Source organism: Erpetoichthys calabaricus, chromosome 3 (genome assembly GCF_900747795.2).
Source record: "Erpetoichthys calabaricus chromosome 3, fErpCal1.3, whole genome shotgun sequence".
In the NCBI taxonomy this organism is placed as follows: domain Eukaryota; kingdom Metazoa; phylum Chordata; class Cladistia; order Polypteriformes; family Polypteridae; genus Erpetoichthys; species Erpetoichthys calabaricus.
Window position 1 is genome coordinate 78635623 of NC_041396.2, and position 72089 is coordinate 78707711.

Below are 72089 nucleotides of genomic sequence, written 5' to 3' on the forward strand. Positions count from 1 at the left end.
GATTCAATATAAAAACTAACATTTTTGAAAGGTGAAACTATCTTCTTGGATTACCATTTCAAGATGTTTTGTTCAAACAGGAATGTGTTGAAGATTATTTATGAATGTAAAGTTACAAAATCCCAGTGCCATGAAAAAAGCCACTGCCTCTGCCTCTGAAATTGTCAGTAAGTTTCCATTCAGCTAAAAGTCCAGTTTAAGAGTAACGTTGATCTCTCCAGGAACTCCCTGTGTCTGCCCATCAGAGGAAAAAGATAAGCCCAGCTCTATTTTTATCCCTTTTATGCTTCCAAAATAGCTTCAGCATTAGATCTCTGGGTAAGCCAGTTGAAGTGTGACAGTTTCCTGTGACTGCGCTACCATGTCCACCCCCCCAGCCCCACTTAGGGTTGATTATTGACCACAGGTGCTGACCTTAGAGAAGCCAAAGGAGCACATGTCAAAAACTGCTGTAGCAAAGGTTTAACTTGCACTTTTCCATTGCTTTGGCACTGTTGGCCCGCTCTGGTAGCTGACTGGGCACAAAAAGAACAGTAAAGCAAAGCAGAAGGTATCAGTATGTCTCAGGGAGACGTCAATTTGGGTTGTGATATTATAGTAACATGAAAATAATTCTGCCCTCTAATTTTTTTTTTCTATTAAGTTCCAATATGGAGACTGAACTGCTAGGGAGCTTGAGATATCATTGAACAACTGCTGGTAATAAATCAGATCCCTGCACCACACAGGGAATTTGCATGTGGTTCTGTCATCAGTGACAAGGAATGGAGCAGAGGGCTTCTGATTATATAAATCGGTATCAAATTGACGTGCCCTTTCACAGGCCCACCTAGATTTTCTCTGCGTATGGGAGTAGATGCCGTGTCTACTGGATTTGTTAGGACGCAGAGAAGTGGCTGACATTGTTTCAGTGGTATGGTATAGCACCCCAAAACATTTAACTAAAGAGAAATTAAACTCATGCATACATTTCCACTCTGTTTTTTTATAGCTTTGTATTAAAAATCTGACTTCATCAAAGCAAATATGTATGTAGTTTTCTGAACACAATCATTCCATCTCAGCAGTGATGGACAAGGATTCCTGTTCATACAGCCTTGAGCACAAGCCAAAAACCAGCCAACCTAATCTATATGTGATTCGTACATCTTTTGTATATGGGAAAAGTGAATTACTTGGTGGAGATCCACACAGATACATGGGAAGAAAGAAACTCCATGCAGTTAGTGGCCAGGCTAGAAGCTGAACCATGTTTCTAAAGCCTGGAAAAATGGCCACTAACCACAATTCTATTGTGTTGCCTCCTGACCCATTAAATTAAATTTATTGCATTTTGTGGAAGGATCTTTAATATGAGGTGAATTGTACCCAGTGTGCGAATTGTGGAGTCCCGTCAGTGGTCCATTATATTTTTGAACACTGAAACCTTATGCTGGTACCATGGCAAGTGCAATTAGTTATTGTGTAGAATATGAATATCTTGACCAGACTAATTGTATCATATCAATTTTAAAATGAAAGCTACACCACCTTGTACTTCTCACCAGCATCTTGCAGAGCACAGATACTTCTGTGGAGGAGAGCAGAAGCCAACAACTCACTTACTATATTTATGCCAATGCTCTCTTAAACACATTTTATTGTTTGAGATAGTTCATTCTCCTGTTTGAATTTTTAAAGTACACCCAAAATTTACAAGGAGAGAAATTAGTTGTCTTTTCTTTTCTTCATGTAACCCCACAAATTTTACTTTGTTTGACTAGTGTGATCGTTCCATGCCGGGCAAACCGTATCGTGCCCTGGCCTGCTTAGAAGATGTAGGCCTGAGCACAATTCAGTAGGATTTGGGAACAGTGTGATCACTAAATGTGCCTCAACACAGAAAACAGACATGACGTTAATGATGCGACAAGTCTGATTCTCATTTCTTGCAATACTATTTGAGTTAAAAACAGGTTTTCATTGTCACCTTACACTTGAACGTGAATTATAGTTGGCAAGAAAAGCTACAAATTCCTCCCTTAACATCATTTGTCACTGTAAAAATGTTCTTGTACGAGCAGCATGATTAACAGCAAAATGCTGCGCTGACCTTTCAATAAATCTGTAAAAGGGTAGAGCGTTATCCTGCTCTACATGACTCCAAAAGAAACGCAAAATAAGTAAAATCATTTTAACATGCATGCTGTCACTCTGTGTTTGGATCTTGCTTTGGTTTTACACAAAGTCACATGGTCATGATGGGCCCAGAATGTTAAGTGCAGTGTGAGTGCAGGCCAGCGAGGGAGATAGGAGAGGAATAATTGTGCTTGGCCACGGTATGGAACAAATATGCCTACTATGAATACACCCTTACTCTGCTCTTTCATAGACTCATTCTGTAGCTGTAGTTAGTTAGGAACACAAAAAGTAGAAGCAAATCATTTCAAAGGTAAAGGCTAATATACTCTAAATACCTTCTTCTCCATTAGTATTTTCGCCTATTTCCTTACAAGCTTGGTAACAGCCGCTGAGTAATTTATAACATTGTAACATGTTTTTGAAATGTATTGGTAACAGTTTAGCTTAGGTACTGCAAAAATGCATCTGTTACTTATTTACTCTTATGTATTGCCAGTAGGAAGTGTTCCATCTTTCTTCATCCACTGAGGGGACAGAGTTATAGCAGAAACATGGACAGCAGACTTGACATTCAAACAAACAAACTTTTATTTCTTTCAAACCTCAGAGATGCTCACTCTTCCGTGCTTCCTGCTAGAAGCAACCAGGATGCAACGCACATTAAAAAAAACAAAGTTCTTATCCCGTTTGCATTCTGGGATTCTGTGCTCAGACACCACAGGAAGCATTTCCGGGTCAAGCAGAAGTGTTTAAAAGTTGATATCACGAATCCTTGCAGCACCGGCTGGTGACACCCTTGAACCCAACACGACTGCCCTACAGGACTACAATACCCAACATACCCTGCATAGGTACTGAAACTAAGGGATGCTGCCGCCTAGCATGTCGAGGGAGCAGGTACTCTGGACAATTTGTCTCCCCTAGTTCCTTCATTATATTGGCCTCCCAGCTGGTTTATGGATCCACAGTCCACCTCTGCTGAGATGTTAACATATAAAACTTGCCTGTTGGCATATCTTTCCAATCTTCGGGCTAAGGCAAGGAATGTCCTGCTTTTCTTTCTTTTCTCTCCTTACCACGGTCAGGTAAGGGACTTGAACCCATCCTGCCAAGGATACCAACCCATCACAGTGTTTATGTGAAGAAACCCTGCTAAATTTCCAAACTACACTGAATGTGATTTGCAGAAAAGGCCTATCCATCTATCCATCATTGTCCCCTCTATGCATTCATTTTTGAACCGGTTTAATCCTGTTCAGGCACATATGTGCAGTAACTGATGCTGGTAGGTGTAAGACAGAAAGCAGCCCGAAATTGGGCATACAGGACAAGCGAAAGGTCTTAATCAATCAGTCAGCAGCTAACATTACTAATGAGCTGGAGAGTGTTGATCCCAGTTAAGGATTTGACTCTTACCTAATTAGCAACATGGTCTGCTTTACAAATATAATTTTAATCAAATAGATTGTCACATAGTGAGAAAAAGATATTATGAGGCTTCAAAAGTGAAAATTCAAAGTTACTTGGAACACAAATGTTAATCAATCTTTTTCATTTTCTATCAATAACTGGTTGGGATCTCTTCTAAGAGTCAAGGGACATGCCCAGAAAGTGGTGCAAAATTTTGCCAATAAGCAGGGTATACAAATTATGATTTTAGTAAATGACGAATAATAAAATAAGTGGCTGAGGCTGTTGTTATACTGATGACCAGAGTGTAAAAGTGTTTAAAACAAGGGCTGGTCTATGCTGACCTCCCATGAGAGCAAGGGAGGAAAAACTATCAAAACCCCTGGGCACAACAGAAATGAATTTTTTAAAGTAAATTTAAGAGTGGGCAGTATACAAGTTGTTTCAGAATGCTGGATTAAATTTTTCTTGTGATAAGGATTTAAAAACATACCAGCATGCTATAGATAGTGTAAAACTGACAGGAACATTTGAATATAAAACACATTTTATCTCAAAACATGCAAAATCTGTGTATACAAAAATGATTTTATGTTGGAATAATTGTTACTTAAAGGTAATGTCTTTGTGTATGGACTGATCTATGAACGGTGTGTAATGAGTGAGCCTACACTTTTAAGAATGTTGCCCAGAATAATGTGAGGTTCAGCCAGATTGGTGTGTCGATGCTGGCTTGGCCAACCCTAATCCTGCATGTCTGTATTGGGTTTAGTGGTTCTGATAACGTATGTATGTTTAAAGTTGATGCTTTGAAGCAAGAAAAGAGGACTGAAAAACACGGTGCTTGTTGAGTGTTTCTACAGCACCAACATGCAAGAGTGAGTGAGTGAATACCTGGTATTGAATCCATGTTTGTGCACAATTATCATGTATATGTTTGATATTTGTTAGAAAATACATTTCACTTAGAAAACTATCTACAAATATATTATGCTAGTGTTTACTGAAGCAGTCAGGATTTATAATTATACTGTGATATGCATTTTTGGGCCACACCACTCACTCTAATGTATCAACAAAAAACAAAAAAAAAGAAATTCAAAAAAAGTTCCATAATATTACAGTCAAGTTAATAAATTCAAAGCAAAAAAAATACAAGAAACAAATTGTACATTTAAAATACAAAATGTAATGTCAAAGTTTTTAAAACGAACTGAAATTTATCAAAATAAAAAAAAAACGATAATTATTATCAGGCCAAAAAATCCAAAACCATGAAAAGTGGAGAAAATGAAGATCTAAAAAATGGTAAGAAAACTACTAATCCTTCAATAGATTGAAAACAAAAGGAGCAGAAAGTATAGAAACAACAGTACTAGAAATGAATGCCACTGCAAAGTAGTCTGTGTAGCCAGTGCCAGTCGAAGACCATTTGGAGCACCAGGGAGGGTGGACGGATGATGCCTCTCATTGTCTATAGCGGGTAGTTGGTATTATTATACTTTGACAACCTGTGTCTGGGGGGACTCCCCCTCGCTGTCCAGAGTATGTGTCCCTTAACTTTCAGAAATAGCGCCTTTCAGATGACATCACCTAATGGATTGACCGGCTCTGTATGTAACCTTTAGGTCAGGACTGTTCAATTACAAATTCATTTGGATCAGATTTTCAAACCAAGAAATTTAGCTGGGACAGACATTTTTAGCAGCCAGTAAGCAGCAGATAAGGAAAAATTTAAAATCAACACGAATGAATGTATTGAAAAACAAGTAATGCTTATTCAATGTTTCCCTTTAAAATTTGGTCGCATCTGACGCAGGCACATCAAAAAGTGCATAAAAACAATAAAAAAGCTATAACTGAACAGAATCTGAAGCAGTAGCAATACCTTTTTCCAGTTTTAAAATAAAAAAATAAACATTTTGCTTACATCTGACCTAGGCACATCTCAAAGTGCATAAAATCAAAAAAGTACACAGTATTAGCACTAGCACTTGTTTACCTTTTGAAATAAAATAAATATCTTGGTCAAATATGACCCAGTCACATCGCAAAAAGCATTTAACAGAATAAAAAAGAACTATCAATGCTATCAAAGCTATCAGTGCACAAACCCATAAGAAGTGATAACAGTAACTAACACACATAAATACAACATCTACTGCACCCTGAGGGAACACAGATTTGTTTTAAATCACCACATGTGTGACTAGCAGTGTCTTTTTTGTGAACAACAGGGTGGAAACACGCAAACGTTGCTTTTGGATTAAGTTTGAGGTACTGTGAAGATATATAGATGCTGAGAGTCTTGGAGCTACATATTTTGTTTATTTAGTGAAAAACGTGATTAAAATTTGAAATTAACAAATCATGAAGTATAATAAAAATAAGCCCTTACATTTAAATAGTAATTTACTCACTACTCAAAGCACTTTACAAACATCACACGGAGGACCCAGGATGCAAACCCATGATCTCTTTATTGCGAGGCAGTAGCTCTTCCATTGTGCCACCTGTGTTGGTGTATTGCACTGCACAATAGTGTGCTTGATAGTTTAAAATTACAAACATAGAATTGACGAAATCAAAGAAAATGAACCACAGGATTAATAACAAACTCTACATTCTACTATAAAGTTGTTATGTCATCCCGCAAAGCAATCAGTGCTTAATTTGATTGAATTTTAAAGAAATTTCCAAACTTTGTGCATGCTTTCATCAAATGCAGTCTTTCTTATTTGTTCTTTTCTTTGAGTGTGATGGCTAATCATCGTGCTTGTAACAGCCATGAATCTGCAGGATCGAAGCTTGTGAGCGGAGAGGCCAACGAATCGTATGAAGAGAAGTGCAGAGACAGTGCTTGACAGTAACGAGGCTCTCATTGGAGTAACAATTTGATTCATTTGTGAAAATCCACGATTGCACTCACTTGATGAAACTGGAATACAGCTAAGACTCAGCACACAAATGATTATAGAATCATTTGATATGCAGTCAATGACACAACCAGCTCTCACAGCCGAGGTGAATACCATCACAAAAAAAAATGACTGTATCATAGACTACTACCATCATTTCTAGACACACAGAAACACACTGCATTGTGGGTTTGGTTGAATGTTGCTAGGCTATGCAGATATTGGGACTGATGATCTGTCCTACTGTAGGAATTTTTGAAATCTACTAAATGTGTCTTCTCAGTTGTTCTGTTTCTGGTTGGACCACAAACTTGGCCAATCAGAGGTTGCATCTGGGTCACATGTGGCCATTTGAATAGGCCGGCCTTAGGTGCTACAGCTAAACTAACTGTGGCACCTGAAGAATCATACCTAATTGAGGTCTTGCCTCTCCACTATTCCAAAACATGTAATTAACCAACAATAGGCAATAACAGCTAAACTAAGAGGAACTAATAAAAAGTGATTGACAAAAATTAAACAATGAACAAAGAAGTAGCAAAATGAAAGTAATTGAAGAAAAACAAAGCATTACAAAGCAAAACCCTGTGACTGCTTAATAGAAATGAGCTAATAAAGGATCTTAGCTCTCTGCGGCTCTTTACATCTTTCTTAATAGAGATTTAATTTCATTACACTCTGGTGACTAAAGAGGCCACTGCACTAAGGTGAATTTCCTGTTATACTCCTAGAACCATTCCAAGGCTCTCTTAGCTTTGTTATATGGAGCATTATCAGTGTTAAAAGCTAATCAGAAAAGTGTGCATGGCTGCCTAGATGATAATAAGACTGTCCAGTCTGTAGAGGTTCTTTGGCAGGAAGGGATTTACCGGATCAACAGCAGTCCTAGAATACCCAGTGGCATCCAAATATTACTTTACCTGTAACTGCAGGCCTGGTGTATGTCATGAAAGCACAATCCATATTATTATATACCTACCAAGGTTCGGCATTGTTGACAACCAGCATATTGGGTTCATACAATTTTCTCAACATCACTATAAATAATCTGGAACTAGAGTTCATCATAGCATGTGTTTCATGTATTTGGTGTTTGTGCATCTGCAATCACACTTTTTGGTTTTCAGTGGCTCAAGTAAATCTCAGTTGTATTGTCAGTTGGCATAGTGAAAGGGTTTTATGTTTGTGTATTCTGATATCCCTCTTTTGAAACCAGGTGTCAGCTGACTGTCTGTAGCCTTTTTCATGCTCCGTAAAAATTATGTCAGCCTCCTTCACCCTCTTTCATTAACACTCTGACCACAAGACCAAGGGGCCATGCTTGGCTAGATGATTTTTGGGTGGAGTCAATCGTTTTAATATGGCTCTAGCACAATAATCACGGTCTTCACATGCAATATTGAAACTGAGTGGGAGTTTCCATCATATGACGGTTAACACAATTCAGTTCAGAGATCCCTCTTGCTTTCTGGCCCCTTCAACCACCCAGTGTGTGGCATCTTCCGCATTTCTCAAGGATTCCCAAGGGCAAATGTCACCCATTCCTCTTAGTCAGGAATTCTCCAAAGAAATAAAAGCTGCACCTCTTCCCATTCGGCTTCCTTCAGATTGAGTCGTGTGACAGGTGGGCACCTGGACTGCTGCCAGGATCACATTTAGTGTGCTGGGCATGCATGTATCTGCATTCATGCTGCACGGGTAGAGGCTGGGGAATTAAGACAGACTCTATTTTGGGTTGCTGTAAGCCAGCACATTGATGTTTCTGTTGTAAGCTAATGGACTACATTACCGAGCTGCCTCTCAAAAAATGGATTTAGAACCGAAAGAAAGTAAGCTATGCGTTTGGTGTAGCCTAAGCTAGCCATTCTTATTCTTGCATGCTAATTTTGTTAGAGCATGACGTCAGAATTGCACACACAGTCCAGTAATGGCAGAGTGGCCTCAGAAGAAGGAGCTTTGGAGATACATATGTCAGTAACCCAGTAGGTCTGTTGTACCTAAAATTCTCCACCATAATATCGTGGTACAACTTGTCCATTACCCTAGACAGATAAAAAGACCCAAACTGTGACAATTCTATCTATGAGCTGTAAAAATGAAGAACAGAAACAGATAAAGGAAGTGTCGCTAGTGAAGTTTAGGCTCTTTGTAGCCTGTAAGACTGACTTCCTTCCAGATAGATAGATAGATAGATAGATAGATAGATAGATAGATAGATAGATAGATAGATAGATAGATAGATAGATAGATAGATAGATAGATAGATAGATAGATAGATAGATAGATAGATAGATAGATACTTTATTAATCCCAAGGGGAAATTCACATACTCCAGCAGCACCTTACTGATACAAAAAACAATATTAAATTAAAGATTGATAATAATGCAGGTAAAAACAGACAATAACTTTATATAATGCTAACGTTTAGCCCCCCCGGGTGGAATTGAAGAGTCGCATAGTTTGGGGGAGGAACGATCTCCTCAGTCTGTCAGTGGAGCAGGATAGTGACAGCAGTCTGTCGCTGAAGCTGCTCCTCTATCTAGAGATGACACTGTTTAGTGGATGCAGTGGATTTTCCATAATTGATAGGAGCCTGCTGAGCGCCCGTCGCTCTGCCACTGATTTCGAAATGTCCAGCTCCATGCCTACAATAGAGCCTGCCTTCCTCACCAGTTTGTCCAGGCGTGAGGCGTCTTTCTTCTTAATGCTGCCTCCCCAGCACACCACCGCGTAGAAGAAGGCGCTCGCCACAACCGTCTGATAGAACATCTGCAGCATCTTATTGCAGATGTTGAAGGACGCCAGCCTTCTAAGGAAGTATAACCGGCTCTGTCCTTTCTTAAACAGAGCATCAGTATTGGCAGTCCAGTCTAATTTATCATCCAGCTGCACTCCCAGGTATTTATAGGTCTGCACCATCTGCACACAGTCACCTCTGATGATCACGGGGTCCATGAGGGGATCCAGTAGGAGATCCTCCTTAGTCAGAAGTCCAGATTGCATGGTCTCTGTAGTGGAGGAGGCAGAAGTGGCAGAGCTGACAAGCTGGGAGAGGAAGTGAGTCTTCAAAAGTCTTGCGGAGAAAACTCCTACATTCTAGGGTAGACAGAAATTGTGTCAGAGGTTGTGTCACACCCTAATCCTTCCCCATTAATATTTCAGACAGAACCAAAATGGTGCAACATGGCTGAAGCTCACATGCTTTACAGTTCCTTGTGGAAAGTAAAGTTTTTCTCCATTTTTTCTCAGTTTGTTTTTTACTTTTCCCTAATTAATAAAGATAAAAGAGAGAGAAGATTAGCTTAATACTATTATAAAAGCAAAACAAAAAAATGCTGAGCAATGCAGAAATTATAATCACAAATGTGTAGATCAACAATTAAACAAGCAGTCATATGACTAATTTGCTTAATTTGAAAGCAGTTACATGTCCTTTGTATTCATTTCTGGTAACAAAATTGAGGTGATAGGCGAGTAGACCATCTCATATAGTATATATCCAGAGGTGGCTGAACTTCAGCAAATACTCAAAATACCAAATAGTGCCTCATGGATTCAAACTTTTAGCTAACCTCAGAGTAGAAAAACCTACGTGTTTGGTCTTCGGACTGGCTTTGTCCTACTTGCTCAGATGGACTATCTGTCTGGCAAACAGCAAAACGTGAGTCTGAAATGGATGGAACAACACTGGAGCATCACAAGGAACAGTCAAGTCTCCTCTTCTCTTCACTTTTTACCATAAATATAACAGCAGATCATGTCACTTGCAGAAATTCTCAGACGGTTCTGCACTTATGGGGTGTATTGACAAGGGGAAAATTTGTGAGACAGTGTATAGGAGTTAAGTGGAGAACTTTGTTATTTCGTGCAGAAAAAACTGTCTGCATCTTAACATTAGCGAAACCAAAGAAAAGGTTTGGACTTTCACTGCATCAAAGATCCTCTATGACCGGTCACAATTCAGGGAATGGATGTAGAGGTGGGGCACTCCTACAAGTACTTGGGGTTCTACATCAATGACAGGTTGGACTGGTCTCATAACACAGAGGAACTGTATAAGAAAGGGCTGAGTGGGCTCTTTTTTGTTAGTAGACCGCAATTCTTTAATGTGGGTAGTGATATCCTTGACATCTTCTACATCTCTGTAATGGCCAGTACGATTTTCTGTGTCATAGTGTGCTGAGCTGGTAACATCACTTCAAGAGAGGCCCACTGAATCAACAAGCATATTAAAAGGGTAGGCTCAGTTATGGGATGCACTCTGCACCCATGGAGGTAGTAGTGAATACAAGAATTTAAACAAAACTGAGAGCCATTATGAACAAAGCTGCACATCCTCTCTCTGACACACTAATACTGAGGACTTTCAGCCAACAAATCATTCAGCAGATGTAAGTTAAGAAACTCTACTGGGGCTCCTTTATACCAACAGCAATACTCCTGCATAATGCATCACTGTGACTGTGACCGTCATGTCAGAACTTTTCTTCGTTTCTATCTATCTATCTATCTATCTATCTATCTATCTATCTATCTATCTATCTATCTATCTATCTATCTATCTATCTATCTATCTATCTATCTATCTATCTATCTATCTATCTATAACTGGATTCCAACATAGGTTTAATCTTGACATGGAAGGCAGCTGTTGTTTTAGTCCACCTAATTTGAAAAGAAATTCAAGCCACCTTGGCTTAGTTCTACTCTTTCTTCACCATTGCTGAGGTTCTGACAGGCTTGGATCAGCTGAGTCTGATATATTTTCCCCATTAAGTGTAAAATTATACATGTGTTCTTCAGATTTTCTTCTCTATTAAAATTGTACTATTCACTCGGGTGTTTCTTATGTATTGTGATTTGTTTTTGTAAGATGCCTTGGATAAATGTGTCAGCTAAACTATTATAAAATAATAAATGAATAAATAAATAAATAATGAGGGAAACACCCTCCTGAAAATATATACAGTATTTTAAAAGCAGAGATCAAGGATGAAAGCTTTGCTAGTGTGTTTCCTGCAGCAGCCATCTTTCTTTGCTCTATTAATCGCAGTGACATTAAATGTTGTCCTTCTCCGTGTGCACCAGTTGCTCTCTCTCAGGCTGATACAGCTGTTGTCAGGAGTTCCAGGCCTAATGGGTATAAAAGGTTGGAATTGTGAAGGATTTGAACAGAAAAGGTCGAAGGTGAGCAAAGTTTGCTTTAGAAAGGATGACAGGTGCACCACACAACATCAGGAGAACAAAAGGCTGTTTTTTAAACATTAGAAATCAAGGCAGGAACCAAAATGACAGTAAGGCAGTGAATTCGTGAAACAAAAGCAGACTGGCATTTTGTAGCTTAATTTTATTATTTTTAAGTCCATCATTGAAGTTCACGCTGTCCAGGGTTGGTCAGCTCCTGCCTTGCACTTGACACTGCTGGATGGGCTCTGAGGTCTCAGCTCGCTTGTGTGAGTGGATTATCTTTGAAGTGCACGGTAGTGGGCTGTCGTCATGACCAGGGTTGGTACTGGCATTGCAGCAGATACCATGGCAGGATAGAACAGACTCTTGGATAGATGATTTTAGGGATTTTATCATAAACTAGCCAACCCGCGGCATAGCATACGCCGCATAATTATGTATTGATGGGTGAACACTTCCTGAAAGACACAGTTGTCCAAATGGGGTGGGTTTGAGAATACGACTGTAGGTGAATGAAAAGATGGAACTCTGGAGAGGGCAACATACAATTGTCCGTCGCAAACTGTTTTGCACGCTGCATACAGCGATTCACATCTGCGACAAACAAACTGTTTTACACGCTGCATACAGCGATTCACATCCGCGACAAACATGCCTCTTCTTAGATGGTCCTGCCACGTCCACCCTCATTCTCGAAGCATACACACCGCCTGGTCATGTGCCCGCTCGCAAGAGCAACTCACAGAGACCCGCAAACCAACTCTAAGACCATGGCGTGTAAAACAGTTTGCGATGGTGGACGCGGTCGTGCGTTGTAACCAAAAAGAATAATGAAAAGTCAACGTGGCTCAGAGGTGTACGTGGACTGTAGCAGAGATGAACACGAATGACACCGTGTTTTGTGAGTTGCTGCGTATGAGTTGGTGGGCGTGGCTCTGTGAGCTATCGTCGTATCCAATGGTCTTAGAGTTGGTGAGTGTAGCTCTGTCCTGCGTGCTCCATGGGTGTCTTGCTCTCTGACGGCTTAGTGAATTATATATATAGATTGTTTGTCCTTTTATAAAAGGGGTTTTAGATTTTTCTCCATAACTTTAGTTATAAATGAATATGTAACTCAGTAAGGTGATACTCAGTTGTAACAGACATTGTTTTAGGAACATTAACATCATTTTAGGATTTTTATTAAACATTCCGATACAAAGGGAAGAATGGTGGTGCAGTGGTTAGTACTGATGCATTATAGATCCAGTGTTCTAGGTTTGAACGCTGCACTTGGTTACACCTTCTGTGGAGTTTGTGTGTTCTCCATCTGCTTCACCAACATGTTTATATTAGATTAATTCCCAGTTCTTATTTGGCTAGGTGTGAGTATCAGTGGGCTCTGCAAAGGACTGGTAGTTTGTCTAGGAGTTGTTCCCCTTTGCACCCATTGCTGCCAGAATAGGGTCCCATCCCCAGTGACCCTCATTCAGATTTAGAGAGTCTGAGAAGCTTTCAGTAAGAGAGAGAGAGAGATACAGTCACACCTGGCACATGACAAACCACCTGGATTGGGACCCGAGTACAGCGGGTGACACCTCAGCACCACACTGGAACAGTGTGAGGTTTTTTTAACATGGCCAATCCTCCATATATAATAGGTAGTTTTATTTTTCAAATACAGTGTAACTTTCTTGTGTATACAGTATATCCTGAATATGATTCATTCATTCTAAAAGTCACAGAAGATTGTGACAGTAGGAGGACTAAATGGTCAGACCAACAGGTCAAAAGATGAGAGAGAGTGACATCATGATCGGCTTCAATGGCACAGGCACCTAAAATACACCCGAAGCACAGTTGTTCTCGTGTCATTCATCCCGACTCATTCTGCATATGGAAGTTGGCCTCGTTGATCATGAAGCATACATAGAGATGAGTCGGGGATCATTCATAGTAACCAAGGAGGTTTCTGTCAAACCACATTATTAAACAATGCTTATGGTATGTACTAGGTATTTTATCTTTACCATCTTGCTATCAGCGTATTGAAACTATCGTTTATAATATCTATTTTTACAACTATATACATGTGTATCCAGCTCTGGGTTGCATGAAGTCAAAATCTATTCTTTCAGCAGATGGCACAATCCAAAAGTCAGTCCTTCCTTTATCCTTATGTTACTATCTATCCATTTATTACTTAACCAGATGTTAGCAAGGGAATCCCACTCTCAACAACAACATGGCTACTGCCTTCAGAAAACAGCAGCTTTCACAGTAAAAAAAAAATATATATATATACTTATATATATGTACAGTATATATATAAAAAAGATTTAAAAAATGAAAAAGTAAAACAATTACTGAGATCAATTCTACATAGTGAAAACAGTCACAATCATAGCATGCGTGGCCAGATTTTATAGCATGATTGCCATGAACTCGTGGGATATGTGACATGTACATCACATGTGGAGCACAGGCACACAAAATGGTGAAAGGTGACATCACCAAAATAATGGCATATTGTTTATCTTCATCACTTATACTCTTTTCTCTTTTCAACTGCTATGCCGATTCAGTTTTAGTTGTCATACAGTTAATTCCAAGTCAAGTTTATCTGTAGAATTAAAAACTGTGTTCTGAGATTGTCCAAGTAAGGAGGACAGAAGTGTAAGGTAGCTGGCTTATGATCGCTACAGATGGTGTCGGAGATTGGGGATGTGTTGTATGTTGATTAGGACACACAAGTAACACTGTACTGCCTTCTTGTGACAGTAATGACCATTTAATGAATTTCCTAGGTGCCAGAGTCATAGCCCACCATAAGCAACATTGGATGTAAGATAGGAAGCACCCCAAACTGGGTGGTAGCATGCTGAAGGGCACACTCACACCCCAGCTTTTAGTCCTCCAAACCCACTCACACACAGGAATTGTGGGCAATTTCTACACAGGGAGTGCAGGGGGTTCAAAACTCAGGGGCTGGGATATTAGCTGTTCTAACTACTGTGCCGTAATGCCACCCCACCTAAAAGTAAATTCATTTGCTAAGTTCTGTGCCTCCTTGATCTAAAGACACAAATACCGGCCGCATTTAAAGCGCCAGTATTATCAGTTTCTTCAAGTTTCTTGTTGTGGTCAGATCACTCTGACAGGCACTGGGCAGGAAAGTCCTTAGCAGGCAGTGACCACCATCAATCTCAAGCAAAGTGGTCAGCTGTGCCATATGTCTAACTGTCCTTTAGGTCACACAAGGCAAGAATTTACACACTAGGAAGATTGTGTGGCTTTCCAGAAGGTAACCGCATTTCACTTTTCCTCTAGTATTTAACATGTGTTCTGTAGTGACAGGGATGCTCAAATGACTTTACGATTTGAAACAATAGTAAGCCATTCACAGTTTTTGGGACACCCTGGAGAGGCAGGAGCCCAGGTGGCCAACTGTCTGTTGTTTTCATTTCAATTGAGCTCTTACTTTTTGAATAATATCCCTGAATGGAAATATCAATAATGACACATTCAGCCTGAATGACATCATAACTTAGGCTGGAAAATTGCTTAAAGATTTCATTGTTTAACAAAAATGTCGGACGACAATTCATCTTAATGATTATTTCATTCAACAGTATAACACTTGGTGCTGTCAACCAAATCTGCACAGTTCATTGTACATGAAGTCTCATGGCTACAGTCACCACAACCAGCCACCTGAGAAGCTCCTACCAAGAAGTGAACAAAAAAACACCATAAAAAACATTTTAATCGAGAGCTAACATGTTATTGGGGTGTAACGCTGTTACCGAACAACTGCAGACAGGGCTGGCGTGTGGAGTGAGGTGGCGAGGCGACTGCCTCACGCAGCACTTTGGTATGGCTGTCATTTTTGATCAACAGCTCTTTTTTAATAGTACAGAATAATAATTATAAAAAAAAGAGTTAAGTATGAACCTTAAGAATTACAGTAAAATCCAGTGTTTTAATAATATACTACTTTTAAAGGGAGAAAGAAAAATATTTTTAATTCAAGAAAGTTCCAAATATTGCATAACACAGTTCATACTGCAAGCATCTGAGAATCTCAACAGCGCATGTGAATTTCAAAGCTACAGGTCAGCATATGATACTTCTATTGATGATTTTAATATATTGTATATTGTTGATTATTGATTTATCTTTTTGTTAAAATTTTGTTAATGTCTGGAATATTCTTAAGGTGTCAGTTACATATTATGACCAGGTGCCTTTTAGCTGGCAGGACAGAGTTTTGAAACTGCCAAGTTATTAGAAAAGTTTCCAGGAAGAGTAAAACAAACAAGTTTAATTTCATAAACCACTGAAAAACATATGCATTTTATTATTTTTAATGCCTATTTTGTGTATTTGTTTTAAAGAGAATACTTTTCATTTTTTCACATCTTTCCCTAAAATAACATTTTATTTATTGATTTATTTTTATGTAAATGTTTATATATTATTTTATTATATATGTGAACATGGGAAGTTTCTCATGGGTAATTGTCATTGGAAACAAAAGTGGAAAGATTAATAAGGTGACACCTGCACTAAACTGCTCTTCTGTTTTCTGGTCTTAGCGTGAAGGAATTCCCACGGGTGGAACGAGCCCTGATGTAAGCATCGTCAGTAGCTCCGCCTCCTGCCCTGTTCAAAGAGTGCACTGTCACTAGTGATGGCCATTTCAATTCAGCTTATTGATTTGACTCTTCTGAATTACCTGTTTAAATGAATCAATTCTTTTGCTTTATTTAAATCTAGCATACAGATAGATAGATAGATAGATAGATAGATAGATAGATAGATAGATAGATAGATAGATAGATAGATAGATAGATAGATAGATAGATAGATAGATAGATAGATAGATAGATAATTTGACTTTTTACAGAAGCTCTTTAAATAAACAAATACATAAATAGGTAGACAAGTAAGTAAATAAATAAATATACACACACACACTTTGATCTGAACACACACTGGAATTACTATAAAGCAAGAAAAATTCAAAAGAAAGAAAAGATACATTCTGACTTGACTGTCAAAGTCACAGTGAGGCCTTATGCAGACATATTGCTGCTGGTATAAAGGAGCCCCAATAACGTTTCTCGACTCTCTTCTTCTGAATGATTTGTTGGCTGAAAGTCCTCAGTGTTAGTGTGTTAGAGAGAGGATGTGTAGCATTGTTTATAATGGCACTCAGTTTTATTTTAACCCTATCTTCCACTACTAAGTCAACTGAGTCCAGATATTTAATTGAGATATTTAACATAATAATATAACATAACAATTCATATGCCATTGCCCTGTTTCCATATAAAAGGCATGATAACAAATAAAAATACATAACTAAGATAAGACGTTTCATTACAGAATCACAAGTTAATGAGAATTGTGCAGCTCGTAAAGATTAATTCAGGAATCACATGACCCAGAATCATTCAGCAGATTCTCAGGTAGTGACTCCTGCACAAATCAAATGAGATTCATGAGTCAGGCAGTTCTTTCACAAGCACTTTAAAAATCTATCAGTGGCAGTGAAACAAAAGAAAATGACAATGTCACACAGGACACGCATGTGCTTTAGCTTCCCTGTCAATTTCCACTGAACCAATTAGTTAATGCTCACAAATCGGTTCATATGATTCACTGAAAAGTGTCAGTCAAAAAGAACAAATCTTACATGAATCGCTCATCACTAACGCTTACTTCTGAAGCAGCTCCCAAGAAGGTCAGCGCTCTGGAAGGGAGCTGATGTTTTGGGCTACAAAGCCATCTTCAGCAGTTGTGCTGTTTTTTCATATTTGCTTAAAATTTTTAATGGACATCAAATGGGTATCCCATGGGACCCCAGCCCTTTTTGATTTGTCATTTTCTTTATTTTGACAATGTTTATTTTCTTGTCCTTCATTCCGTGGATGCACTGTTTTTTTGTGTCTAGTGTATCATGAAGCCTACAGTATATCACATATTTATTGCATATTTATATCTGTTATACATGGATTAACAGCATCATGACTGGTAAGAATGAAGAGTGGTAGGGCATCAAAAATGTATCTACATTGGGTCACAGGGCAGAGTCTGTGTGAAATTTGAATATTCACCCCATTGGTTTCTCTTTTTTCTGTATTTAATTCCTTTAATTGGGAAACAAAATATTACAACAGAACACAACTCAATAAATCAAATTAAAATAACTGTAGTATACATTTAAAAGCAATCTAGGAAACTCAGGACTACTCCTCCACATGAATAAGAGAGCCACATGAATAGAAAACTTAATTTAAAAGGGGTTCTTTGCATACGATAAAACAAGAAGTAAAATAGAAACGTTGAACACAAGTCCAGCATGTTTACCATAGGAGTGCCTTAAGTTCTTGCCAAGTTCTGAAAAAGTTCTAAACATATCCTTTATATAAACTATCTGATTTTTTCCAATTTTAGGTAACACAGATCATTGCTTTCCCACTGAGTTATATATGGTGGATTGCGATTCTTCCAGTTGAGCAAAACTGAGTCTTTGTGCAAGAAGTGTGTCATAGGATATTACAAATGTTTTTAACAGCACAAAGTCATTCTGTCTGGCATTACTCCAAATATTAAGGCATTAGGACTGATTTTGATAACAATTTAGTTTAGGTACTGCAAATATTACTCATTCATTATTATGTAACAAGACCTTAACAAAGGATTATTTTGGTTTTAATGACACTTCCAAAGCATCAGTAAAGTATTTATTCATCTCTGCAATGTGAACTACTAATAAAATTTCACTTTGGAGTGGTCTGATGTGGCTTAATAGAGACAAATTTCTATTGATATTACATATTTAGTATAAGACCTGGGAATCCATTATATCAACAAGTAATTTTACCATCATGTCAATATGCCACACTGCACAGACATGAATAATCCATATACTGACTTTGCCCCCTGCTCACTACGCGCTAGCCTCTTTGCGGTTCTGCTGCTCGCGTATGGGGATGCAGATGTACAATTTAAACAGATTGTTATTTTCATGGGAATTGTTACATATGCATAATAGAATGAACTATTTTACATTACAGCAAGTAATTAAGCATATTACAAAACAGTGAAATGTAATAATTTGAATGTAAATTATGTTTCATGTTGTGTTAGAGTTTTTCATTGAGTAATACGATTTTCTTCTGTTTGGCTTTGAAATTAACATGCAAATGCTTTTTAAATTTATACTTTTAATGTAAAACTTCAGTAAAAACAATTTTTTGAATTAAATTTTCTTCAATATAGCACTGAATTTTGATTCTGTGTTTGGACTTTCATCGTGAAAACGCAACGTATAACTGCCCATGATTTGTTTCTTTCTTTCTATTAAATAAAATTACTTTTTCGAATGTTTCACTCTGAGATTTGTTAATTGTCCTTGGAAAAACTATTCAAACAGGAAACTGTTAATGTTTTAATACGAATGGCATATCAAGATCTCCTTTGTTGTCTAATGTTATCCATGGAAGATTTACTACATTACCTTTCTTGGATACATCCTTCTTTCTACAGTAATTCATGTGGTAGAAGACCGGACGGTGTTAAAGGTTATAGATATTCTTCGGGATATTGTAAATTGATGATTTCATGTTCCGCACGATCACCATCAACTGTTTCAGCATAGTCTATTGATACACATTTAATCAATTTGCTGTGTAACCGATCAACATTTTTGCCGTTAATTCGTTTGACTTCATTATGTCTCTGTGCTTGGTGCCTGTGTACTCATTTCTTCTGTTGATAACCCTTCATGATGAAATTCTTTAATAAGATTTGGACATAATGCGTCTTCTTTAATTGGGATTTTAAAGTGAGGAAAACATTAAAATTTATAAGAGCTGAGAGAGCAGGAACTGTGTCTGACAAAAGCATTCGCACAAATGAGAGGTGAGAGTACCGTGTACGTGGTTGAATATGGTTGAGAGGAGGGCGTGACTTAAAAAATCTTATGGTCAAAGTGTTGCGGGACTTGAAAAAATCTCTTCAAAAAAGTTTTGTATAGTTGCACAATTTTTTTATATAATAGAGAGATGTTTCGTTTTGAAGACCAAAAGAATCTTTTGTTAAGGTCTTGTTACATAAGAGTAAAACATTAATAGAGGCATTTTTGCAGTACCTAAACTAAAGTGTTATTGTGATTTTTAATCCAAGGCTATCTGAAACATATGCAAACCTTTGTCCCAAAACGATTTAAGTGTAGTGACCTAGCATCACAGATCATCGATGACATCGCTCACAGGCTGGATCTTCCCCTGGATATCTTTTAGACAATTTTAAATTTGATATGTGTGATTGTTGGTGACTTTAAATTGCCCCCCTGTGAATGTACAATGTGATGGAATGGCATCTCATGGCAACCTGCTGGGGTATACTGAAGTCCCCACAACCCTGAACTTGATTAAATAATCAAGATAATGGATGGGGCTACCATGTTGTTATAATGAAAACATCATACAAAGATTAGGTTTGGTAAAGGAATGAAAGTCATTGGGTTAAGAGATACCTAAAGACAACAATGATACTGTCAAGCCCAACTAATCCAATTCAGAGTTTGAGGGGGCAAAAGCAACAGATGTAAATAAATCAAGAAACAACCCTGGAAGAAGTGCCATTTCATTGCAGGGCTGGGCACTGTAATTCTTCAGGAGAAAATGTCTACAGCTGGGTTAAAGCATTTAGAGAGAAATAACAGTTGTGTTTTGCCAATTCCATAGGCCACCTGGAAGATAATTTGAGAAGACATCCTTTTGCAACATTCAAGGCCCACCAAGGAGCAGGACTTCATTCTACATGGGACTGACTGTGAGTTTCAGCTTTGTTCCCTTATTGGGCCAAAACATTGTAAATTTCTTTTGATTTTCTTTTAAATGGTTAGTGAAAAGAATCATTCATTTTCTTGAATAAAATTTTGATTTTCATTGTTAAAAATGGAAAAGAATCGTGGCCGCCAATACAGTAATGTCAAATACATTTCTCCGTCATTTTGACCATTGGCAAGTAACATTGTGCTTGATAACTTTACAACCACTGCCACAGTGCTCACTATTTGAATGATACAGCTGCCACAAAATATACTAAAGGTCTTCTGAGTGATTGTATGCATTCTCTTCTCATGCTTATTGCCAAGTGACAGGGGGTTAGCGCTTATCCAGGCAGCATCAAGCACAAAGCAGGAGAACACCCTAGTCTGTCATCCCAGAAAAGTAATGTACAAACACCCACACAGTGCTAATTTACCTGACATGTGGGAGAGAAACTGGAGTACGCGGAGGAAATTCTACACAGCCACAGACAGCAACCCAGGACACTGGATCTATCGGAAAGCAGCACCAACCAGTACATTGCACAGAACTGAATTACAAATAAATCTTTACAATGATGCCAAGCAAATAATCTTTTCAATTCTGAATGTAGTACTAACTTAATTCACCTACACCAGACATTTCTTGGTGCTTGTATCAAAAATGGACATTGCCAATTTCCTATGTAAATTCTTTAATGTAAATTAATTTTAACAGAGGGCATGTTTAATTTGTTTAAAACATGTATTCAATCACAAACTGTACTGTAAATAGGAACACTGATACAAAACATATGTGGGATATCTATAACTGCATTGCTTTTTTCTGTGTCTGACAGCTCTTTGTGAAAGGCACTGTATAAAATGAAGAAAGCTTGCCCAATCTGTATGTAAGGTAGGCTTTGGTGCTGAAGACCATATTTATATGAAATTACAGCTACTGAGCTATTCCAGGTATCGTATTATTTAAAGCTTCTGATTTATAACCCTCACCTGGCTCTACAGCCCACCATTCACAGATGCACTCTGACATTAGCAGCTGTGTAGTCAGACTCTCCGCTTCTTGAATGTGTCCTCAGGCAGCAGATGGGGAAGGTCTGCAAGTCTCTACTGCATCATCCTTATTTACTAAGGGCAAAATGCTTTCTCGAATAGTTCTTATAGGATGTCACTGCCATTTGGACATTACATTACTAAAGAGAATAGCTGTCCTCCTGGCTGAAATTCACCGATCAGTCAGCTTAATTAAAATTACTACCATTTAGCTTCTCTAGCTTTTCCCATTTTCTCCCTGTCACAAACGCCATTACTTCAGTTGTTTCCGCTTGTCCATGACATCCATTGTGAAATCCAGAACTGAATCTGCATCCAGTGAAATGGACATTCAAATCTAACCCTTACTTTTCTGACACATCTGTATCTGCTCTAAAGGTATTGCTGTCTCCACTTTATTTATTTACTCATTTATAATGTGAAGCACCACTGGGCTTTATCATATACAGTTATAATTTTTTTTAATTATTAATACCTATTTGTCTACAGAACTGAGACAATAATTCACATCTAGGCATCAAGATTCAGTGTCAATAAAGGCCCATGGCGACGACTTTCTGATGTGAAACAACCGCATTGGGGCTGAAAAAGATGCCATGGAGGAAGACGAGCAGCAGAGTGAAGTACACAGCCTGTCTCTTTTTATAATGGCTGAATTTTGTTTTTAATTTTTTTCCTTCTTAAAACAACATGGGTACACTGTTTTGCAACATTTCTTCACTCTCACGAGGTGCTTTGATACTCCACAGCATTTGTGGGTTGAAAAATAGGATCAGTATGTTTTAAGGGTTTTTTTCACATTGGTAACTTAGTACTCTATAGTTCTATTATAAAATGCAAGAACAGGCTAGTTATTTATTTAAATTTGTAAAATATTATTCACTTTAGAACACAATTCCACCTTGTAAATTACTGTATACTGTTGTTGAGAAGAAATACCAAACTTATCCATTAAGTGGATTTGAGAATGTTATATTACATCAGACTATGAAGGTCACCTTAAATATTGGATTTGGTACATAACAAATATGAAATAAGAGAAAACCTGAAATAGAATGACAGTAATGGCTACACTCTTACACAGACATGTGCGTTTGTTGTGTGTATCCCATTTTTCCAACTGTCTGCGCACTTTTGTCTTTTCACAGTTGCGGTGATGCCTATTCAAGTAAAGGCAAATGCAAAACAGTCATTTTGGAAATGAGACACCAGTCCATCCTGGGACCCATTGTCTCGTAGTAGGACAATTTTAAAAAGAAAAGCAACCTACCAGCACCTGAGCCAGTTAATAGTTGACCACACATTGGTCCAGTATGATGATGTGAGATGAACTCCCCACTTAATATGGACAATGGATTCAAACTCAGATCTGTGGAGCTGTAAAGTAGAAGTACTCTTAATATTTTACCTTAACATATACAGTGAGTGGGCGGCACGGTGGAGCAGTGGGTAGCGCTGCTGCCTCACAGTTGGGAGACCTGGGGACCTGGGTTCGCTTCCCGGGTCCTCCCTGCGTGGAGTTTGCATGTTTTCCCCGTGTCTGCGTGGGTTTCCTCCCACAGTCCAAAGACATGCAGGTTAGGTGGATTGGCGATTCTAAATTGGCCCTAGTGTGTGCTTGGCGTGTGGGTGTGTTTGTGTGTGTCCTGCGGTGGGTTGGCACCCTGCCCAGGATTGGCTCCTGCCTTGCGCCCTGTGTTGGCTTGGATTGGCTCCAGCAGACCCCCGTGACCCTGTGTTCGGATTCAGCGGGTTGGAAAATGGATGGATGGATGGATATACAGTGAGTAGCATTCTGAAACCCCCTTAACATGATTATTTTACATTTTGAATAAACCAAAGAGGTCATCTGGATAGTGTAGATAACAAATTCTCTTTTAAGCTGATGGGAATAAGTGACAGTGGCAGGGGATGTGGGGGAGGGGGTGTGAGCTGTAAAGGACAGACTGTAAAAGGTGACTTTGCCAAGTCAGATGTCACAAACACGTATTTGGATTCTGAAGAGTAGGCACTTCTTTGATATTCAGAAGATCACAAGAAGTAAGAGAAGGTGATACAATACCATTTGGCTCCAGGAAGCTATGTTGTTGTTGTTGTTGTTGTTGTCTGCTTATGCAATCAAAACACAACAAAAACTGGCAAAGAGGATGCCGTTTAAAAAGATGAGTTTAGAGCTATTGCAAAATCACATAAAATGTATTACAGAAAGTGTTAAACAAACAGCAGGTTTTTTTTTTCACTATAAATAACAGTTTTGGAAAGGAAGACTGGACAAGCCTCTTGGTGCCGTAGAGTTTCTGGATCATCTGCAGTGGTGTCACACATGAGACCATATGGTGTCATATATCTCTGACGACTGTTCCCCGACCCTGGCATGGCATTTGGCTCTTCTCACAATGGGTGTAGTTCTACCTGCTTCTGTAAAAAGCTGGCTGGCATCTTCGGTCGCTTTATTTGGGTAGAGAAGCTCGGCATAACAAACATCCTTTTCCAGCGAACTAGATGGTGCCTGGTTGTCTGCCTGTTTTGAATAAATATTAGAACAGATTACAGTAATCAAAATAATAATAATAATAATAATAATAATAATAAAACTAAAGCAACTATAACAGCATGTTGATTTTTTCCCCATATGCCATTGAGGGCTTAGTGCTGACTAGAAAAATGTTTGATTGCATCATACTCCAATAGACATGCTGCTGACTCTGACGTCAGCTCCTTTGAACAGAAAGGTAAATAGATGAGCCCTTGCCACAGCTCTCTTGATCTGTCAAGGGCTCAATGCTGACACAGCATTCTGACTTTCATTTCTAATAAAGAACAGATCTGCTTCTTCATGCTAGCACAAGAGGAAAACTATTGTTTTGCTTGCGCTTTCGGAATACAGACAACTACAGAACAACAAATTATTCTGTATTTTCCACTTCTAAAAACCACAGCAACATGTCCACAGATAGATGTTAGACAATACTGTATGTATGACTAATTTAATGAGACACAAATAGACAGAAATGCAAATAAAAAGTATAATACTTCAGTTTTCACTTCTGTTGCTGCAAAGGGAAGCCATCTTGGATTTTAATGTCTGGGCTAGTGAGGCTCTCCTGACTTTCCAAGTAGGAAATCTAACTTGTGTGAAACTTCATACTGAGAACTCAGACATTCTGACTTCCCATCATTAGTTAACATTTCATTCAAAAGATAGAACTGTATGACTGAATGCAATGGAATTTAAAATCCTAAATTTGTAAACATGAATATGATTTAAAATAAATGTCTGAAGAGTGTGTTTAGAAAAGAGAGAGAGACAGAGAGAGAAAGGCCAGGGAGAGCAGGCCACAATGACCTCTTGCCCACACAGATCTATTATGTCCAGAATCTGCTGTTTCTTTAACTCTTTCAGGGCTGATGTTGACGTTTGTCAAAATTCAGGAGTAGAGGACGGTAATCAGCTATAAACTGCAACAAAACTCACCCTTACGTTTTAGTTTGACTCTCTTTGCTAGAAGGAAAGTTACATAGCTTTGTTGATTGAATCTCAATTCCCTACTCGTGGTTATGAGTAGGGAAAAGTATACAGCCTCTAAAATGGCACCGACATCTGGCGAGAGACCAAAGTGAATGTGCAAAGCAAAATACTCCATGGACGTTTTACGTGATTTTGTTGAATAGGCCTCTGACCTGTCAGATTCCAAGTTTGATGCAGGTGATCTGGAGATGGATATCAAAAACGAAAGTGAGGTACCAACATCATCTTGATCGGTTCCCAGCTGATCGTGGTGCTGAACACTTTTGTGTAGCTGATGCACCTACAGCAGCGTTTGCCTAGGAGGACCACCACTTATGATGACAAGAGGTATAAACCATATTGCGTTACACTGCAACCGTCACCACCACCCACCTGCTGTGCGAAGACAGCCAGGCAGCTGGCCCACCGTGCATTCCTGTTGACCAATGAGGTGCCCCCACGCAGCCATTGTCGCCAGAGATGCTGAACATGCGCCAACAGCAGCCACAGCACATAGCAACTGACGTTTTATGTTGACTTATGTGTGAGACCATTGCTCTGTATGCTTTCCAGAAAACTGAGTTTTTTGGAAAAAATATTCAGCCCTCAAAGAGTTAAAAAGTTACAGAGTGTGTACATAGTTGATTATGTATGAAGCAAGCCTGGTGGGATTTGGACAAGTGAGACTTTTAATTTAAAATGAGTTCATCAGGAACACGGGGACACAGGTGGAAACTTGTTAAGGGTAAATTTCACACAAACATTAGGATGTTTTTGTTTACACAGAGAACCATAGACACATGGAATAAGCTACCAAGTAGCGTGGTAGACAGTAGGACTTTAGGGACTTTCAAAACTCAGCTTGATGTTTTTTTAGAAGAATTAAGTGGACAGGACTGGCGAGCTTTGTTGGGCTGAATGGCCTGTTCTCATCTAGATTCTTCTAAAGTGGATGTGGTTAAAGGAAGTGAAAGGGGTTATTTGAGAAAAAAGACAAATAAAAAGAGGAAAACGTTTTGCTTCAAAAAAATGTCTAGTGAGTTTTCTTTTAGATGCAACAGGATCAACAAGGGCTTCATCCTTATAAAGAGAGTGAAGTCCAACTGAAGAAAAGGACACCAAAGGACACTAGATGATATGTTAGCCTGGTGTCCCTTTGGCATAATTAGGATGGCCCCTTGTCGTTTCAGGGCATATGGCTGGAATTGATTCTGTTGATCTGGGCTTAGCACTGCCTCAAGTCGTAGTATGCCTGAGTTTATAGTCAGGAAAGTTAAGATGGAGTCTTACTGATGGGAAGGAGAGACCAGCATCAAGACTGAGAAAGAGAAAGAGAGTGAGAGGGAGAGATGGGAGGTGAGAAAAGGAATGATTGACAGTCCTTCTGAAATGAACAAACAGGCACATTAACCCACCAATTCCAAAGATATTAAAGTTAATTCATGAGTTTAAATTAGCCTCTTGACTGAGCACCGGTGAGTGGTACACTGTCCTGAGAGCACTGTGTGTAAATAGGAAAATCCAAGTAGAACAATCAGACGCTCATGTTCTTACTGTTTGGAAGCTGTTGTTTTTTAATTCATCTTCTCTTCCATTTGCAACTGCAAAAAAAAATAACATCATTATATTTGTATGTATTAAATATGATTAAAAGTCATACTGTATCAGCAAAATTCTAGCAAAAGAGTAAAATAAAATATCTTTAGCTTTGGTCTCTAATCCTAAGGTACCATAGTGCCTCACTCTAAGTCAAGTTTATGTGTTTAATTTGTCTATGATGTTGCTTTTGTCTGAAAATTCAGCCTTAATTTAGCATTCAAGTTGAGTTTGTATTCTTTGATGCATGCTTCCCGGTGACCAGCCATTGCTTGAGTATCAACATAAGTCACTCTCATAGTGCTGCTTCACAATATAACATTCCCAAATTAATCCAGTTTAGGGTTGCCATGAGTTTGAGCCTGTCCACGTAGCACGTGGCTGAAGGCTGTGAACACACACACACACACACACACACACACACACACACACACACACACACTCATACTCACACTTAAACATGGACTATTTGTGAGTGAAAATGAGTCTAACCAACATATCTGTGGGGATGTGGAAGGAAGCTTGTTCCCAATAATAAGTAAAGCAGTTAAACTGAAGTACACTTGTTATAAAAAATATTCAAGTACTGTAATCAATTTAGATCAATGTGCAGAGGTCTGTTTTCACTTTTACATTAAAGTGTCTTGTTCAGTTCATCAGTGTCAGAAAAGGAAAATTAAATCCACTGTGATTCAATGTTGTATAATAATAAAATGTGAAAACTTCCAGGAAGTGAACACCTTTTGTAGGCACTGTAAAAGCCGTCAAGTTCATTGCTAAATGTCGTACTAAATATCTGATCTGTTTCAAGTATTTATGAACATTTGCACTAGTTTTTTTGTAAGGAACTCTGAAAAGTTAAAAGGTAGAGGTCCTGCATAAGAATTTCACTGTACTCTGTACATGTGACCATAATCTTGGCGTGACTCTTGACCTCTCACTTTCATTCATCAAATACATTTCTTCAGTGACCCAATCTTGTCAATTCTTTCTTTATAATATTCTGAGGATCCAATGCTTCCTCACTAATTATGTCAAGCACTGGTTCTCTCTCAGCTGGACCACTGCAACTCTCTTCTGGTGGGGTTTCCTTTAACTGGTATCAGACCTCTTCAGCCCCTTTAGAATGCAGCAGCTTGACTGGTGTTCTCTGTTCCTCATTTCACTCCTACTACTCCTCTGCTTCAGTTACTCCACTGGCTTCCTGCTGCAGCAAGGATCCAGTTCAAGACTCTCATCTTTGACCTGTGGTTCTCTAAATGGTTCTGCTCCTCAAAATCTCCAAGTCTTTGGTCTCTCCAAGAAGTCTCTTTTCCGCCTGTAACTGTCTTCTCACTAACAGACATGCCAAAACTGGACAATGCTTCTCCATTCTTGCTTCATAGCTATGGAATGATTTTCCTTTAACTATTCAAAATGCACCCAATATACTGATGTTAAGCGTCTTTTGAAACACAGTTTCTTTAAATATTTTGGAACTGCTTAGCTCCTCTTCTACATGATAGCTGCTGTTGTGCTGACAAAAAACATAGCGTAGTGATTGGTATGTCTTTGTCTAGTTGCAGGTATAATTATGTAGTTGTAGTATTACTCCAACTTGCTTGTTTTTTTATCTTGCTCTCCGCTGCTTTTAATGCTTGCATGGTGTACTTTCTAATCATTCATGCATATATTATAAGTTGCTTTGTAAGTCAACTTGGATAAAGGCAACTGCTAAATGATCATAATAACCTACAATGACCCTAAAACATACCAGTGTGGAGGCACAGGAGCCACTAGGGGGCAGCATAGCCCTTTATGTGTACAACAGGCATGGGCAGAAAATTACAGATTGAGAGAGCTATGGCAAGAACTCATCTATTACAAGAACACATACATCAAGAATCATTACAATCTTCTGGACCCTTTTTACATTTTATCAATAAAGATTTGATCACAAAAAAAAAAATCAGTGCAAAACAGGTCACATTCTTACCTCGAATTCTGCACCATCGAATCAGCAGTAGAACCACAACAAGCAAAACAATGAATAACAGAACAAAGAAGTTGAAATACTTTTCTTGAAGGTAGCTTTTCCTTGAACCTGCACACAAATATAGTATGCATGCTTTAATTCATTGCAGTATACAAAAGGATTTCCTTTTCACTTTATCCATAACATTGTTACTCAACGAGAGGAAAAAAAGAAACAGTAGTGTTTTCAGATGAATTCTAGCACTACGTAGCCCCAATTAAGCTAATTTTAATTGTGTGTTTTGTTTAATTATCTCTATGTAACAGTCCTAATGTCAGGTAGTTTTGAATAAATGACTATTTCTTTCTTTTGCAATTATTCAAATTCAGTTTCACGCTTATTACAAATCTAAAAGCACTAAAAACGAATGTGCCTGGCAATGAGTTCTTCTTTTTATCTTCCCTAAGGAGGTCACCTTTTTGTTTTTACTAAGAATCTTACCAGTTCAATTTGTAATGTGACACAACAACACAGAATTATCAATGATTTTCATTTGCAGCCTCTTCCTTATAAAATTCAACATAGTTAAATGATACATCAGTCCAACCTTTAGTTTCCAAAATGATAATTTCACTCTCCAAAGGTTTCACTAGTGATATGTGCCCAATAAGACAGCAGACTTTTATCATTCCTCTTCCTCCATCCTTGGTAATATGTCTGAAACTGTTTAGATTGTATGTTTGCCCATTCCGCTGCACAATGGGCCTGGGGTCCTGCTGCTCCTTGTCATCAATTATCCAAGAAACACTGATGTTTTCAGGAAAAAACCCACCACTTTGACATGTCAGAATGATGACATCTGAATCATTTTGCACTTTCAAAGTTGGTTGCGTTGGAGCGCCTGTGATAGAAAGAAACAAAGCATTATGCAGGAGGGCCACAGCTTTTGCAAATTCCTGTTATTAAAGCTTCCAGAATTTCTTTTTGTGCTTTCTATTGGCCTTGGACTTTTGTGCATTTAAATTATAATCTACATGAATAGTAAAAACTACTTATATTTCACAAAATAATAACAAAAATCTCAACCATGACATAACCATAAATGCTGGTCATCCATAAACAATATTCAAAGTACAAGATTTAGATTGGACCTAAAGGTGAAAAACGGTGAAGTTACTAAACTATATGTTATGAACTGTTTATCCTGACAGATTTAAGTGCACATACACACTCATACTGAGTCCATGGGAAACATTACTGAACATGGAGGTCTTTTAAACCTGGTAGATATGAGAACATTACTTGCTTAATCTTCATTCCAAAGTGGAACAAACAAATAACCAATGGAAGTTATGACCTTCCCGGCTGCACTAGTAAGTCTTCCAAAAAAACAATCCTGCAACTAAAACACTTCTTAGTAGTCCCATCCTCCCTGCGCTCTGTGTTTATTTTTAGTGGTGTGTATCTCCATTTATTTCATTGTTTGCTATTTTGGACTTTTTGCATTTAAAAGTAAAATATTTTTAGAGTATCGACTGCTACTTTACAGTATATGACTAAACTGAGTTTGAATGCCTTGCTTGGTCACAGTCTGTGTGGAGTTTATACATTCTTCACATATCTACATGAATCCCCTCCACAAAGACATGCAAGTTACGTTAATTGGTAATTCTAAACTGACTGTTTATGGAAGTTGAGTGTGGGTGAATGCCACTTGAGTGTGGGTGGGTGTATGAGTGGCCCCTGTGATGGTCAGGGGTCCAAGTTTGGTTCCAACTTTACTCCTGATGCAGCTAAGATAAACTTTAAACTGATTTTTACCAGTTTTTTCTTTTTCACTTACTCTAACACTTCATTCATTAGACTTATTGTTACTGTAATTGATATTTTATAAATGCTGCTTTACTATATTAAGAACAATAAAATATCAGAGGTTATTTTTTTACTTTATCAAGCATACGTCATTCCAGTAATTTAAACAACACTGTATTTTACATTTACTGCTCCTAAATTAATTCCATTAAAAGCTGTCTTGTCTGCACCTACAGTATGGATGCTGATTTTAATATTTAGGCAGGCAATCAGGCTTAGTGGCTATAGCACTGGACTTCAAACCCTCAGGATGTGTTCTCAAATCCCACTACTGACATGTTTGACCATGAGCAAGTCGTTTCAATTACCTGGGCTTCAATTGGAAAAACAAAAGAATGTTACCAATTGTGTCTCTCAAATATTTTAAGTTACGTTGGATAAAGGTGTCAGCCTAATAAAATGTTATTACCTCCTACTGTAGAACTGTAGAATTCTGAATTGATAACTGAATATCTGCTGATTTATCTGAGCCTCTGAGGTATTTCATATGATTCGTCTTGTATCTCACGTACTTTATTATTTAGTATTGTGTTCAGTTTTACTGTACGTGGACTCTAACACTTGCAATGGAGCTCCTCATGAAAAGAAAGAGCAGTCGAAAGCGTGATTGATTCACTGTTGACCTGGTCTTTACAAATCATTTTAAAGTTAGCTAAATATGCTACTTACTACACAAGAGTATTTTTAGCTTCTCTCATTTCTAAACTTCTCTGTCAATGTCATTCTACTTCCCCGAATGAGCACACACTCACAAATGGCTTACTAGTCAGTTGTAATTCAATAATTGCTGCTATCCTTCTAATTAATAACAGAATGAAGCAAAACCTGCGGTGGGTTGGCACCCTGCCCGGGATTGGTTCCTGCCTTGTGCCCTGTGTTGGCTGGGATTGGCTCCAGCAGACCCCCGTGACCCTGTGTTCAGATTCAGCGGGTTGGAAAATGAATGGATGGATGGATGGATGGATGAAGCAAAACATGAAGTCAGAAGTTTCTGAGGAGAACCTGCTGTTTAAAGAAGACACTGCCTTGAAGATTGTGTTCTGTTCGGAGTTTATCCATAATGCTACTCTGTAGGATTCAACACATTCTGACTTACAGCACTGCCTTTGTAATTAGTAGAGGTTAACTTTTCTACAAATATCTATTAATTGTTTCCTAATGCTGGACTATGAAAGTCATAATTACTGATATAATTTCCACTATTCCACTAAATGCAAATCTACACTGTGTAATAGTGGTAGACAGTAGGTCTTTTGAGATCTTCAAAATGCCACTCAATGTTATTTTAGAAAAATTAGTGAGTAAGTTTGTCAAAATTGTTGGACTAAATGGTTTGTTCTCCTCAATTGTTACAATGTTCTGATTACAATTTTAAAAATTAACTGAAAATATGAGGTCTGCCCAAACTTTTTTAAACAATATTACTCCATTTTTTGTATTATGAGTAAGAATATCATTAGATAGATAGATAGATAGATAGATAGATAGATAGATAGATAGATAGATAGATAGATAGATAGATAGATAGATAGATACTTTATTAATCCTGAAGGAAATTTTATAGCACAAGATGTCAGTTATTGGCACAGTATACCACACATAGCATTATTATTAAAGATGTCTGGTAGGCCAGTTTAGTACTATTCAGCATAAAGCAAACAACACCACCTTGGCTGAGGGGTGACTCATTATAGAGCCCAATGGCTGTTATATTAAATATATAAAAATATTTCAATATGTCATGTAATTAAAAAGTAACTTAATATTAATTAAACATATCCATCCATACATTTTCCAGATCCATTTGTTCCACTGCAGGTTTGCAGGAAGTGGGGCCTTTTTTCAGCAGCAAAAAAGAGCAAGCCTTGAACCAACACTGAAAAGGATGCCAGTGGACACTCACCAATACACAAACGCAACTACTCAGTAACACCAGGACAATCTGGATCCCTTGATCAAGCTACCAGGCACTTTTTCAAGATGTGAGGGAAACCTTTAATATCTAGGGAAAGTCAAAAATGGTGAGAGTGTGCAAACTCTGGGCTACAAATTGATTCTGTGTCACTGGAGGCCAGGCTGGGTGCTAACTGCTATGCCACACTATAATGTTAAATTAGATTAATACTACACTTTTTTGATGTATGAGGGAAAATAATATAATCCTCTGCAATGGACTGTCACCTTGACCGGTATACCAGCCTTGAACCTGACACTTCCAGGATGAGCTCCAGACAACGTTGAAATGGATTAAAATATAATATAATATAATATATGCGGTGGGCTGGCACCCTGCCCGGGGTTGGATAATGGATGGATGGATAATAAAATAAAATATATGCATGTGCATACCCTTTTATGGACTAGTGGTATACTTGGGGTTTTAGTCCTGCATCTGATGAATAGGCACCAAACCCTGTGGCCTTGAACTGGGCTTAGCAGGTTCAAGAATAGAACAGCAATGGACTGGGCTTTCAGATTTAGAAAGAAAGGGCCAATTCCTGCCTTATGCCCAGTAAAGTTTAACTCTCTATCAACATGAATTTGATTAAAAAGTTTGAATATGGGTAAACTGTGTGTTTGCATAATATAATATAAAACAATATATCTGTCCATTTTATAATCCACTTGTCTTGTTCAGGGACATTAGGAGTTTGTGCTTATTTTCCAGGCAGCATGTGATGCAAGGTAGGAACCAACCCTGGGCAGGACAGCAGTCAATCACATATATTAAAACTAAAAATCCACACAGTAATTTAACAATATACAGTAATATTCTCCATCCTGCTTAGTTCAACTTAGGCTCATAGGAGGCTGTAGCCCATCTCAGTTGCAATGGGCCCACTAGTGCCTGGTGCTAAACCTTTGTAGGATGAATAATAGAATAGAATAGATCAGTACAGAATTTTCATATATGTGTTATATACTTTATATCTACAACATACTTGGGAAGTATGAAAGTACAAAGTATGTTTTTTAGGGGAATTTCAGCAAAGAACCACGTTTGTGTATTTCTACCACATGTGAATATGGAAGAATGGCAGGGACTGGAGAGAACACAGTCTAATTGTTGCACTTCCAGTAATAAAGAGCAAATGAAAATGGGATGCAAACATGGCTGTCTGTTTGTTTAACAACATAAAGGAGCTGAGAAATATCAACCTTTGCCTAAGTGTGTACATAAGTGAGAGCTTTAAACACCCCAGCTGTGTTTTCCTGCACAACCGGGGGTCTGATACAATCCCTTGAAGAGTACAAGCATCACTTCAAGTCTTGTGTACTGACATTACAAAGAATCAAGATTCTTCAGCAGCTGATCAACCCAGGGTATGAAAAATAGTTGATAGCCCTGAAACATAAATGTACATCCATACTGAGTTCAGAAAGAGTTGAGTGCCATCTACTGTAGGTAACTGCTCAGTGCAAAGTCTGAAAGAGCAGATCCAGAACTGACATAGAAAGACACAGAGACATACTGTGATCAACGACAGCTGAGTGCCACCTGTTCTGTTTAGCTGCTCAATTTAGGACCTGAAACAAGACCTTAGAGCCTAGACGTTTATGTGTGAGTGGACACCAGAACCAGCTAAGTACCATCTGCTGTGTTTATCTCCTTGGAGCAGGGTCAGAAAAAGTACCTCCACATCTGTGTATTTACATTAGCAAGAGATGAACAGCAGCTTATAGGGTAAAAGACTGAATGTACCTGCATGCCTTGATATAAGCAAGACCTGAGGGCCATCCTCCACAACTGCTCATTACAAGGTCTGAAACAAAGCTTTATTGCCTAGATATCTGAAAGTCCTTCCATATATTAATATCAGTAGAAGACATGCAAGATTTATGGTCTTTTAATGAGGAGTGAATATTCTTCTCCAAGGATGGTGTTTGTGTAAATATAAGAATTTCATGCTTCTTAAGGTGTAGTGGCAGCACTGCTCACACTAGCAGTAGCAAGGTAAGCCACTCAGGTCAGAGAAGATGGTTTAAAGCTTTGCTGGTTTGGTTGTTTGCTGTCCACTTTGTAGCTGGACTGAGGACAGAGGTGCGGAAGCAAAATGCAAGTCTTGGATGCAGTTTTACAGTTTGTTTGTTTATTAATTTTATTATTCACTCAGCATTATACTACATAGTGTGACTTTGTTCATTTAACAGGAATTCTGTATCTTCTGCTTTGGTTTCCTCTTTTGAATATATGACTGACTATAAATAAATGATCTGACTAATATCACAAAGTGTCGAAAACTGAAAAACCACTCTTGTAGATGTCAGTTTCTATTATTCTCTAGCAATCATGGTCCATTCCCACCAGATGTCTTTATATGTTTCATAAAGTAAAGAATTCATCTTCCTGACCCTGTTAGTTCTCTGCTGTCATAAATGACATTTAAAAGATGACAATCTTCTTTAAATTTTAATATAAAAGGAATGATTCTATTGACTAACGGGATTATTAAGTTTTGTTTCCTTATTAACTCCTGAATGACCATTTCAGTGAGTGAGCATAAAGTACTGAGTAGCTGTACCATCTTAGTACTGTAACGAGCGGCCTGGTTTCTGTCTTTGAGTAGTTTGCACATTCTCCCCGTATCTCTGTGGGTATTCCTGCAACACTCTGAAGCAGCGATTTTGAACCAGTGTGTCATGAGAGCTCCACAAGTGTACTGCAAGATTTTTTTAAATCAATTAATTAAAGACTTCTTTAAAGAAATCCGAAGCAAGAGAAGTCTACGACACAAATTTTATACCATTTTATATAAGATTTATACATCATTTAATAATATAAATATACTGTATGTGAAATATAAAGCAATAAATATATAATTTCATGCATTTATACACAGTTTACATGTCTCAACTAGTTAAAAATTTGTATACTAAAAATTATTTCATATAATGAATTTATATCAACATTTACTTCAATAATATACATAATATGCTTATGTTGCATGTGCACCATGTTGTGTAATTGTTCCAATGATCGTGTCTTATTGTCAAGCACATCCACTGTCTCTATTTATCCTCCACTATGCCGTGGCTGAAGTTGATCATGCATACACATGTATAATAATAACAATAATAATAAAAATAATTCTTTACATTTATATAATGTTTTTCTCACTACTCAAAGCGCTTTGCAAAAAGCATGCAGAGAAGACCCGGCACACTCACCCATGATTGCCTTACTGTGAGGAAGCAGCGCTACCACTCTGCCACCTGCTCATAAAGGCACCTGATAATTTTGAGTATTGTTTTTTTTATTAAAAAGTATCACAAAGAAATTGTTTCAAACAGATTTTTTAAAAAGCCACTTCGGAATAAAAAGGGTAGGTATCCATCCATCCTCTTTCGCTTATCTGAGATCGGGTCGCGGGGGCAGCAGCTTGAGCAGAGATGCCCAGACTTCCCTCTCCCTGGCCACTTCTTCTAGCTCTTCCGGGAGAATCCCGAGGCGTTCCCAGGCCAGCCAGGAGACATAGTCCCTCCAGTGTGTCCTGGGTCTTCCCCGGGGCCACCTCCCGGTTAGACGTGCCCGGAACACCTCACCAGGGAGGTGTCCAGGAGGCATCCTGATCAGATGCCTGAGCCACCTCATCTGACTCCTCTCGATGTGGAGGGTAGGTATTTACTAAATTTAACTTGTTTTTTTGTCAGATTGTCAAAAAATATAATACATTTTTTGATGTGCTGCAGAATTTTAGTAATCAGTTATGTGTGCCATGAGCTGAAAAAGGTTAAAAATCACTCCTCTAAAGGCTTGTGTGCTGGTTTAGTTGGCATGAGTATGCTTGGGTGTGTACATGAGTGTGCCCTCTAATACACCGCCACCCCATCAATGGTTGGCTTCTGTTTAATACACACTGCTGCCAGTAACAGGATTGTATTAAGTAGGTTTAGGATATGGAAGTGGAGTGTGAGAATATGGTATCAGTCATAATACAAATACACTTACCAAACACCTTCAGCTGAATTTCTTGACTTGATAAATTTCTGTTTAATTGGGGTACATGAAAACTGCAGAAGTAAACATCAGCATCTTGCAGAGTAATGTCCACAAAGCACAACCAAACAGAGTTTCCGCTTACATTTTGGATCTGCACTCGCTTATCACCTCCGTTGTGGCTCATTGGGTACATCGGTTGGCCATCTGGATTTCTCCTGTGCCAGTAGATAATGAGTTGTGGCGGATGAACAGGTGGAGAAAGCTCACACTGGATGGAGACATTGCCACCGGCCACGGTGGTCAGTTGCAAGGGATGGTGAAGGATCTTGAACTCCTGACAAAGTGTTACTGTAATCCGAAATGAGAGAATAGCAAAAAATGGTCAGCTCTAGTTCTTTTCACATCAACCATGACTTTATCCTTTAATATTATATATTCATAATCTATGAAGAAGGTTTTTATAGTCATTTTATACAGCATACATTACAGGTGGTGGTTAGCCAAAAACAAGCACCATTGAATTATTTGTTTTTGTTCTCTGCAATGCAGGACACCAACTTTACAATTCTTAAAGTGTGAAACTTGTAATCCTTTGAACTTAGCCTTTTATTCAATGGTGTGATGGATTTTGTAACATGTTTCTCCAATAGATAATCAATCCTTATCCATGAATCATTTACTGGGATATTTGTAAAAAACTGGTATTACACATTTAAAACTCACACTGTGGAGTACAATATCAAGTATGTCACATGTCTCAAAATGCCCTCTCACACTGCTCACTACCAGGACTAAGGCACAAAGCTGTCAGATGAATTCCTATCCCAGCTCACTGTGTGACCCCCTCTGAGCAGGTCACTTAACCTGCTTGTGCTCCAGTTGTCTGAAATGAGCACAAGCTATCACGTTTAATTTGATGTAATAAGTTGCCTAAGGTTAAGGTGATAGCAAAATATATTATCTAAAATATCTAAAGAACTGAAAAATATGCTGGACTGTTTAATAAATTCCCTTTGTTACAATTTTCCAAAATTTGGCATTGTCCCATAGATGTTTTTTTTTGTTACTGTATTTTTAGAGATGATCAGCCCTTTCAGAAAGCTGATATCACATGTCTACAACAACAGCTGAGGCTTTTTCATTTATGGGGCTACTGATTTTTTTTTCTACATCTGTTGTGAAGTACCACGCATGTGTAAAAAATGTAGACCTATCATTAACAAATTCTTACAGAGCAATTGTACCTCGAAGTACAGTGGGTATATATAGTATATACTGCTCCTAGGCACATGCTCTTGGCATGGCATTGGGCTTGTGTGCCCCAGAGATCCTTAGAGGTATGTTGACAGGAGCATTGTGTTGCTGGTAGGGTTACCCACTAGACAAACAAATCTAAGGGGAGCAGCCAGACAAAGAAGGATCCAAAACTAACTCATGGGCAGAATGAGGCCCACCTGTGGAGCCAGGGCTTATGGCTTTATTCACATGGAGGTCGTATAACCCACCTTGCAAAGTTGAGCTCAAATGAGCACTGCCAGAGTGTTGACTCAACAACTGAAAGAAAATATAGGGGGCAGGTGCAGTGTCAGACAAGTGACAGCCTTGTGAGAGACAAATCCAGATGGACTAGGCACAGTAGCTCATCGACCATAGAAATTTACATATATGATTACGATTCAGAAGTAGAGGCATGATGTACTCTACATTATATCAATGTAAGGTAGTCGTAATGTTCCCTCAAGAGTGTGTCTTATTCTTCTTGATCTTCATATCAAGGTACAATTCTGTACTTTGTATTTGACTATGGTGAACACAGACACTCTTAACTCTTAGGTGTGAGACAGTAGATGGGATATGAAGCAGCAAATATGAGGTCATGACTTATTCTCTGCAGGTGAAGAGACCAAGTGGAAGTATTCAAGTATCTTGGACCTTGTTCTAGCCAGTGCAGAGGTGATCATGAGACTGATGAAATGGCAGTATCATACAGGACTTGTACCTGAAAATGACAGTCCTTATAAGACACTCGCCATCCTCATATGTGATAAGGAGCTTATGGCATTGAGTAAAAGATTGGGATTGTAGGAAGAATCGAGCAAAATTAACATTCTCTGTTAACTTACTATGATTTGGTGTACTAGGGTGTTGTCACTACATTCATAATGGCTAACACGGTACAAGTCAAGTGAAATGACACCTTTAATTGGTTAACTAAAAAAGATTACAATATGCAAGCTTTTGAGGCAACTCAGGTCTTGAAAGCTTCCATATTATAATCTTTTTATGTTAGCCAATAAAAGATATCATTTTACTTGACTTGTTATTATGATTTGGTGAAAAGCTTGCAAATTCCAGAAAAACCTTATAGTAGAGCTACTACTGCTCCACATTATGAAGAGACCTCTAATGAGAACATGTCCTAGGGATCCAGTAAAGTGTTATGGCAATTTACGTAGAAACACATCTGAGCCTTTTCACTTTATAGTATTATGACATATTGGGTAACACCCTTATCTAAGGACAAATACAAAGTCAGGCTACAGTACCATTGATTATATACATTTTTTAAGATTTGGCACACAGGCAGACTAAATAACAAGCTCAATGTCTCACAGTGATTGGAATCAAACTGAAAACTTTGTGGATTTAAGAAAGAATGTTTTAAATAGTACCCCACTCTACTTGCCTTGTGTATACAAAACATGTGTACTACATGGCTCCACGCATGTGCCAGATAGAGGTATGAGGGGCGACAATTTACCCAAAATGGCACACATACTTTTAATACAGGCTTATTCTGTAGATTAAATTGTCACACCTCATATATTGTAGATGTTTGCTTTAAAATCAGTCTTATTCTGTGAATCTAAGCTTGTAGGTAACGGACTTGCTTTTTAATCTTAGGCTCTAAATTGTTCTAGTGAGATGTGGTTGTGTACGTGATTGGACTTTGAGATAGACAGGTCTGTGTCCAGAGATGCTTCTAACATTGCCTCCAACCCTTTATCACCATGAATTATATTAAAGGGGTTTTATTACTTTACTACAACTCAAGTGACTGTTTAAGCTTTTGGCACTAACACCATTTGTAACAGACTCACGAACAAGGACATATTTAGTTTTACTTTATCATCCATTTTTGAGCAAACTTTGTAGAAAGTCCTAAAAATCTCTGCATAACTTTCCAAAAAAGGTTTTTCTTCTAGTGGGAAAGCCATTGAGACGCCATTTCATTTTTCCTTTAAATGATACTCTGATGGAGCAAGAGTTAGCTTGAAAAGTAGATATCTGAGATCTCAAAGCATAGCTACTGGAATGTTCAGAGAGTGCAGGGAGCAGCTGGGCCAGTCATTGTAATTCAATCACTGAGCACCTCGTGACAGCTGTCCTCGGCATTTACTCTGAATCACCAGCTTCAGTTTTTCCTGTAGCATCACACTTTAATATGCCCTGTTTATTGTTTCACTGCTTTACTGATAATGCTTCAGGATTAGTCCCAGTAAATCCACCAAAACCTTGAACACAGCTATATTCTGTGGTGCAAACAGTAAGCAGAGTGGCCATGATTGTTTCATTATGGGTAAAAGACACCTGAAAAGACACAACAAGTACAGTGTGTTCTTATAATATCAGGAAGCGGCGAGCTCATGACTGTGCTTCAACTTCATAGGTAAAATCTCAGGATGTGAACACTTTCCAGATACTTTATAAACACACTGACACTGACTGACTGGAAGTGTGAGGCAGCCAGGAAGTGCGAGGCTACAGCATGAAGCTCAAAGAGCCGGCAAGGCGACTCCAAGTTAATGAGTCGGAGACAAACTCACTTAGCCGCTAATACACAAGTGAGACGAGCACATCGGCAAAACAAAACCTCCGTGTAGAGAGAAACTCGCTTACCTGCTGATAGACAAGGGGGACTCTGCCTTTCAATTTTTTTTTCTGATGATTTCAATAGTTTCTAGGAGCCTGACTTTTTTACAGCACGGGCTTACACAGCTAGTACAGTATATACAGTATATAATTATATAGTTTCCTGCCTTGCGCCCTGTGTTGGCTGGGATTGGCTCCAGCAGACCCCCGTGACCCTGTAGTTAGGATATAGCGGGTGTATAATGGATGGATGGATTATATTATGTTTATATATTTATATATACTGTATATATATTTTTATTTATATATTTGTTGTGGACTTTAGGGAGCATTCACAGCAACTGCCCAGAACATCATCGTCATCCTGTTGCTGACTATGGATGACGTGCAGCAGCATACACAGTGTCTGTGGTGGACTTGCAGCATTACCAAGGATGCCTCACACCTCAACCATGGACTATGTGCCCTCCTCTCATCAGGAAGGCACTACAGGAGCCTTCAGTCCCACACCAGCAGGCTCAGAAACAGTTTCTTTCATAGCACCATCATCTTTCTGAACTCTCAACCCTTTCCACTAAATAGCTGACTTTTCTAAATATCAATAACTTCTGACTATACTTTATGTATATTTTCACCTGGTTACATATATCTATTAGTATATCTAAAATAGTTCATATATCTATGTTTATTCATATAATATATTTGTAATTACTGATCATTATTCATGTCTATATACTCTTCCTTGTATAGACTACTTTATATATATATATATATATATATATTGTGGCACGCGGCTGGGGGTGGAACCCAGATGGGACGCCCTGGAAGACCAGAGGAGGGCTTGTGCCTCCTCCAGACCATGAGGGTGCGACCACCCTGGTTCCTTTGGGGGCCACGGGCACAGAACTGGGAAGCTCAACCCTGTAGGGGCCCGTGGTCGCCACCAGGGGTCACCCCCATGCCTGGAGAACCCTGTGCAAAGAGGTTCTTAACTGCCCTATGCTTTGGCTGATTCACTTTCCCATTGTAAATCACAATTTTCTGCTCACTTACCTCAACAATTCATTCTTCCTCTTTACCCTTGGCCTCCTCCCTTTCACCAGTGGAGTCCTTGTCGACTCATGCCTCCCATTTCTAAGCTCAAAAGGAACTCTGGCTGTTAGTGACTTTTAGACCTTGATCAATTGTTACTTCCAGGTACCTCATGGCAAACACTTCCAAGTTCCCCAATCACTGCCCAATGGACATATTAAAAGGACTCCTCCGGTAGCACCAGGTGCTTCTGCATGTTCTCCTTACCAGCATCTTTATGAAACTTCATGATATTGTTGTCTAGTGGCTGGAGGAACACCAATGATATTATTAAAACTAATTGTATTCATTCTTGAGCTACTTGAAACTGCCACCTGCTGGTGATTACAGGTGTTACACATACACAGTGCCTTATAAATATATTCAGTCCTATGTCCAATATTTCCTTTTATTTACTTTTAAAGATTTTTTTCTAGTGTAAAACAATGTCTCATTAAAAATAATTGTGAATTTCATTGCATTGAAGTAAATATACAACAGAGAAATGTTCTGGTATTCAGTAAAATTAGAGTAGTAGTAGTAGTAGTATTAGTAGTAGAAATAACATTTTAATTATATAGAGTAGTATTGTCATGTGTACAGACAAGTGTTTTCCTGCAGTATATTAATCAACATGCAAACATGTCACAACTCACCAGCTCAGTGATAAATAAGAGCTTATCAATATACAGAACATTATTGTAATTAAGAGAAAACACAAATTACCTGATGTACATCTTACACCTGTTTCTATGCTCCCACTACCTGAAACTTTGTAGAAAAAGAAAAACCTGTCTCTTTTTACATCTGGTAAAAGAAATATGACATAGCCCAGCTTTATTCCTAAGGAAACAATGTTTACACTGAATAAAAATGAAATCTAAGCAAGTGAAAAGTTTTTATATTATGCCATTAAATCTTGCTTTCCTCATTGTAAGAATTATTGGCTTCTCAGAAAATGTGCACTTATGACTATTTAGTTTACTTTAGGAAATCTGGTCAAGTACATTTTGCTTACCCTATTGGCAGATTTTGGCAAATAAAAGTAAAACAACCCCCATTTCAAGGTTTTTTTTATCTCGTTATGTTATTGCATATGTATTTTTTGCAGTATAGATATTGATGAAAATGAAGATGGCGGAGTGGGTCCTTTTTATCTGTGTAACTGAACTATTTTTGTGTTACATGCCAGCAGCAATGCTGTGATGGCTGTCTATCTCTTTGTCAATGGGCACCATAAAAACGGAAACCAAGATGGTGCATGCCCATGTTGTTCTTCAGAACCATGAACTCTACATGCATAAACAATGAAAACAAATACATTAAATAATATGAAGTCTGAAAATTAACAATGCAAATCAGAGATGGTTCTTCAGTCTTGTTTACAGTATATCTAATTTTATTGTTTAGGTACTGGATGACTTGCATTTCTGCTGTGATATAGTATAAATTAATACTTTTATGCAAGAAAAAATGCTCCTTGCAGTTTTGACTCATCAATTTAATTTTTGATCCTTATTTTCCTTATATGGTAATATGAAGTCCAAATATTGTTAATAAAATAACTTGATTAAACACTGATAAAGACTGCATAGTTTGGACTATGTAAAATGCCAATTTGCTTGCATAATATGTTAATATGTTTGTAAAAGTATTCATATTTTAAAGACTTGTTAAGATTTAAAAAAATCAGTTTTATTGGTGAAGGGTGCAGGTACTTTTGCAATGAACTTTGCATACATGCTGTATGTATATGAGGGATGAAGCAATACGCATATCGCACAAAACAGCACGTGCAGTATCTTCGTTTTGGGTTCATAATATATTTTGATAGCCCTTGTGCATCATTGATGAAATTAAAAAGGGAAACACAGTTTTTCCTAAAATTGGCAGAAAGATAGATAGATAGATAGATAGATAGATAGATAGATAGATAGATAGATAGATAGATAGATAGATAGATAGATAGATAGATAGATAGATAGATAGATAGATAGATGCTCCCTTCAGAAGTAAGCATTAGTGATGAGCGATTCATGTAAGATTTGTTCTTTTTGACTGAGTCTTTTCAGTGAATCATATGAACCGATTTGTGAGCATTAACTAATTGGTTCAGTGGAAATTGACAGGGAAGCTAAAGCACATGCGTGTCCTGTGTGGCATTGTCATTGTCTTTTGTTTCGCTGCCACTGATAGATTTTTAAAGTGCTTGTGAAAGAATTGCCTGACTCATGAATCTCATTTGATTTGTGCAGAAGTCACTACCTGAGAATCTGCTGAATGATTCTGGGTCATGCGATTCCTGAATTAATCTTTACGAGCTGCACAATTCTCATTAACTTGTGATTCTGTAATGAAACGTCTTATCTTAGTTATGTATTTTTATTTGTTATCATGCCTTTTATATGGAAACAGGGCAATGGCATATGAATTATTATGTTACTGTATATTATGTTAAATATCTCAATTACATATCTGGACTCCATGGAGTTAGTAGTGGAAGAGAGGGTTAAAATAAAACTGAGTGCCATTATAAACAATGCTACACATCCTCTCTCTAACACACTAACACTGAGGACTTTCAGCCAACAAATCATTCAGAAGAAGAGAGTCGAGAAACGGTATTGGGGCTCCTTTATACCAACAGCAATATGTCTGCATAAGGCCTCACTGTGACTTTGACAGTCAAGTCAGAATGTATCATTTCTTTCTTTTGAATTTTTCTTGCTTTATAGTAATTCCAGTGTGTGTTCAGATCAAAGTGTGTGTGTGTATATTTATTTACTTGTCTACCTATTTATGTATTTATTTATTTAAAGAGCTTCTGTAAAAAGTCAAACTATCTATCTATCTATCTATCTATCTATCTATCTATCTATCTATCTATCTATCTATCTATCTATCTATCTATCTATCTATCTATCTATCTATCTATCTATCTATCTATCTATCTATCTATCTATCTATCTATGTAAATGTGTGGACATGCATTTAATAGTTGTTTCATATTTTCCTATATTTGGAAACTTCTGCAGCAAACATAATGAGAATCTGCGGTAAACCACATTAATTTTTACCACAGCATGCAATGCTGTAGTGTAGTTGGAAAAAAGCATTTGGTGGAATTCACCTTCAGTGTAACAACGCCTATAAAGAATGAAACTGTGAATTGACATAATTGTCTTAAATTACAAACCAGATCCTGTGTATAGGAGGTGAGCAGATGTCCTGCTTTTCCCTGGTGACATTTTGGTGTTCCTATTTATTTAAAAAATATATTTAACCTATATTTCTTAGTGCGAGAAATCTAGTCAATTTTGTGAAAGAACATAGGCTTAGGATTTACAAACAGATGCAGTTTTTCACACAAAAGAAAAAACGTAATGCACTGTTTCTAATACATTACATTTCATGACAAGTAACTGTGTAACATATTTAGTTACTTTTTTTGTAAGTAATAAGTAATGGAACTAAGTTACTTTTAAAAGTAAAGTTCCCCAACACTGCAATATCTACAAATCCCTGGCAATCCAGGGCAGAATGCAACAATAACCACCTTAATCATCCAAGCCAAAGAAAGTCCTTTCTTTCAGTTAAGTGTTCGGATATTTGGCTATGAGTTCCCGTTCAGTAAGCTCACTATACTTAAATTGACTTGTTTGTACAATTCTACCAGAATTTGTGTTTTGTTATTAATGCTGTTTCTTAGTGATGGGCATTCTTGTGCTTACCAAAGTGATTCAGGGCTACACAAGAATTTGTATTTGAATCTTACCTATCACCAACCCCAAAAATCTATCATCTGGTAAGCATCCAAAAAAAGAAAGTGAACTAAAAAAAGTAGTCCTTTATAAAAAAAACAAAAAACATTTACAGCTTTTTTGCAATACTAGGGTGTTGTACCGTGTTAGCCATTATGAATGTAGAGAAAAGCCAAGCAAAATGACACCTTTCTAGTTAGCCAATAAAAGGTGTCATTTTGCTTGGCTTTTCTCTACAGCTTTTTGCAATAAATGCTTTGATGATTAAGAAAGTCAATTATGGGAACATGCAGTGTTTTGTGACCTTCATGCGCACTTTGGAGAGAGCAGTTCTGGGAATCACATCTCATATTCATTGAGGACTGCATAACTGGAGTTGTTACTTAGAAGCAGTTCATTTACTGACCTTTTCGGAATTCCTGTTTGCATTTTGCAAGCCACCCCCTCCCCAGTATTTTGCTCATATTACCTTTTAATGCAGACTTCCCCCTTATTGTGTGTGAGCCACCAATTTACATTTTTGGCCATTTACCTTTCTGGGCCACAGAAAAGTGTCCATATTTAGTTTAAGGAAAATTTTAAGAAAGATGTGACAGTTCAACCACATCTCACCTCAAGACAGAATCTGACATTAGTGTGTTTAAGGGTTATTGATTACCATTATGGGTAATCCAATTAAACTAAAACTCCACTGCTGTATTTGGTACAAAAGATATACATAAATCTATTATTAGATAGATAGATAGATAGATAGATAGATAGATAGATAGATAGATAGATAGATAGATAGATAGATAGATAGATAGATAGATAGATACTTTATTAATCCCAAGGGGAAATTCACAATGTCCGCATTGTAAAAGTGTCCAGGGAACGAATCTACATAAAAGAAAGTGATAGGAGTGATCAATAAAAAATAATAAAGAGAAAAATAAAAGGTAGAAAAATAAAGTCGTACACGGAGCTGCTGAAAAGGCTGCCACTCTCGGTGGTGCCTGAGTCATCATCTTAAATCAATTTATTCCAGTTTAGGATTGAAGGGCAGCAAAACTAGGTGCAAAGCATGATTCGACCATCAAAGAGCTCATTCACACACACATCCACACTCACTCATTCTTAAGGAGCCAATGTAGAGTTAACAGCTAAAGGTCATGTGACAAAAATTATTTTTCCATTGAATTTTCTTTTGTAAGCTTCATTTATATAATCTTAGAGAGTTGGGAGGAGTCACCGTGCATTCCAGTGACCACCCGTCGTGTAGCCTGACATTCTCTGTGACTCGGTTCAACAAGCCTGTGACTTGCCTCAATTAAATCAAACAAGTTTAATTTTTTAATTTTCACTTAAGTCATAGGGAAACGCTTTCTTGTATGCGAGAGCTGATAACCAATGAGCACTCAGCCTGAAGTACTGTAATGTAATGTGACAAGGGATAAGCAATGCGGGCATTTTGGATCCAACAGACAAAAAAGAGGCTCGTCTGTTTAGTGTAACGTGTTTTACATACCACGACTGAATGGAAAAAAGCAAAAAAGGCTGAGATTGTGGCTGAACCCATTATACCTGGAAAGCATTTGTACAGCACTAGATCAGCCAGGCAGCATGTCATTGGTTGTTAGAAAATGGGCGAGCTCTCAATATTTTGATAATAAGTCATCATGAGGCCATCCAGTTTCTCATCCTCAGTGATTTCTAATCATTTAATCCTCAAGCAAGAAGATCATCAGCTGCAGTCATCAAGTTTGACATCCCCTCCAATTAGAAGTCATGTAAAGCTCCACAGGCTTAACTTTTACATTTTTTTGATTATGGGAGAAGAAATGGAGTACCCAGAGAAAGCCCACATAGAAATTGGGAAAATAGGTACACAGAGGGCTATTCCCAGCAGAAATTCAGCCCAAACCTTCTATGGTGAGGAAGAGAGGAGACATCTTGCATCATGACCAATACTACTACTATGGCTACTACTAGTACTACCAGAGTTGTGACACTATAGTACTAACTAAAGTGGGGATACCATATCACCCTGTTTTTATTTACACACACCAATCAGCCACAACAGTGGGTCCCCTTCATGCAGCCAAAACAGCTCTGGCCCATCAAGGCATGGACTCCACAAGACCTCTGAAGGTGTCCTTTGCTATCTGGGACCAAGACGTTAGCAGCAGATCCTTTAAGTCTTGTAAGCTGCAAGGTGTGGCCTCCATGGATTTGCCTTGTTTTTCCAACACATCCCATATATGCTCATCAGATAGAGATCTAGGGAATCTGGGGGAAAATTTAATGCCTTGAACTCATTGTCATGTTCCTCAAACCATTCCTGAACACAGTGTGGTAGGGTGCATTATCCTGTTGAAAAAGGCCGCTGCTGTTAGGGTATACCAAGAAAGGGTGTATGTGGTCTTCAACAATCTTTACATAGGTGCATGTCACATAAATGCCAGGATCCAAGGCTTCTCAGTAGAACATTGGCCAGAGCATTACACTACCTCCACTGGCTTGCCTTCTTCCAATAGTGAATCCTGCTGCCATCTCTTCCCCAAGTAATCAACACACATGCACCTGGCCATCCACATGATGTAAAAGAAAACATGATTCAGCAGACCAGGCCACCTTCTTCCATTGCAAAATGGTCCAGTTTTAACACTTATGTGACCCTTGTAAGTGCTTTTCAAAGTAGACAGGATCATCAAGGGCACTCTGACTGGTCTACAGCTATGCGGCCAAATATGCAGCAAACTGTCATGCATTATGTGTTCTGAAACTTTCTCTCATGGCCAGCATTAGGTTTTTCAGCAATTCGTGCACAGTAGCCCTTCTGTGTGATCATACCAGCTAGGCATGCACATCAATAAACCAACAGCATCCATGACCCTGTCATTGGTTCAGCAATTGTCCTTCCTTGGAACATTTTTGGTAGGCACTAACCACTGGCATACCAAGAACACTCCTCAAGACCTGCCATTTTGGAGATGCTCTGACCCAGTCGTCAGGGTCAGTCTGACATTACAATTTGGCCCTTGTTAATTTCACTCAGATCCTTAACCTTTACATTCTTTTTGGGTCAAATTTGACCTGTTTTGACATTTGACAGCAGTACAAATACCCTAAATTGTTATTCTTTTAGCCTGAAATTTGCTGTCTTTTCCTAAAGTGATCCAAAATACACAAAAATGAAAATATTTTATTGTTTTATACTGTTTTTTGCCCCGGTTCCTAAAGAGAGGGGCCCCTGTTGCTCTTTGAAGGATCAAAAGGATATTTTGAAACAGTGAATTAGTAAAACAGCATAGAAGTGATCATATAAGGAATATAGGTCATACAGACGTCAGACGGTGCCTTGGCACAGACACGAGGTCTGCACCTGTAAGCACAAGCACCTGCAATGTAACAAAATAATCTAAAAATAAATAAATTAGAATATGTTTATACTGAGCTAAATGAGATTAAAACAGAGATCAAAAGAGGAGTTGGGGTTTGGGGATCATAAGGCTCGTAAGCTGCCATATCAGTGACTGAAGTTTTGGCAGCAAGACTTACTGTGCAAGAGGCCCTTGATCTGATCTTCCAAGGTGATAATTAAACATAGTGATTTGGAGGTAGATGTTTCAGAGCAGGAAGATGACATGGAGGAAAACTCTGATTACAGCCCCTCTAATAAGGAAGACTCTGAGGGAAAGGGTGAAGATGACTTTGAGGCAGCAAGGGACAGTTATATCAAAAAACAACGCTATCAGTTGGTTCTTACTTCCACTTCCAGGACCCACAAGACTGACTACTGCTCATGCATTCAATATTTTGTCAACATTCCGGCTCTTCATACCTTCAGCCACTGAAAAAATGGTCATTGAAAACGACAAGCATGGAGGGGATTAAGTGGTATGGTCAAGAATGGAAGACCAAGGATGTGACTGACCTACATGCCTACATGAGCCTTCTAATACTGACTGGCATGTACAGGTCCCATGGTGAGGCTGCTTCTAGTTTGTAGAATGCTGAGATGGGAAGACCAATATTTCGTGCCACCATGTCCATGGAAATGTTCTGTACCATATCGTCAGTGCTCAGATTTGACTATCGTTAGACAAGAATTGTGCAGTGTGTCACTGACAAAATGGCAGCAATCAGAGATGTCTGGGACAAGTGGGTGGAATGGCTGTCTCTCATGTACAACACTGGTCTGAGGTCACAGTGGACGAAAGCCCCGATCCTAGTCAAAGGTAAGAATTGCCTTTTATTGTTAGATTAATTAATCACTGCTTCATTATACACATTCACATTCAAGACATGCTTGGAATATGCAAGTATATACTGGGAAGGCAACTGGGGGAGGCCTGGAGAGAAAACAAGGCACGCGTGTTATTTTAGAGATGACAGAAGGGTTAAGAGGACACAACGTGTCGTGTGACAACTTCTTCAACTTTCATGAGCTTGGTCAGGCAATCCAGAAAAAGAAAAACTTTGGTTGCCACTGTGAGGCGGAATAAGTCTAAGATGCCACCATCTCCGATTACAAAAAAAGGGAGAGAGGTCTTTTTTCTAAGTTAGCTTTCTCCCATGATACCGCATCTGTTTGATATGTGCAAAAGAAGAACATTAATGACATTCTTGTGAGCACATTACATAAAGCTGCAGAGGTCAGCACTCAGGAGGACAGAAAACCAGCCATCATCCTTGACTACAATGCCAACAAAGCACTAGTGGACAATCAACAAAGTAACAGGCACATACAACTGCAAAAAGAGAACCACCGTGCTATTCCACAATATCACTGACATATCGACATACAATGACTTTGTCATATGGAGTGAGCTGTATCCCACCTGGAGAGCAAGCAAGAGGAACTGGAGGAAGATCTTTTTTGAGGCAGTTTGGAAAGGCCATTGTGTCTCCTTACATGCAAAAGTGACTCCACCTTCCTCTCACAGCAGCTTCAGCAGCACTAGTAAGGGCAGAGCAGCAATCTCTGCCTGGCCCTGATCAACAAATCACACAAGAAGCCAACACAAAACGGATAGAAAAGAAGGAGATGCAACTTCTGCTCTTCAAGAAGGACTTCAAAACAGGGACAATGTGCTACACATGTGAGAAACACATGTGCAAGTCCCATACATGCATGGTTTCCCACCACTGCTTTGAATGCACAGACTAGTTTGCAATAAGCAATTTTTATGTAGTAATTAACGATGAATTAATAATAATTATAGATGGTAGTTATAGAAATAGAGGGTCATTTCCGGAGGGTGGGACTGGGCCGCGTGTCTGCCTTGGGGGTTGCCAACCAGGATCCTGAGTTGTTTCGTCGTGTGGTGGGTGCGGCAACGCACTGTACCAGTGCATGCTCCCCATCTTGACTTGACTTGCTTGTTATGAGAATTTTTTATGATATAGCAGTGAGGAAAGTGTTTAATGGTTGCAATGGTTATACATGGTTATATAATAAATCCCAACAGTTCCAGAATATTCTTGCCATTTTCACTTTCATTAAAATATATTTAAATCATTATGGCAGTTTTTTGGGTAAAACAAGACATACTATTATGTGATAATAGATGTTTTTCTCCAAAACCGAATATTGTAAAACCTAAAAAATACACTCTTTCTGAATGTTAATTAAGGATTAATTCTTCATTTATTAATGACAGACAGGCTCTTTATGCATTCTAAATAGATCAGTAATTCGAAATTTGCTACAGACATTAATTATGAGGGAATTCTTGGTCTGGTTCAAAACTGACCCAGAATACACTGTGAAGGCATGAAATAGGAACATTATGTAAGGCTTAAGCTTGCCCCTTTTTCCTGCATTCAACAGTTCTCCACCATGAACTGACTGGTCACTTGCGGCACAATGTATCTCACCCCTTGAGCGATGCCATTGCATTGAGATAATAAACGTGATTCAGCTTTTCTCCCTTCAGATTGTGCTCTCTCTTCCTCTTGCCATAAAACATTAATCTCAACTCACCTTCCAACTGAACACTTAAGGGGGCTCTGACTGCAGTTGTGGAGTCATTTCAAGAGTAAGAGACTATCCTATCTTTGCTCAACTAGAAATTTATCTAATGGCCCCTGGTGCCCTTGCAGCCCCACACTGTCAGTTAACCGCATGAGGACACATCTCCATGGCATCTTCTTAATTGCCTGCTCTGTCTGAGGGGCAAAGCTATGTATGTTCCTTTACTGAACAGGAGAACTTTCCACTTCTGACATTCCCACCCTGGCCTCACTTTCTTTATTAGAAGAGGATCAAGCATTCCTGCCAACTTGTCCCTGCACCTGGAAAAAGCATAGTCCGCAAGGATTTGGCACAGCTATAAATATTCAAAGCAATGTGATGCAGGTTCCGAAAAGTTCAACATTAAAAAGTTCTGAATGTTCAACATTAATGCAGCATTACTGGCATAAGTGATAATGTTGAAAAAAAGTTTAAAAAGTATTCATTTATATATATATATATATATATAAATAAAATATATATATATTTATATATGTATACACACACATACAATACTCACAAACATACTGCACAGACATACATACATGAATGGATCTATATAACAGAGACAGTCAAATTTAATTCTTGAGCTGCAAACTGTCCTCATATTCTCCCATTTTCTGGAGTTTTCTTGCATTATTTTTTTTGTTTTCCCATAGCCTAAAAATGTACACATTGGGCTGGTTGTGAATATAAACTGTAAACTTTCAGGGATGTGTGTATAAGTGTAGGATATGTGTATAAGTGTCCAGAGCAGTTACGATGAGCTGTTGCTGCTCCCCCACTACACTGTAACTAACCTTCACTATCATAAGCAAAAAAAGAACTACACACAATATTTATCACAGAGGATGCAATGAGAAGTCAAGCAAAATGACACCTTTTATTGGCTAACTGAACCGATTACAATATTCAAGATTTTGAGATAACTGATGCCCCTTCTTTGGCATTGTAATCAATGATCATGTGATCATTAGGAGAAAAAAAATCATTATATTTTTCATTCTGATGTATCCGTATAGGCTCTCATTTCAGTTATTTTAGTAACCAAATATCTGTAATGCTCCACCACCCCCTTCCCTCCAAGGACATCAGGGCATCCAAAATACTGGTAAGCATGACTGACTCTTTCATTGTTGAAAGTCAAGCCTAGGAGCGAACACCAAAGTTGACAACACCAAAGCTGGTGGCTCTTAGATTGTACAGTGTCCCAGCAGAAAACACGTGTGACCATGAAATCAATCAATGAGTGCAGACAGCTGGCGTGCTGTCTTGGATATCTGGCACTTTAAGACAAATAGAAGATTCAGAGTTGCAAGGAGACAAGAGATTTAGCCTGATGTTCCTGGATGAAATAGACCTGATTCAGAGGCTTGGTTGGAAGTGACCTTGGCAAGGACTTTAAACCTGGAGTGCAGAGTTGAGAAGAGACTGGGATGAATGCTCAACTAGAGTTTGGTTGAGGTTCAGATTTAACAAAGTGATGGGAGGAATGTTAACTAAGGATACAAGACAGAAGTTCAGTATTTAAGGCAGGACCAGATAGGCTGAAAACGTGTTCAGTTCAACCTAATCACTTTGTGTTTTCTTTGTGTTAACTTCAACCTCACTGCAGATATTTTGTATCCTCTTGTGTGATTATTCTGAGTGCGGAGGGCCATCATAGGGGCCCTCTCCTATCACAATGGTTAGTAAAATCTACATAGAAACCAATTACAAACTCTGATCTGTTTCAAATGAGATTAATTTCCATGGAAAGTATAACTATGGTTGTGATTTCTTAAGTTTGGCATTTGTAGAGACATTAAATCTGAAACTGTCACTCACCCCTACACAGATACAGATAAAGGCATTACAGAACATCTCACATAATACTGTGGGAGGTATTACCAATTTACTTCTTTAGAACTGCTTACCATACTCATTGTTATTTAAACTTTAATTGCTATATAAATTTTATCAAACTATGGAGCACATTTCTTCAGTTTATTTGAAAAACAAACTTAAGGAATCATGACTTAACAGGTAAAGCTTTACCTTTTCACTTAAATGAACAGTAATTTCAAAAAGCTCATATTGTACATAATGTAAAGTCTGACAGGCAAAGCCCTATCATTTAATAAAGTTACAACTTCAAGTTATAAAGATTATTGACATTTACCTTGCCTTTTATATAATGGTTCAAAGCAACCAGTGGGATACCTGCACTCAGCATTTTTGTGAAGTTTAAATCTTACCTTGGAGAAAGTGCTGTAGGAAAATCCAGAAACATTTCAATAGGACGTGCATCTTGTATGCCAGTCTTTCATATGTATGCCACTACGTCTCAAACCAAAACATGCAAAGGATATTTTTTTAATCAATAATTATTTATCACGTCAGGTTGAAAGATCTTCAATCCAGGAAGCTGACAGTTGAGTCATATTGAGAATCGTCACAGCGACTGTAGTGGGGAGTTTAATCTGAGGTTTGGAGCTTGCGCAAAGTATTTGGAACAATCTAAACCTCAGCAATGCAGCTTAGGAGAAATACCGTGGGAGAAAATCTGGCCCTGAAGTATGTGATGCACCTCTTCTTTTAATCTGTCCGTAAATCACACCCTGAAGTGATTTCATCTTAATTAGATACATTTTTTAACATTTATTTGTAACTATACACCCAGGGAATTTGCCAAAGTAGATGTTGAAATTGCCAATACAAAATAGGCATACGTGTTGTCACCAAGAGCAATCCCAGCAACATTCAGTGCAAGGCACCTAAAGCCTGGAGGGGACAACAGGTTGTTGTCACCCTCAGACATACATTATTTATTATACATTTCATACGGAAATGTAGCTCAAATTGCTTTACAAGAAAGAAAAAGAAATAGTTATAATTGAAAAGAAAAAAGATCAATCAATAACAATTAACTAGCAAGACTCAGGCTTTTTAGATGGTCTCCCATGCAAGTGTTGACTGAACCAAAACGTGTTTAGTTCACAAGATCAGAGGCGATGAGGCATATTCACAGATGTATGGGCATAAGCTTCACCTACTTGCTTACAGTCATACATTTGTTTAGCCATAACCAATTAACTTAAGATAATGTGTTGCAAATACCACTGCGGAAATACAGGGGCTGCAAAGGATCAGCATATGTGTTGTGCGACCCAGATGAGCAGTAGCAGACAATCAAAGTATGAGTGGAAGAGAGGGGCAAAGCAGCACTGTGAAAAACAGGTAAGGCTCCTTAGGATGCTAAGGTGATTCAGATATTGGCAAGCATGCCAGACTACAGACAGACTGAAGTCAAGGAGGGATCACCAAAGGTGGCAACACCTGTTCACCTTTAGAGGGCACATGGTCCAGAACACAACATACAGTGCCTTCAGAAAGTATTCTGACCCCTCCACTTTTTTAAGGATTTAATAATTTTGTGAAAATGTATTAAAAATAAAAAAGCAAAATATTACATTAAAACAATGATTCAAACCCTTTGCTATGACAATTGAAGTTTGGATCAGGTGCATCCAATTCTATTGATCATCTCTGACATGTCTCTACATCTTGCTTGGAGTCCAACTGTGGTAAATTCAGGTGACTGGACATGATTAGGAAAGGCACACACCTCTCTATAGAAGGGCTTGGAGTTGACAATCCATTGTATCAGAACAAAATCAAAACCACAAAGTTGAAGGAATTACCTCCAGGGTTTTGGGATAGGATTGTGTCAAGGCACAGATCTGGAGAAGGCTACAAAAAACTTTGCCAAAAGCATAGTTCTTATATGGAAAGAATTTGGAACATCCATAACTTTTTCTAGAACTGGCAACCTGGACAAACTTAGCAATGTGGGGAGTAGGTGACCAAGAACCCAGTGGTCACTTATGGCTGAGCTCTAGGAAACCTGCATGGAGATGGAAGAAACTTCCACAAGGACAACCATTACTGTGACAAATCATTGATCTAAGCTTTATAAACGAGTGTCCAGACAAAAGTTTCTCCTAAGGAAAAGACACATGGAAGCCCGCTTGGAGTTGTTCAAAAGGCACCTAAAGGACTTTCAGACTGTGAGAAACAAGATTCTCTGTTCTGATGAAACCAAGACTGAACTGTTTCGCCTGAATTCTCAGTGTCATGTCTTGAAGAAATCGGATAACGCTGTACACCTGTGGAATACTGTTCCAATGGTAAAGCATGATGGTGGCAGCATCCTTCGGTGGGGTTGTTTTTCAGGAAATCGGAGACTAGGCGGGGTCAAAGAAAAGCTTAATGGAGCAAAGTACAGAGATATCCTTAACTAAAACCTTTTGTTAAGGACTGAAGGATAACCTCCCAACAGGACAATGTCCTTAACTACAAAGCAAAGACAGCAATAAAGACAATTAAAGACAAATCTGTGAATGTCCTTGATTGGCTCAATCAGAGCCCAGGCTTGAACCCATTCGAGCATCTCTGAAGAAACCAGAAAACTGTTGTCCACCATCAGACCCCATTCAACCTAATTGAGCTTGACAAGATCTGCAGAGAAGAATGGCAGAAAATGCCCAAATCAAAGTGTGTGAAGCTTATCACGTCATACACAAAAAGACTCCAGGTTGTTATTTCTATCAAAGTTTCCTCAACTAAGTATCATATAAAGGGTCTGAAAACTTGTGTTAAAGAGAAATTTCAGTTTTGTATACTTAAAAAGTCCTGTTTTTACTTTGTTATTATGTGGTATTGAGTGTTTTTTGATGTGGGTGAAAATGAATTTAAATGATTTTAGTACAACCTTTGATGTCTAACTAATCAACCGCTGAGTCTTTAGGACTGACTCAGGATGTAAAATATATTGCAGGGTTAAGGGCGATGCCTCAAACTGGTTTCTCAGGACATTCTTAAAAACCAACCCCTGCTGGAAGGCCATACAACTACCTAGCTGGCAAGCTTCAGCTAAACAAATGGCATCCATTGCATGAAGGTAAGTGTGTAAATGCAGTGTGTGTGCACCCATTGGTCTGACGTATGGCTATTTGGGATTGGTTTTGAAAATGAGGCCATTCTGTACCATGACACCTATTGGTCTAAGGATTTGGACAGGAATGTATAAAGTTGTTTGCTTTACCCCTCCCTCTCTCTCTGTCTGTCACACCATGGCCATGAAGAGAAAACAATGAGGAGCAAAACTCGGTAGCCATATTAAGACAGACATGCGGCCTGTCCTGAAGAAAGCTGACTAGAAATGATGACTTGACCTGAGACATCTGAGTAACTACAAGTCTGTGTGCCGCCTGAAACTACACATCTAGAATTTTTACATGTACATTGCTTCATTATTATTATTTTATTCATATTATAATTAATACATTATTAAAGTTTTAACTTAACTCCTTCTTATCTTTCTACTCTGTATAATTGCCTGAGGTTATAGATGTGGAAGAGAAGGTGGGGAGAAGCACTAAAATACAATACCTTATAAACAGTGGTAACTATGGGATTCAAGGCATTCTGATGAAGGGGAATATAGAGTCAATTATGATGGTAGTGAAAATGAAGAATAGAAATTTGATGTCAGCACATGTTTCATGATATCAATACACAGATGTGCTCAAATACAAATAAAGATTTGCAATGAATTCATAACTTTTTATATTCAAATAACAAAAGAAATAAATCATTTTGAATGCAAACACAGTGTTATTGTATTTTGGCATGCAGTACCATAAGTGAAGGACAAGTGTAGAGAGGTTTTCAATAGCATAAGGTCTAGTAGCATTGTACTACTGTATAAAAAAGGAAACTAAAGTTATTCCTGCTTGTCTAACTATTATGATTTAAGTCATTTTGTGGGTCAAGCATAATTTCTTGTGTGCTTGTGACTCTACAATATGTTGCAAATTAAGCTATTTAAAGTAGGACAGAATGTTGTTCTAGTGGTTAGCTATGTTAAATTAAAGGAGCCTAAATAATCAGATTACCATCAGTGTGGAGTCTGTTTGTTTTCTGTGTGTCTGTTTGAGTTTTCAAAGGGTACATCACTTTCCTTCCACATCACAAGGACAGAGAAGTTAGATTAATTAGAAATCTCAATAGGCTTGATATGCAGGAGCACAGTTGTGTGTGTGAATGAGCCGTGTGATGGACTGAAGTCCAATTCAGATTTAGTTCCTGTAATCCTGTGCTGAAAAAAGCAGAATAGGGTATTTGTCTGACTACATCTGAAATCTAAACAAGTGAAAGCCATTTTAAAGGAAGTCAAGCAGCTTCATTCCAAGACTTGCTGGTGTAAGTTTCAGTGAGAGTATGAACTAGTTGTTTCATTAAATTTCTTTTTTTTTAAGATATATCAAAGTATATATTGTCATATCATTTACCAAAATGTCAGAGATAAAAAATAAAATAAAGAAGAAAAGGATCTACAATATTTTTGCAAACTCTTAATAGGGATGAACTCTAATGCCTGTTTTCTTTTTTTTTTCTAAATTTAATCTCTGCCCACATATAAAGAAAATGTCAAATTGAAAAACAACTTTTTCCACTTGGTGAGTGCCTTTTGAAAAACAAAGACAGGAGTATCACTGATGTCATACAAGTGTCAATGGTAAATATGGCAGTTGTGAAGGACACTCCTGGGCAAACAACAGCACATGAAGACCTCCTTCAGTCTAATTGTGTTTTGCTTGTTAAGCACTTTGTGATGGAGCCCGCTGTGACAGGCTGGAGTTAAACGTAAGATTTTCACAAAGACAGCTTGTTTATCCTGGGTCTTCATGGGTTTTTCACCCATAACTCCTACAGATGTGCATATTTGGTTACTAGGCAGCTTTAAATCAGCCCCATGTGAGCAAGCGTGAGTGTGCTTGTGACCCAAACGCTAGTGCCAAATAAAACAGACAGACTAGCCAACTACACCACCTAGTGGTAATAATGATATGAGCACTATGACACTACTATCCATCCATCCATTTTCCAACCCGCTGAATCTGAACACAGGGTCACGGGGGTCTGCTGGAGCCAATCCCAGCCAACACAGGGCACAAGGCAGGGAACCAATCCTGGGCAGGGTGCCAACCCATCGCAGGACACACACAAACACACCCACACACCAAGCACACACTAGGGCCAATTTAGAATCGCCAATCCACCTAACCTGCATGTCTTTGGACTGTGGGAGGAAACCGGATCGCCCGGAGGAAACCCACGCAGACACGGGGAGAACATGCAAACTCCACGCAGGGAGGACCCGGGAAGCGAACCCAGGTCCCCAGATCTCCCAACTGCGAGGCAGCAGCGCTACCCACTGCACCACCGTGCCGCCCATGACACTACTACTTAAGCAATATTTTTACACTGGGTCCTTTCTAAGGTTTCTACGGAAGCGTATTCCGTAGGTTTCTACACAATGAAACTATGGATCTCCCATACACAATCCTAAAAAACAAAATACAACATCTTAAAAAAATGAAAAAGACTGGCAGAAATGTCCAACAGAATCAACTCATCATTTAACTAAATAAATGAAAATGCCACTTAAAGGAAAAAACACATACAGTACATCAATTAACTCAATGTGTATAAAAAAATTTAAAAATCTAATTTAAACAAATGAAACAAATGTGAGTAATCTTATAACAATGTGAACAATTCAAATTATAATTGACAAATGTGAATCATTCTAAATGTATATAACACAAATATCAAAACTTATTCAAACAAGCGACATGCCCTGTAAAGAACTAATTCCTCTTGATGAATTCTCTTTGAAACTTAGTACATCTTTATAGGTCATCAGTACAATAGAAGGGGATTGTTGGGTGTTACTATGTATAATGAGGACATGCCCGTGTAAATCCTCTTATCTCCACAGCCAACATTTCACCGATGCAATAACAGGCTCTTCACATATTTGTTCTGCTCTGTGTCGATTTTAAGCATACTGAAAACATATCATCCATCCATCCATCCATCCATCCATCCATCCATCCATTGTCTCCCGCTTATCCGAGGTCGGGTCGCGGGGGCAGCAGCTTGAGCAGAGATGCCCAGACTTCCCTCTCCCCGGCCACTTCTTCTAGCTCTTCCGGGAGAATCCCAAGGCGTTCCCAGGCCAGTCGAGAGACATAGTCCCTCCAGCGTGTCCTGGGTCTTCCCCGGGGCTTTCTCCCGGTTGGACGTGCCCGGAACACCTCACCAGGGAGGCGTCCAGGAGGCATCCTGATCAGATGCCCGAGCCACCTCATCTGACTCCTCTCGATGCGGAGGAGCAGCGGCTCTACTCTGAGCCCCTCCCGGATGACTGAGCTTCTCACCCTATCTTTAAGGGAAAGCCCAGACACCCTGCGGAGGAAACTCATTTCAGCCACTTGTATTCGCGATCTCGTTCTTTCGGTCATGTATATGGTGGGGATGGTGCGCTGCTGACCTCGACTCGGGACGTTGTGGGTCGGTGGGGGGAATACTTCGAAGACCTCCTCAATCCCATTAACATGCCTTCCAATGAGGAAGCAGAGCCTGGGGACTCAGAGGTGGGCTCCCCCATCTCTGGGGACTGAGGTCACCGAGGTGGTCAAAAAACTCCTTGGTGGCAGGGCCCCGGGGGGTGGATGAGATACGCCCGGAGTTCCTCAAGGCTCTGGATGTTGTAGGACTGTCTTGGCTGACACGCCTCTGCAACATCGCATGGACATTAGGGACAGTGCCTCTGGATTGGCAGACCGGGGTGGTGGTCCCCCTCTTTAAGAAGGGGGATCGGAGGGTGTGTTCCAACTACAGAGGGATCACACTCCTCAGCCTCCCTGGAAAAGTCTATTCAGGGGTCCTGGAGAGGAGGGTCCGTCGGATAGTCGAGCCTCGGATTCAGGAGGAACAGTGTGGTTTTCGTCCTGGTCGCGGAACAGTGGACCAGCTCTATACCCTTAGCAGGGTCCTGGAGGGTGCATGGGAGTTTGCCCAACCAGTCTACATGCTAAACATATGATCCACATGTTCAAAATGCGTAATTGCATTAACAAGGTGAGCAGGGTGTAGAAAAAATTCTTCCACCACATACTTTATACCAGACACTCCTAGAGAACTAGGTGATGGGCACTGAAAGCAGCAGACAGTGCTATTTATGCTGTATCAAGAGAGTTTTGGAAAAAAAAGAGTTGAGGAGCAGATTATTGTATTCTTAAAAGAATTGACAGGATGAAATACTAAACAATGTATTTGAGACATCCATTTTCAAAGCTCATTTAAACCATCTCTGGGTTACAGGGACCAGAAACCACTTGTGCATTATTGACTACAAGGAACCAACCTTGGATAAGATCCACCATAACCAGGCCCACACACATCCACACATACTCATGTGGGGCTGGTTTAGACTTACCGATTTAGCTTAAGAGAGACATTTTTGAGATGTTTGGAACAAACAGTAGAACCTAGAGAAAAGTGATTGAGATAAGAGGAGAACGTGCAGACTTCACAAAGGCAGCACCCAGGCCAGGACCTGAAGCAAGGACTTTGCATTAGCAGTAACAACTGAACCCATCTTTAGGCAAATTACTGTAAGCTTAAAAATAATCAGACAAAAATGATATGTAAAGTAACAGATTGCTTTTTCATAGGTCTTTGATAATATTAGAAGGTGCAGAAAGAAAAACATTCTGTCCATTTAACTTGTTAGACAAAAGTATAAAGAGGGAGGCAGAAAGGAATTCTGCCAATAAAACCAACTTGCGTGTGATTTATGGCTAACATTCCTAAAAGCAAAGATGAGGAAAGAACTAATCAGATAATTTATTGGAAGATAAAACAGTTAAATCTGCACTAAAAAAAACCCTTTGAAAACTCTGCAAACATCTGTCCACAGGCTAAATTCAGCATGTAATACCTTTCAATCTGTAACAAGTTAGACTAATAAAGGCTTCTGTTTTTGATTTTAGATCATGTAAATGAACCCAGCTATAATGCAACAGTTCTAACAGGAAAAAAAAACAATGCTTTGGATTCATCAATGCCCAGTTTCTTTCTGATGTGACCACATGCTATGCTGCAGAGATCAATGTTCTCTTCTGAATGGCCACTGTTTTTAAGAAATATGCTTAGGTTTAGCCAGCAATTGTTTTTTACTCCACATCTCTGTCTTCTCTGATCAGTTATTATTGCTTTATCAGTTTTAGGTTTGATTTTATTCTATGCCTACAAAAAGTTACAGACTTGTTTATTACCTACTCCTTACAATGCAACAGTTAAACCTAAAACTAGATATGATCTCTGACAGCCCAAGTTTTTGTACCCCATGCATGAATATCCAGATGCACTTGTGACACTGATGTTCAGAAGGTGCTCAAGGAACGGATGTTAAAATAGGTCAGAGCTAGCACAAAGGCCGAGCAGCTTGTTTTGTGGAAGCATTCACACAGAGGTTGTGTAAATTTAGGAGAAAACCAAGTTCTGAATGAATTTGTGAGCACAGTGGCATGTGAGTTTCATACTATGGCAAAAGAGATAATATATATTGAGGAATTTCATATGATGCTGTGACATGCAAATGGCAGGACCAGAATATGGTGTAAGCAGAATGAATCCATGTCTCTGTCTTGCATTGAGTCAACAGCAGAGACATGTGGTAATAGTGAATTTCTGTGGGGAATTTGTTCTTGGCAGATATTAGTCCTCTTAACATAAATTGAGTGTCATTTGAATTCCATGGCAAACTTAAATTCTGTTTCTCACAATGTGCATTTTTATGACCATGGGAGTGGGGGGGGGGGTCGGGTCCCCATTGAAGGCTTGAGCCGCTTGGTTTAATAACGATTGAACTAACAATCGGGTTTGTCCCCATTGTTTGAAGTTTACATTTTGGAGAGGCCATGCTTCTAAATGGGGGTGGCTGGCTATCTGAATGGAGAGGTCTGGGCACCTGAGGACGACATCATTATTTCTCTTTCTCTCTCTCTCTCTGTGAGATGTGCTTCTTCAGTTTTTAAACAAGAGAATTGGAGTTTGCTGCTGTTTTTATCCTGTTGTGGGTTCCTGTTGTGGGTAGAAATGTCAGGCTGATGAGTGGACCTTTGCAGGAATCTTTTTCCAGGTCTACTATGTCTTGACTATGGAGAACAAATCTGGATAAAATACACCATGCAATGGCACACATACTGTCCCATTGTGTCCTCTTTAAATTGGCACCCATTTTGGAGTTTGGACACATGTTGGACATACCCCCTGCCTAGTTCTGTCCTAAGGATTACAGCCATGACTTGCCATAAGGCAATAAACCCGAGGTAGAGAGCTTCAGTATTACTATGGAGAGTACCCATTTGTAAAAGTCCTTAAAGCAATAGTGATGAATCGAGAGTCAAAACCAAAACATTAGTCAAAAACAGAGGCAAAAGAAGCTTAGGAAAAAGTTAGGAAACCAAGAAAAAAATAAGGGAAAACAAGCAGCAAACCTTTTGATTTATATCTACAGTCTTAGACAAATTGTTGTCCACAACACTGATCTTAATATTGTCCTACTGATGATGTAATCATGAGTGACTTCCATGACCATGCCCTCTGGCAAAACATGGTTGCATTATAAAAAAGGCTAAACAAAATTTGAGCACTCAATAAATAACAAAATGTCATCACAGAATGTATAAAACATAATGTTAATAAAAGCTGACGAATTAGGTTTGCACTTTGTGCTCTTCAGAAGAATGGCTTTTTTTAGCACTCTGGACTGTAGTGTGTGGTCTCCGTTGGATTTAATTGTTTCCTTGAGTTAATTTCTGATACGAGTAGCAATCCTGGATTTCTCTCTATTTTGAAGGGACTTCTGTCTATTACTTAATATATTACTTTCTTTAATGAAATATAACATTTCTCTGTAACATTTAGTTTTTCAGAAAATTAAGATGACACAAAATAGGGACAACTAACAAAATGTCAAAATGAAAAATGACACTTTTAAGGTCACTCCAACCCCTGGGGTTACAGCTCTGAATTAAACATTGATGTGCTCTGTGAAATTCTCAAGTGAAATGCAAATATACATTTTTACAAATTACTTAATACAGAATTAGTACACACACAGATTTGTTTAAACACATAGAGAAAAAGAAAGTAGTTTGAAACTGATTAACATAAATAAAAAACAAAAATATTTATGCATGGATTAATTATTTAACTATGTTCTGTTGACAACAAAGGATAGGAAAACAAAAACTCCTATCAACAGTAGCCTTGAAGAAAATAAACTTCCGGGGGCTCCACAGTCAACAGTAAGAAACAGAGAGAGCAGATTTGCCACAACAAGATTCCAAGAAGAGAAGCAATACTGAGAACTGTCAGGAAGGAGCTGACATGAAATTGGAGTTATAGATAACAAAAACAACAACATTTATTTATATAGCACATTTTCATACAAATAATGTAACTCAAAGTGCTTATGGTGTAAGATGGTATAATACTGTAATCATCCTCTGTGGAGTCCTCCTAAATTGTTCCCCATTCATTATGCCCACATCTTTGACAATTCCATGCATAAGTAACACTTAATATAGTTCATATATTTATACTGTATATATATTATCACACGTATGCGGATGGGACCAGGGGTTAGCTCTGTATGCTAATGCCTTCTCCTCCCTCTGCAGAAAAGAAAATTGACAGCCACTCCAACAATGAAGTAACTTCCATGTCAGTTCACCTGGAACCTCTCCTTCCTGTTTCATGAACTTATAACCTGGAAATAGGCCATCTTGTGTTCTGTTATGAACTCACGTCTATGAAGATGTTTCCGCAATCGTTGCATGTTTTCTTTTAATTTAAACCTTTCAGTTATATGGTATTACCAAGGTGGTGCCCCAACTGTTTAATATTGCTTGTGTCCTATTTTTATATACTGCATATATACATACATATATATCTCTATACTCTATACTGTATATATAAAATCCTAACCCGTTTTTTGTCACGCTTTAAATCAGTCTTATTTTAAAGTCTACATATATATGTTTGGTATCATTCTTTTCAGAACTTATTGAACTTTAATGTGATGTTGTCAGATTTTCAGATTCTTATTCAGTTTTTAAATTATAAACTAAAATATATCTAGAACTCACATCCCGCAAGACGAGAGTTTGTGCCAAAAGATTTAACCACGCTCGGCGCTGGAAATAAAAGAAAAAAAGTAGGACAGCTGTTGTATAGACATTCAAATGTTTGAAGCGCTGTGCAAGATGCAGATCATGCGGCACAGCAGCAGCAGCAAGCCAGCAGCTGATCCAGCAAAGAAGAGGTAAAAAAAAAACTGTATTTGTTTCCCATTGTATCACTGTTTAAGAGGGGGTTTCGGAGGAGCGACCACGACTCCTTGGGGTGTGTTCAGCCCCCCTCTTCACAACTCGAGAGGCATAGACGTAAAGTGGCTGGTGAATATGGAAGGCAAGGGGGGGGTTGGCAAGTGAAGCGAGCAGGGGGAACCCCCTAGTATATATATATATATATATATATATATATATATATATATATATATATATATATATACTGTATATATATATATATATATATATATATATATATATATATATATATATATATATATATATATATATATATACATATATATATATATATATATATATTCAACCACGATCCAATCCAATTCACAATGGACAAAGAAATTAACCGACACATCAGTTTCCTGGACATCTATATCAAAAGAAATAATGATGCCACCCTGACCACAAGTGTATACCGTAAAGAATGCTACGCAGACAAGATATTACACTTCACCAGCAACCACCCGGTATCTCATAAAAGGAGCTGTGTTAAAACTCTATTCAGAAGAGTTCACACCCATTGTAATACGAAGAAAACAAAAATGAATGAGAGACGCTATCTCTTCCACCTTTTCACTTCAAACGGATACTCAAAAACATTAATTAATCGGAGCTTACACAGAAGACGCCAAAAAACACAGCAAACAATCGACTTGAATCATTACCCCCACCCCACCTGGCACTCACTCCCTTATCACCACAAGGTGTCTGAAGGTACAGCGTGCATCCTGGCCAAGTCAGGTGTCAGAATAGCACACAAACCCACGAACAATTTGCGCACAGTCCTCGTTAATGCTAAAAACAAGAAATCAACAGCAGAAACACGAAACACAGTTTATAGTATTCCATGCAGTTCTTGCTCAGTGGTACACATAGGACAAACATCAAAAAGAATCGCAACATGTATACAGGAACATCGCAATGCCGTCAGAAGAAAGGACTCACTTTCATTGATCTATACGCATACTAAATCAACAGGACATACATTTAACTGGGACAATGTACAAGTTTAAGACCAGTACTAAAAGTGCCAGAGAGCTGGCCGAATCTTGGCTATCAAATGAGAACGCCATCAACAGACACTTGGACATAAATCCAGCATATGCAAACTTAAGAAGAACATGTTCATAATAAATAAACTGTACACCCAATACCCCCCCCTCCTGATCACACTGACTTAGTCACATATATATGTTTGTGTGTGTGAGACACTATACTCTATGTACTGCACCAGAAGGAAGGGTGTAATATCATGGAAATTGCTTATTGGCTCTTTGCTATGTGCAAACTGTAGTAATGTGTAGCACCTTCACCAGGACTCCAGAATTGTCAGCATCAGTGTGCCCACTAGGCAGGTGGGGTTCCAGCCACTAAGGTACATTCTTAGCTATAGTATTGTTTCACCCAAGACTATGCTATGCATAGAATATCTATTAAACTTGTGTGTTTGTGTTTCTGCTTACCAGACTCACTGACAAATCAGTCATAGCGTGCCCACAAGACCGTTGGAGCTTCAGCCACTAATGTACACCCTTGCTCATGCAGTGCAGTATCACTCAAGACTACACTGTGTTCAGACTGTCTATTGAGAACATCTTCTCCAACCGTTATTGACCTGGAATTAGTAATAAGCTCCTAAGTCCCATGAGAGAAACCACAGGCAGAATAGCACTGAAGGGAAATCCTCTTTCCAATATTATTATTTCAATATTATTTAAATATAATACCACAAGCAGAGGGTAGGCAGAAGTTCTATGTAAAGTATACAATCTCTTTTAACTGCTGTAATTTTATGATGATTTTCATTCTAAGGCCTCTCCAGAGGCAGACTTACATCCATTTATGTCATTCTCAGATGGAAAAGAAGAACTCCTAAGAAGGTTATTTTTCTTGTTTTTCATATCTTATATCTTTATTAGATATGTCCATTCTATGAGTGCTGAGGCATGACACCTTGTTATCCTTATTCTGAGTAAGAATTTTTAAAAATACTCAGTTAAAAATTAAAATACAAATAAATCATTAAACAATCAGATCAAACCTTTTGTCAGACAAAAAAAATTAATTAATTCTTGAACCTTAACATTATCAAATAAATAAGAACGCTAAAACAAAGACAAACTGTTAATAATAAACGAAGTTAAGCAAATTCTAGTACTGTTGTGTTAGCTCAGCATTTTAGTCTGATAATTTAGCATTTCAATAACAAAGCCCATGTAATCTTTCCTGTGGGTGCGGCTTCATCTTCACAATGTCAGGGAAAAAAATTCAAATATAATTTAAATAGAGTTCAGTTCCAAATCAGAATTTTTATCAACATATCAGAGAACATCTTGGAATCCCTCAGTATTTATAGGAGCACAAAGTTAAACAAAACTGGTACTTGACGTCTGCAGTGGCTGCAGGTTTTTGCTTAAACCAATTTTTTAATCATAACCCATTTATTTACTACTAAAACAATATATATTTTGTGGCTTAGTTTTAGTTGACTTGCATGTTAAAACTCAGAACCCTAATCGTCTATTTTAGTTTTAAACTACTACATTAATGATTTAATTGTTGCCAGTTTTCTTAACCAGGCATAAGTTAACAATGAGGTGCAAATGACAAAAGAACCACCAGCTCTCCATCTAACATGCTTCCATTTAAACCTGTGTACATACATCATGAAGTATCTGTGTTAATACAAAGTTATGAAATCAATGAGAGAGAAGGGAAGGACCAGGAGGTACAAATCTGTTCCAGACCACAAAACATATGGATAATGTTCTCAGAAAAGGAGAAATTTATAATGAGTTAAAGATTTGAAGAATCTTCATCAGACTGAAAGATTTGTCTTCCAAGAATGAAAGTACTAAAAAGCCATATAATTAAACACCAATTATCATTATCTGCTAGGCCTTGAAAAACTCGTTGAAATGAAAACCTATACAGAACCTACATACAGAATTGTGGTTACTGTATTTATGTCAGATAGTACAAACTACCACTGAAGTATTCATCATCCATCCATCCATCCATCCATTTTCCAACCCGTTGAATCCGAACACAGGGTCACGGGGGTCTGCTGGAGCCAATCCCAACCAACACAGGGCACAAGGCAGGGAACCAATCCAGGGCAGGGTGCCAACCCACCGCAGGACACACACAAACACACCCACACACCAAGCACACACCAGGGACAATTTAGAATCGCCAATCCACCTAACCTGCATGTCTTTGGACTGTGGGAGGAAACCGGAGCGCCCGGAGGAAACCCACGCAGACACGGGGAGAACATGCAAACTCCACACAGGGAGGACCCGGGAAGCGAACCCGGGTCCCCAGGTCTCCCAACTGCGAGGCAGCAGCGCTACCCACTGCGCCACCGTGCCGCCCAGTATTCATCATTTTACATTATTATTTCTTGTTTGTTTTATGAATTGAAATTAGCATAGTCACAGAAAATGGGAAGTTGTCAAATGACAACTAGGCTTTGGAGTTGGTGACTGTGCTAACCCCTCTGGGAGGGCTCCCCACCACTTTTCGCTCAAGCTGATTTCTGAAATCAGACAAATCAGTCAAAAAGTGTGACGAACGAGCTCCTCCATCCAGTTCAACACTTTCAGGGGCACACCCGCACTCCCACCCTGTTTTCTTAGTGTCACCTCTGTATAAAAGTATAAAAAAGACACTCATATAAAACACCCATTTAAAAAGATAGCAATGTCAAGAGATACACACTGGTTATGCATCAGAAAATGCTCTTCCTCTGACTTATTCTTTATCTCTTTTACCAGGTTTTGTGGCATCTGCATAGTAAACAGCTGCTATACATTCACAGTCACACATCATTGACTATGGCCTGATCCCATGACATAATTAACTTGAATCATCTTAGAAGGATCTTCTTCTTCTTGCTCATGTGTGAATTAGTTTAAATTTTTCCCAACTTCCCAATTAATGTAAGCATCAGATATTTTTTTTAGTGAATCAACATCCAAATGCAGTATGCAAGACTGTAAGAGAACAAAACTCCATTTGCGTTATTTTCCTTCCATTATCAAAAGAAATTCTTTGCTGATCTAAACTGACACTGTGAATGTGCACATACTGTATATGCAGTCTCTAAAGGTCTAATGCTCCACATTACAACTATTGCTTCCAGGATATCCTTCTGTTATACGTGACCTTTGTCTGGAAAAAATGGGTATATAATATCTGTGGTATGAAGGCAAGTGTCTGCATTTAGGAGAACTTAACATAGGGAATATCAGAGAAATGAAGCTCTTCTGTACCTATAAAGCATCAGTCTCCAAATGACAACATCCTAATGTCCAGCAACATCTTGGTTTAAATAATTCTGTCCTGTTTAGTGAAGTTTAAATCATAAGAAAACATAAGACAATTGCAAGATTAGAAAATTGCAAGCAAGACAGTGAATAGATAAAATAAATTGACAACAGCCGTATACTTGAGGAATTAATACTTGCGTTTTGTTTCATTTAGGTAGTTTGCATCCTTGACTAGACATATTTTGTGCTTTGTTCATCACCAATTATGTTTTTGCTTATTTTAGTATCTAGCTTTGATTTCTTCTCCTACTTACCCCAGGTAAAAATAAAATATATTTACTTGTACTAAAAATATAATTTAATATCAGAAAGCACATTTCTACCACATTATTGTTTTTGTGTGCTAAAAATAAGTGCAAAGAAAACATAATACAAATATACTAATTAAAAGTACATTTGTACCTCAGTAGCACTTCAGTGTACGTAATCTAAATACATAAATTTGCACTAATAATTAAATTGATATTAAGTGCACTCAGACAAAGTATACTACCCCTAAAATACATAGAAATTTGTTATGAGTGCATTACTTAATACTGCATTATGCATGCTTTAAATATAAGTTCAATTTTGGTGTATTTTCATACACTGTTGTCAAGTTCATGGTTAGGATTTTCAGGGAAATGCACTAGAAATGGACTAATTATAAATATATTTTTTACCTAAGTAGTACTTAATGTAAGCGCAGTAATCAGCAGTAATACTTAAGTTGATATTTAGTGCATTCTGAAGTACTACCCTGAAAGTAGTCAGAAGTGTATTCCATCCATCCATCCATCCATCCATTTTCCAACCCGCTGAATCCGAACACAGGGTCACGGGGATCTGCTGGAGCCAATCCCAGCCAACACAGGGCACAAGGCAGGGAACCAATCCCGGGCAGGGTGCCAACCCACCGCAGGACACACACAAACACACCCAGCACACACTAGGGCCAATTTAGAATCACCAATCCACCTAACCTGCATGTCTTTGGACTGTGGGAGGAAACCGGAGCGCCCGGAGGAAACCCACGCAGACACGGGGAGAACATGCAAACTCCACGCAGGGTGGACCCAGGAAGCGAACCCGGGTCTCCTAACTGCGAGGCTGCAGCGCTACCACTGCGCCACCGTGCCGCCCCAGAAGTGTATTGTTAGTGTTATTTAATAGTGTGCATTAAAAGCTTTAAGTTGAAGTTCAATCTTAGTGGATATTCATATACTACTATCAACTCCTGTTTTTTTTAATATCAAAAACCTCCAGAATGCTTTAGTGTACTTAATATAAGCACACAAGGCCCATTTGTTTGTCACAGTCTGTTTGAAATGCCAATAAAGTGTTACAACAGAACAACTGTTTTGATTATTATAAAACATACAACCAAGCATAAACTGCACAGAATTTTGCTGCATTTACTTACACTTTTGCAGAGACTCAGGAAAAAAATACACTTGAATAATTTAAGTACACTAAATGTGCTTCCATAATGTACCAAAAGTCTGCAATTTTTGACTTGTAAATACATTTGAAATATATCACAAATATGCTTTCAATTTATTATCCTAGCATTTTGATTGAAATATTAATATTTCCTATACATTATAAGTGTATTAACAAGTATCTGAAAAGTGGATTCAAATATACTCCATTTATGAAGGTACAGAAATAATATAACACATTCAAATACACTTAGTTGTATTTAAGTATATATTTAGTTACACTAATTATATAACATTAGCACACTAAGTACAAAATTAGTGCTTGAAAATAGCACACTTTTAATACAATAAGTGCACTTAATTTAAGAGTTTTGTAGTGCACTTTTTTTAACACAGGTCATTATGTGTTTTTTGTATCCATCGGCCTGTTTAGTGATCAACCAATATCCATTTTTCTCCCTTTAATTTGGCTGATGTTTCTTTCTGTATAAATCATAATTTTTGTAAAAGTGCCAGTAGATATAAACTTTTTATGGAATACCAATTAATTTACTGTTAACCACAAGCCGACTTTGATGAAGCTTATTACGTTCTTCTGTTTCCCTTTTGTGAATCTCCTCTCACGCCATTAATTACTATTTCTTCTGTTAACACTTACATTTTATCTATACTAATAAAAGGCAAAGCCCTCACTGACTGACTCACTCACTCACTCACTCACTCGTCACTAATTCTCCAACTTCCCGTGTAGGTAGAAGGCTGAAATTTGGCAGGCTCATTCCTTAAAGCTTACTTACAAAAGTTAGGCAGGTTTCATTTCGAAATTCTACGCATAATGATCATAACTGGAACCTGTTTTTTGTCCATATACTCTAATGGAGGAGGCGGAGTCACGTATCGCGTCATCATGCCTCCTACGTAATCACATGAACTGTAAGCAAGGAAGAGATTTACAGCACGAGTCAAACGCGGGAACGAAGGTAAATGATGTTAATTGTTGAGTGTCTTTTAATACTGTGTAAGCATACATATTAACACATGTGCAATTAAACGTGTGCATTTACGGGGTGATTTCTCAGGCTTAAAAGCTCGCCTTTTATTAAAAAGGTAAATGCAAACTGTTTTCATTCTGAAGGGCACAAACCACGTTAGATTTCATGCTCAAGAGTAAGCTCAGCAAACAGCTTGGTCATATTACAACCGGAGGGGCGAACTGACAACGTGGTATACAAAGAGATCCTTAACAAATAATTATTGATTCATTTCCCCTCAGTTTAAAAAGGTTTACTTTTCTTCTTAATAAAAATTTTAAAGCAGTACTTCACCGCTGCGAAGCACGGGTATTTTCATATATATCAAAATATATCGCGTCATCACGCCTCCCACGTAAGCACGTGAACTGACCCGCTGCTGTTTGCAATGCCATATTCGCGAGATACAAGTTTAATGAGAAGACACGAGGTATAAACGACAGTTTGGATCACTTTGTAACAGAGTTAAAATTGCTGTAGCGAGAAACTTTTAACTGCCGGGTCTTAGCTAACATTAAATAAACCCGTGGACATCACAACATCACACAAGAGAGTGGTTCACGTGAAGTGAATGAACGCAGCAGGAGTGATCACTTCAATGAATCAAACCTGTTCAAAAATCACATTACACAATTGATAAGGTACGAAAACAATATGAAACCGATTGTGGATTTGCGTACAGCCACTGAAACTTTGTGACGGCACGAGACTTCAGGTCACGTGTCTGCAAAAGAACCTCATTGAGGCAACTATTTTTACTGGCGGTGGCTCAGGGGAGAGAGTTTTTATTCCTCGCATCCCCATTATACCCTCTGATCTCCCATTTCAATTCAAACGCCTCCAATTTACACTAAGGCTCTGCTTCACAATGATAATTAATAAGTCTCAGGGACAGACCCTACAAAAGGTTGGCATTGATTTGAGGCAGGACTGCTTTTCACAT

The 72089-nt window shown here is 38.4% G+C and overlaps 1 protein-coding gene across 1 annotated transcript; it reads right to left on the reverse strand.

Annotated features, from left to right (window-relative positions):
* Positions 1–23057: 23057 nt before the first annotated feature.
* On the reverse strand, positions 23058–53493 carry LOC114648120 (tyrosine-protein phosphatase non-receptor type substrate 1-like). The gene is made up of 6 exons (XM_028796954.2): positions 53327–53493; positions 36396–36734; positions 29181–29474; positions 28595–28702; positions 26578–26624; positions 23058–24036 (listed from the first exon to the last, which is right to left on the reverse strand). The coding sequence occupies exons 1-6, from the start codon at positions 53376–53378 to the stop codon at positions 23833–23835; spliced, it is 1044 nt and encodes a 347-aa protein (XP_028652787.2). The 5' UTR covers positions 53379–53493; the 3' UTR covers positions 23058–23832.
* Positions 53494–72089: the final 18596 nt, after the last annotated feature.

Coding starts and splice junctions, on each gene's coding strand:
- LOC114648120 (XM_028796954.2), bottom strand. CDS start 53,378: ATGCACGTCCTATTGAAATGTTTCTGGATTTTCCTACAGCACTTTCTC. Junction 28,703..29,180: donor TATCATTTTGGAAACTAAAG/GTTGGACTGATG, acceptor ATTTGTGTGCAG/GTTCAAGGAAAAGCTACCTT. Junction 24,037..26,577: donor AAAACAACAGCTTCCAAACA/GTAAGAACATGA, acceptor TATTCAAAACAG/GCAGACAACCAGGCACCATC.